Raw genomic sequence first — 60948 nt, forward strand, 5'->3', positions numbered from 1 at the left:
ACTTGTTTGTCACAACCATCGTATGAAATAGATCATTATCCCCATTTTACAAGCAAATACACTAAGTCCGAAACAGGTGACATGATGGCTCTGAAATTCTGGAGCTCTTGATGGATAACACTGGATTTCTTGATGGATGGCACTGAATTTTAAACCAAACCTTCTGACTCCACATCGCAGGCTTCTCCCTGTGTACAAGGCAGCCTCTCTGGTACTAGCCTGGATGCCACCAAGTGGTAACTTACCTGGCGAACCCAAAGTGCAGTAGACATCCTGCAAAGCGAAGGCCAGCGCAACCAGGACCAGCTCGGTGGCAGGTTTTGCAGCCCAAGAGTATACTGAGTTTTGTGATTTTTTTTTTTTCATGTCAGTTAGAAAGTATGTGCTTTTACATAGAGAATGGCTAGCTCCTGACTTTTGCAAATTACAAAAAGGCAACCCTCAATGATCTGAGATGATGGGAGGCAAGAGTAAAGTGATAAAGCATGTGTAATACCATAGTCAAATTTTAGTCTTAGGAACTCAAAACTAAAAGGTAGGAAAAAATTTATTGATATGAATTTCATATCTTCATCACATCCCTCTCGTTCTTAGATCACATATTCCTGAAAATTCTGTTGTGATTGTTTTTCATCCTATAATTTTTTTAATGTCTCTTTTTCCAGCTTAATGATGCCTTATCTGGGTCTGGAAAACCAAACCCCCAAGGTTGGCCTGGTTCATGGGGAAACCAGCCTGCTGGGGCAGGAGGCTACCCAGGAGCGGCCTATCCTGGGGCCTACCCTGGACAGGCCCCTCCTGGCCCCTACCCTGGACAAGGACCTCCTGGGGCCTACCCTGGACAGGGACCTCCTGGGGCCTACCCTGGACAGGGACCTCCTGGGGCCTACCCTGGCCCAACAGCACCTGCTTATCCTGGGCCAACTGCACCGAGTGCCTACCCCGGACCTGGGGCCTACCCACCTCCGGCACAGCCAAGTGCTCCTGGAGCCTACCCTGCTGCCGGTCCCTACGGCATCCCTTCCGGACCACTGGTAAGATGGAGTGAATCATTTAGTAAACTTCAACGTGATCAGGACCACGTTAATAAAGAACACGGCTGGGACTTCCCTAGCAGTCCAGTGGCTAAGACTCCGTGCTCCCAGTGCAGGGGGCCTGGGTTCGACCCCTGATCAGGGAACTGGATCCCACATGCCACAACTAAGACCCAGCACAGCCAAATAAATAAATATTAAAAAAAAAAAAGAAAGAAGGAAAATGGTAATTGTCTGGAGCGGTAGTGTCATCAGGCTTCAGGAGACCTGAAGCTTGAAACTGACTGCTTAGAGCCATTTTGCAAGGACCAGGCACAGTGTATGTTGGTCCAATAGAAAAATTCGTTTCCGGTGTTTAGTGTATGTACTGTTAGTTTAAAGGGAAGCCAATGTGTGTTTTGAAGGCATCTGTAAAGCAGCTTTAACATAAATCAAGATCATGGTAATGGCTGTTATTACTGATAAACACTGAATATATAACATGTGTCAGCTGTGTGCTTCGACATGGATGCTCTCATTCAACTCCATAAGCACCCTGTAAGATACTGTTATTATCGCCACTTTGCAAATAAGGAAATAGGGCAGGGTTATACAACCTTCCCATGGTCAGAGAGGGGAAATTTGGGGCAACCACAGTAATCTGGTTTTTAAAAACCTTCTAAAGATAATTTTGTGATCTAAGGATTGAATTTTCATTTATATTAAAATTCATTTTAATAAATGAATTCTAACCATAAAACCCAACTCTGGGGGCTCCAGACACATCTTGAAGCAGTCTAGCTATGAGAAAAGAGTTCAATAGCAGTGTGAGATCAGCCCCTTTCAAGAGTGTGATGGCACAGGGAGTATTTGCTCTGCTTACTGGTCAGCTTAGAGGAGAGCAGAGAGACAGCATTAGGCGCATGAGAGGTGATGTGCAGGACCTGGACCACATACAGGTAGTCAGTTGAGACAGGAATATGGAAATTCTGGAAGGAAGAGGCAGTAGGAAAGAGATTAAAGAGCAGGAACCCCAGAATCTAGTGGTTAAGTCTTGTTTTTGTTCAGTCACTAAGTCGAGTCTGATTCTCGGTGACCCCATGGACTGCAGCACACCAGGCTTCCCTGTCCTTCCCTATCTCTTGGGGTTTTCTCAAACTCATGTTCATTGAGTTGTTGATGCCATCCAACCATCTCATCCCTTGTCACCCCCTTCTCCTCCTGCCGTCAGTCTTTCCCAGCATCAGGGTCTTTTCTAATGAGTAAGCTCTTCACATCAGGTGGCCAAAGTACTGGAATGTCAGCTTCAGCATCAGTCCTTCCAATGAATATTCAGGGTTGATTTTCTTTAGGATTGACTGGTTTGGTCTCCTTGCTGTCCAAGGGACTCTCAAGAGTCTTCTCCAGCACCAAAAATTAAAAAGCATCAATTCTTTGGTGCTCAGCTTTCTTTATGGTCCAACTCTTACATTTGTATATGACTACTGTAAAAACCACAGCTTTGACTATACAGACCTTTGGAATCAAAGTGATGTCTCTGCTTTTTAATACACTGTCTAGGTTTGTCATAGCTTTTCTTCCAAAGAGCAAGGGTCTTCTGATTTTGTGACTGCAGTCACTATCTGCAGTGATTTTGGAGTCCAAGAAAATAAAATCTGCGTTTCCCACTTTTTCCTCATCTATTTGCCATGAAGTGATGGGACCAGATGCCATGATTTAGTTTTTTTGATTGTTGAGTTTTAGCCAGCTTTTTCACTCTCCTCTCTCATCCTTATCAAGAGGCTCTTTAGTTCCTCTTCACTCTCTGCCATTAGAGTGGTATCATCTATATATCTGAGGTTGTTGATATTTCGCCTAACAATCTTCATTCAGTCCAGCATTTCACATGATGTACTCTGTACAGAAGTTAAATAAGCAGGGTCACAATATGCAGCGTTGACATACTCCTCTTGCAATTTTGAACCAGTTCTTTTGCAATTTTGAACCAGTTCATTGTGTTGCTTCTTGACCTAAATGCAGATTGCTCAGAAGGCAGGTAAGGTAGCCTGGTATTCCCATCTCTTTAAGGATTTTCATTTGTTGTGATCCACAGTCAAAGGCTTTCACGTAGTCAAATGAAGCAGAAGTGGACATTTTTCTGGAATCCTCTTGCATTTTCTATGATTCACAGATGTTGGCAATTTGACTTCTTGTTCCTCTTTTCTAAATTCAGCTTATACATCTGGAAGTTCTTAGTTCACATACTGTTGAAGTCTAGCTTGAAGGATTTTGAGCATTTCCTTGCTAGCATGTGAAAAGAGTACAATTGTATGGTAGTTTGAACATTCTTTGGCATTACCTTTCTTTGGAATTGGGATGAAAACGTTCCTTTTCCAGTCCTGTGGTCATTGCTTACTTTTCCAAATTTTCTGACATATTGAGTACAGCACTTTAACAGTGGTGAAAAATCCACCTGCCAATTCAGGAGGCACGGGTTCGATCCCTGGGTGAGGAAGGTCCTCTGGAGAAGGAAATGGTAATCTACTCCAGTCTTCTTGCCTAGGAAGTCCCATGGAGAGAGGAGCGTGACAGGTTACAGTCCATGGGGTCGTCAAAGAGTCAGACATGACTCCGTGACTCAACACCAACAACAAAGAGTCAAGAAACGACTCTGGCTTTTCAAGGCTGGACAAGGAGAATGCCAGCCAAGGGTCAGCCCAAACCAGGAACTCAGGAAGGGGATCAGATCGGGGAGAGGCAGGGGAGACCACTGCAGTTCACACTGGTTGGATTTGTGGCACCAGTAGCAAAGCCAGATGGGAAGAAGCACAAGACTAAAACAGATCAGATCAGAGCTAGAGAGAAAAAGACTTGGGCAATGGTTGAACCCAGGGGGAAACAATCTTAAAGGAAAAACAGAAGAAGCCAAGATAGAGCAGTGGAAATATTTATAACGCCTTGAACATAGACGGTCAGTAAATATTTGTCGAATGACCTGGGGAAGGTATTAACTGGAAAGTTCCCATTCGACAAACATTGAGTACCTGCCACCTTCAAAGCACCACACGGGGCGTGTGTGAATTAAACATCAGAGCACCTCAGAGGCCGGGAAGGTGCCACGGTGTTTGCCTGCAGGGAGCAGAGCTCCGGGATGAACATGTCATATGACAAGGATCTTAAGGGTGGCACAGAAATGATTGCAAGGTCTAGCTTAAGCCTTTCCAAAACACAGGCTCCATGGATGAGTTATAGATTAGGATGGTCCTTATCATGAGCGATACAGTCTCCAGAAGGGAACATATTGTCTTTGGCACTAATTAACTGATGGCCTTTTTCTTGATTGTTGTAGTTGTGTAGGGAGCCATTGCTCTTCAGGCCCTGGACAAGGTGGCCTGAGAGTCTGAAAGATGGCTTAAAGTAGGGTTACATGTTATTCACATATATTAATAGTGGTTGAACTCTAGCAATGTCTTTTTCTTTCTTCCCTCAAGAAAACATGACTCTCTTTTTGGAGGGGGGTGGAGATTGGGTAGCTGCATGGCATGTGGGATCTTAGTTCACTGACTGGGGTGAACTAGGCTGAACTCACACCCCCTGCAGCAAAAGCATAGCATCTTAACCACTGGGCTGCCAGGAAAGTCCCCCGGAACATGACTCTTTATTGATATATATGCATTTTTTAATTCTCAGAATGTGCCTTATGACCTGCCTTTTCCTGGAGGAATCAGGCCTCGCATGCTGATAACAATCCTGGGTACAGTAAAGCCCAATGCGAACAGGTAAAGAGCAAAATTAGCAAGTCTAACATATTGATTGATTTTGGAATAAAGGGTGATCTGTAATCAATCTCACCAAGAGGACAAATCCCTTGCTAAGTCTTGGGTCAAAAAGAAAAAGATGCCTAGTTGATCTGAGAGCTTAAATATTATACCTCCTGTCCTCATATTGGTACAATCTCCCTGTAGCTGTGACGGTCATGATACACTCTCAGATTTGTGAGCTTGGTTGCCTTTTCCGTGTTCATACTATTGGCCTGGTCTACAGGTGATAAGTGACAAGGTGGGGAACCCCAGTGATCTGAATAGACACTATTTACTTAAAAGGTTTGAAAAAACTTTACAAGTTAAAGTTTTAACTTGACAAAGTAATTGGTCAAAATAAATCAGTCTTCACCATTGGTACTGCTTTGGTTGAGGTGAACTAGAAGGGGCTAAGATTTTGAGTTCAATTCAGAAAATCCATGCTGATTTACAGCTGCCTTGGGACACCAGACTCTGGTTATCACCACTGGTTATATTTACATATATCCTGAAGGTGTTCAGTATGTCTGTCCTTGAGGTTGGTGGTACCATTAAAGCTCCTACAGCCATTAATTAATCTGTTTCTGGGTCTTATAGACAATACACAAAAGGTAGAAATTCAAGCTGTGTACACTGCTGCTGCTGCTGCGTCACTTTAGTCGTGTCCGACTCTGTGTGACTCCAGAGATGGCAGCCCACCAGGCTCCTCTGTCCCTGGGATTCTCCAGGCAAGAACACTGGAGTGGATTGCCATTTCCTTCGCCAAGCTGTGTACACAGGTTTATTTAATTCTGAAAATAGCCTCTGTGAGTACCTGTCACTCTGATCCTGGTGAATCAGCGGGAGCAACCTCCTCTGTTACCAGGAGGTGGACAGGTTCTGATCGGATCATTTTACATTCAGCCAACCAGTTCACTCCACCTCCAGCCAGCCTCCTCTTGTTCTACGTGGTAGTCACTATCTTAAGCTAGCTCTTCCTTCCACACAGCCTAGACAGCTTCTCTCAGCACAGTACTTCCCTACACAGTCAAACTGGTCTCACAGCAAGTTACAAAACATATACTCAATATATCTTCTGCCTGTATCCTCATCCACCTTGCCTCCCAAAATAACACAGGACCCAGAGCCCTGATCCTGTGCAGGCAGCACTCATGATTAGGTAATATCGGCTCTCCTGAGGCAGCTGCTGTTAAGCAGAACCACAATGCCATCTTTGCTTTACTTAGGACTATCACACTAGAAAGGTTGGGCTTCCCAGGTGGCTCAGTGGTAAAGAATCTGCCTGCCACACAGGAGACACGGGCTCTAATCCTGAGTCAGGAAGATCTCCTGGAGGAGGAAATGGCTACCTACTCCAGTATTCTTGCCTGGGAAATCCCATGGACAGAGGAGCCTGGCAGGCTACAGTCCATGGGGTCACAAAGAGTCTAACATGACTTATGAACTAAACCACCACCACCACCACTAGAAAGGTTAGAGACTGTGGTAGGTTAAAACCAATTTTGGTTGAAATGATTAGAGCGGTAGTAAACTGAGAAATGTATTGCTTTGAGCTGCAAAATCTATGTGAGGAATCGCATGAAAGAAGAAAAATCCTGGAAGTGGTAGAGATGACAATTACCTTTTCACTGCTGAGAAAGTACAAGCATTGCATATTAAGTCAAATACAAGTTCTACTGCCATTTGACTATATGGTTCTTTTTCTGTGAATTTAATCATTGATGGGTGTATGTATCTGTTACTGGGTGAATGAAAACACCCAAAGGATCATTGTTAATAGGTCTAGAATGCAGACCTTGCTTTAAAACAAGAGCTGCTTTTTTAACAGGACCAGCTGCTTCTGATATTAGTGCTCTGGGGAGCACACTTTTGAGAAACCGTGTGCAAAGTGTAGTGCTTTAACAGCCAGAGAACTTGTGTTTGTATTAACATCCAAGGAGAGAGATCAGGATAGAAAGTTTATCCAGCACTTCCATTAATTCCACTTCACATCACAGAATATTTAACACATTTATTATTATGACTTTACAACTCAGCAACAGGATACTGAACATTAACTATGTTATATCATTCTTGCTGTTTTAGGACCAGGTTTTCCAGTTAACTATGAGGAAGCCAGGGATTTGATAGTACTTTATGTGACTGGTTTACTTTTAACAGGGATTGAAAGTAACCTGTCAGGGCAGGAAAGAGGTAGCCGTATTTCCATAATGTCAGGTATAAAGTGCCCTCAAAGTGGCCCCAAACCTCTGCAAGGAAACCTTGATCATGTTTATATGTAGAGATAGTAAAAAGGGAAATACAGGTAAATAGGATATAACCAAAGACAAGGCTAAAAACTCAGCACGTATTGTCTTGTTTACCGTGGGATACTGTGGTAGTATGTCGAATATAGTACTGCCCCTTATCTGAGGTTTTGCTTTCCACAGTCTCAGTTACCCAAGGTCAATCACAGTCTGAAAATATTAAATGGAAAATTCCAGAAACAAACAACTCATAAGTTTTAAGTTGCCAACATTGTACACAGCATGGTGAAATCTCATGCTGTCCAGCCCCATCCTGCCCAGGCTGTGAAACCATCCCTTCTGCTGCATATCTGGTCTATTAGTTATCAGATCCACTGTCATGGTACCCCAGTGCTGTGTCCACATGGCCCTTATTTTACATAATAACGGCCCCAAAAGCAAGGGCAGTGATGCTGGCAATTCACATATGCCAAAGAGAAGCTGTAAAGGGCTCTCTTGAAGTGAAAAGGGGTCAGTACTCAATAAGGAAAGAAAACAATTATACACTGAGGTTGCTAAGATCTACAGTAAGTACAAATCCTTTGCCCATGAAATTGTGAGAAAGGAAAACGAAACTCATGCTTTTTTTTTTTTTGTCATATCTCAAACTGTAGAAATTATGACCCCAGTGCATAAATGTTTAATTCAGATGGGAAAGGTATTAAATGTATACAATATTTTGAGAGAGAGAGACCATGACTTTTGCAATATATTGCTATAGTTTTTCTATTTTATTAGTTGTTAATCTCTTACTGTACCTAGTTTATAAATTAAACTTTATAGGAAAAAGTATGTGTGTATAGTTGGACAGATAATTTGGTTCAATACTATTCGTGGTTTCAGCCATCCACTGTGGGTCTTGGAACACACATCCCACACATGAGGTAGAATTACTGGACTTGGCCCAGTGTACTTTCCAGTTTGAACCCATTCTATGGTTTATTTGCTTTCTGTTTAGAAAATTTTCCTGTACTTTATAAATGACTTGCTCTTTAGAAAAGTATATGTTCTTCACTTGATACAAATGTACAACTCGAATCATTTTACTAACTCTGACTTTTGACTTAAAACAGACTTGCTTTAGATTTCAAGAGAGGGAATGATGTCGCCTTCCACTTTAACCCACGCTTCAATGAGGACAACAGGAGAGTCATTGTTTGCAATTCAAAGCTGAATAATAACTGGGGAAAGGAAGAAAGACAAATGGTTTTCCCATTTGAAAGTGGTAAACCTTTCAAAGTAAGTTATTGCTATTATATGTTGACAATGTATATTTCTCATGGGGAATCAAGCTTAAACCACAACACACTGGAAATTAATTTTCATCAGTTGTCCTGGGACACCTAACTAGTACATCTGCTCCCCATCCCAGGGGAATGGTCTCAGAAATAGTGGCACATTCCTCAACTCCATTTAGGCACCTCACCATTGTCCCTGTTACCAGCCCTCTGAGTTTAGTCAACCCTAAACTGATTTTCTGGAAATGAGAAACATAGCATCTTTAATTTAAAAGGCAGAAAATCTCTCTTTTTTTGGCTGTAATGTGAGGCCTGTGGGGCAAATCTGCTCCCCCTGCAGTGGAAGCAAGGAGTCTTAACTACTTGCCAGGGAAGTCCCCTAAAAAGTCTTTATGATATAGTTGTGCTGAGATTTCATTCCTTAAAACTGCATGGTTAGCATGGCAATCAAAACTAAATTTTGTAAACTCTAAAATTAATTCATGCTTGTTTATGAAAAGAAAAATTTAGATTTTTTTTTTTTTTTTACTAAAAAGTCCTCCATCCTTTACCCTTCTCCCATCCTCACAAAAGTTACAACTTGAGTTATCTTTCCAGTGTTTTCTTATGACAAGCAACACATTTTTTATTTTTAAGCATGGCTTCAACAAATATTAGGTCCACAATGTTGGGTTAGGGTTGACTATACAGTGGGCAATAAAACAGCTAGACCATCAGCTCCTCAGGGACAGGGACTAACAGGGTCTATATTCTACATTTGGTGGACATCTTTCCTTCTCAGAACATTGTCACCTAATAATACTTCATTGTTTAGATATGCAGTAATTCAACCAGTACCCTACTGATGAAAATTTGGAGTATGGAAATATTACAAACAGACAAAACCTGGAAAGCTTTATTTATTTTACTAAAATACTGTGATAACTATCCTAATACATCTTTGCTTCCTAGAAGAGTAATTTTATTCAAAATATATATATGTTTAAAATTAAGATGAAGATATTGCCAAAGTGCTGCTTCCAAAATGATGTTAGAATTAATGCATCCTCTAACTACTGGTAGATTATGTTTCTCTTACTCTTGCCAAAACTGGTTATTATCCATCTTCATAACATTCACTTCTCTAAACAGAGAATTCCTACTTTAGCATTTATTTTTAATTTTTCTTTCAGTGTTTGAGACCATACAAAAGCTTTAAGTTTTTATGTAGAGGAATGATTAATCTTTTCCTCTGTGGCTTCAATTATATATCCTTTTAACAATTTATCATTTTGTTCCATTTAAATCTTTGAATAATTTGGAATTTATTTTTTTCTAGAAAGTTAGCATTTCTGACTTTGATTAGTTCTAACAAGTGATCAGAAAGATGAAATTTTAGACACCCTGAGGTTAGGCCAGACTGGTTTTAAAAGGAATGGGCATTTCTAACAGTTTTGTGTATGTGCCATTTCAGATACAAGTGCTGGTTGAACCTGACCATTTCAAGGTTGCAGTCAATGATGCTCACTTGTTGCAGTACAATCATCGGGTGAAAAATTTCGGGGAAATCAGCACGCTGGGAATTTCTGGTGACATAACTCTGACCAGTGCTTCGCACACTATGATATAATCTTAAATGGGCAGATACTTTTTTAAAGAAATGAATTTGAACGTAAACCTTACACATTTAAAAGGTTCATGTTGAGTGAAAAATTTTACCTTTATTGATCAATGTCCTTCTTGTAAATCACTGATTTAATAAATATTCTAAGAGTTACTTGTCTTTATATGTAATTTAATTGGGGCAATTTATTGTTGATAATACACAATGGACTTAAAGGAAAAAGAAATATGTGGCAATGTTAATACTGCATTAGAGTCTCCCAGTTTCCAATATTTGAAACTATATTTTTAAAAAGAAATCAGGAGTAAATACTACCACAAAATTAACCTCTCTCTTCTAGAGTTTGGTAAAAACCAATAGATACTACAAAAAAAAAACCATTCTCCTACTGTCTTACTTAAGGAAACATATTCAGGAAATAAGAAAAGCAAAGTTTACATACATATGACCTTTTGGACTTCTTGTAACTATTTTATCCTCTAAACTATACTTCACGGTTTCAAATCATTAATTTATACCAATATCGATCTTCCTATGGGTTCTTTTGGTTTTATGAAATCTCGATTTGTAGAAGGAAAAAAGTAGGTTTTTATTTGAAAATCCCATTGTCAATGCTCTATCAACCATGCCTTTCTAACCTTCTTCATTACCAGGAGGGTCAAAGATTAATATAATTTCAAAACTAGGATATGCTCAGACCACTTCATTTTATAGAAAACCAAAATATTATTTGATCTGTTGCTGTTTCTACAGTACCATCTTCTCAACCATGATCTCCTGCAGAGATCAGAATGCAGGAGGTTTATGAGGGAGTATATGCTCTTTCTCTCAACAGCTGTGAAGACAAGAATGTACACGACTGGGCAGAGAGAGAAGTGGAGCATCCACGCCTCAGTCTACCCTACAGGGACTCTGAGCTGGGATGATCCTTTAGCATTGTTAAGAGGGGGACAGGCCTTCATATTTTCACTTCATCCCATTTCTTTTTTCATTTTTGGAAAAGCTCTGGTTCTACCCAGTTTTCTTTCATTTTGTCTTTAAAGGTTTTCTTAATACCTCGTAAGTCTAGAATCCAGTAGCCCAAGGACACTCCATCTAGTTGTAGGGCATATTGATGGCTGCCTACCTGACTCATTCCCTGCTACCTAACAGTCCTGGTTTTACCCAGGTATAATCCCAGGTAAAACAGGGAATCCTTATTAAGTAAACCCCAAATGAGATGCAGATGGAGATGTGGCATTAGTTGGCCTAACCAAACTAAAGGGAAGGACATAGCTCTGAGTACCACTAGCAGCCATCTTATCACCCCAAAGGACCCAGCGTTAGAGATGCTGACACCAAGGACGCCAGAATGAACTGTGAACAGATGTTAGACCTTGATGCATCATTGAGCTGTTGACTGTAAAGTGCCTGAAATCACCATGACAACATTATAATAATGAACTTCCTTATTGTTAAGCCAATTGGAGTTCACTGCATTGTTACTTAACAGCCAAAAGTTTTCTAAGTGATTCAACAGTACATCTTATTAAACCTAAAAAAAAATCATGTTTACTGACTGATACTGTTTTATTCTCATCTACTTTATCAATGGCAACCCACTCCAGTATTCTTGCCTGGAAAATCTCATGGACAGAGGAGCCTGGCAGGCTTCAGTCCACAGGGTTGCAAAGAGTTAGACACAACTGAGCATGCACACACTGACTCTATCCTTGAGGGCAAATATTATCTTATTGTTATATTACATATTGCTTTGTATATGTTCTAAGTCTAGGGTTGCTCTGTACTCATCTCTTTTACATGTTCATGGCCCTGGACCCTTAGAAAACTCCCAACTTTGATAATACTGTCTTTTCTACAAGCCCAACACAACTTCCTCTAACAAAAGTGGATGTGCTTTTCCTTTCTTGTTTGGAAGGCCCTCATCTTAAAGAATTATCCATAAAGTTGCTGCTTGTTTGGTGAATACCTCCAACACTCACCTCATTTGCAAACAGAAATAACTGGCCCCAGGTCTGATGGCAAGCTTTCGCTACTATGAGTCATCTTAGTGCTCTGTTGTACTGATGGCCCTGTCTTCTACAATCCTATAGTCAAGAGTTTTATAAAGGAGAAAGTATTTCAAATATACTGATTGATATCTAAAGAAACTCAACATACCCTGAAAATGCAATATGCAAGCTGTTCAATATCAACAAATTTAAGAGTTCAAATTAAGAATAAAGTATAAAAGAATGCAAATATTTGTCAAAGTTTAACATTATATTTCAATTAAACTGAAGAATGTTAGTAAGCTCTGAGTAGGTATACTTAACTTAAGCTTATACATTTTAAACAAGAGAGGCAAGGCACAGTACATTTTTATTCTGCATTGGTTAATATACAGCATATCCCCACTCCCCTTGAGAAATAGTATCATATCTAAAATACACTTTGATGAACACTGAATATTAAAATATTACACAATCATTCCTCAGAATCCTGAGACGGGTGGCTGGATTGATCCCAGGATCACCCCCTCTCCTCACACACACACAGATACCAAAATTCAAGGATGCTTACATCTCTTAACAGCAGGCCCTCAGTATCCACAGGTTCTGCATCCACCTAAGGAGGGCCAACAGTCTACAAGTGGCTTGAACAGCAGTGAACACAAACACTCTTCAACTTTTCAATATTCTAAGAACATAGCACTGATAACATGAAGAAAAATGTCTGGATTTATTTTTAAATTTAAAATTCTTCTGGTTGTTCTCCACTGAGAGGCCTCAGAGGTGAAAAGGAAATCAGGTTACCACCAAAGGAAATGTGTCTGGTCTGTTCTTGATGTCTTCTCTCCACCTGAATGAATGTATTACTGTAGTTTAGGCCTGGCTAGAGAAGAAATTTAGAGAAGCCACTAAAGTAAGTATCAAGAGTTTTACCAAGTGAGTGTTCAATCTTTCAAATTAGTAGTGGATTAATTAATAATATAAATGACATTTTTTGTACACAATGATAAAATTCGTAGTAACATAATGTTATGCTTCCCCCCATGGATCTAATTTCAAAATATAGTTTTTTTTTTAATTGAAAAGTATATTAGGAATATATACCTGATATATGGAACCTAAAAAAATGGTACTGATGAACCTATTTGCAAGGCAGGAACAGAGATGCAGACATAGACAACAGACTTCTGGATACAGTGGAGGAGGGAGAGGGTGGGACAAATTGAGAAGTACTGAAACACAGATTATCACATATAAAACAGCTCGCTAGTGGGAAGTTGCTGCATAACCCAGGGAGCTCAACCTGGTGTTCTGTGACAACCTGGAGGGGTGGGATGTGGTGGGAGGTGAGGGGGAGATTCAAGAAGGAAAGGACATATGTATACTTATGGCTGATTCATGCTTTTGTGTGGCAGAAACCAACACAACATTGGAAAGCAATTATCCTCCAGTTAAAAATAAAGTAAAAAAAAATAAAATTTTTTAAAAAGGAATACATGCCTTAAAAGGTGACAGACTTCAGTAACATATGCAGGAAGAATAAAACTGAGGCCACTTATGCAGATTCCACACATCCTAGTCCACATCATTGTAATTAACAGATCTTTTACTGGTGTGATCCTGCCAGGATCCTTCTCTTTGTTCTCCCTCAAGCCCTACTTCAGGTTTAAATTATGCACAGAGCTGGTAATAATGTGAGTCTAAAGGTATACCTATTAAAAAAAATCCTAGAATATAAATCCTAATATTTATGGGAATGGAAAATAACTCACATGGAGACTAAGTTATAAGATACTAAGATTTATCAACAAGAAAATGTATAACTGTGAAGCAATTTTAATTATATTACTAATAATATATCAAAAACAGAATGTTATGATTAACTTCTAGACTTATTTATAATATCATATATTATCAGAACCAATCATTTAGAGTTGAGAACTGGGGACGAGATTAAATCAGGGTTCTATAAACTGGCCTCATGCTGAAATCCCTGTCCGCCGAGGTGTCAGCCTCTGAGTAAAGAAGGCTGAAACCAAGAATGAACAGCGCATGTCACAGGAACCATTCTGCTCCTGAGATGCAGCGAGCCCAGAGGCTGAATATGGAGAAGTCAGCTTTGAAAGATAATAAAAGTCAACATAGTCAGAGGTCCTTAAGGAATTAGTGGCTTAAGAAAGCCAAGCATTTGTCAGGCTTTGTGAGACTAACAAAAATTGTTGCTGTTTTATCCTACATTTGCCTTAATGAATTTTTTATATTCTGAGATTGAAGATTAGCAAAAAAAGCCCATTCCCTGACTCATTTTAACAATTGTTCCTGGAAAATTTCAAGGTAAGGCTGTAAACCAGAGTTGCTGACCCTGGCTACATAAATTGCCTGGTGAACATCCAAAACCAGATCACTGAAATAAAAATATCCGGGAGTATGGCTGAAAACCAATGCTGCAGACACTCAGTAGGCAAGAGAGACTCTTCCATTTATGTCCTACTGTTCAGTGCCAGCATCCGGGAATAGGAATCAGTTTCTCTGCCCAAAGAGAAGCTTACAGTTAATAAGGGAAATAGATTCCTGAAAGCATCATATGTTTTACGAATGCAATAGTTTATTCATATTAAACTCTCAAAAAGAGATTAAATGTGTGTACTGCATGTACTGTATGCCTTTGTCTACAGAGAAACATGTGAGAGGTGAGAGCTTTTACAGGAAGGCTTCACAGACAGGCAAATGTTTGGAGTAGACTTAGAGGCAAGAGGTCACTAAAAAGTAAAGGTCGGGGGGCTTCCAAATAAAATAACAGGACATAAAAATAGCAATCTAAAAGAATTACAATGAAAATAAGCATTGATGACTGAAGATAGGATAGACATTTTCTTCTCAACTATACACTTTAAAAGGGTATAAATCTTGCATTATCTTTTTCTTGCATCACTGAGAAATACTGAGCATACTAGATATTCAAGTATTCAACCAATCTGTCACAACAAATTTGATACATAAACCGTAAAAAGAATTAAATCTTCAGTTTAATACTAAAGCATACTATAAAGTATATGAAAAAATTTTTCCCATTTTGAGAAAAAAATGAACAAAAAAGGACTTCAGAGTAAATAGTGACAGGATGTACATTTTAAACTGTGCATATAAACTGAAAAATAACACTCATTTTATAAAACATATCTAAAATACAAAGAACTTTTCAAATAAATTGAAAACTTACTGAATCAAGAAGATGGCATTCAGTAGTGAGACTTTTATTATCACATAATACTGAAAAAAAAAAAAAAAGAAGAATTTTTAACTTTTTAAAGAATATTCTTGCAGTTAAGGGTTGTTAGAAATGGACAGACTTAAAAGATATGAAAACTTCCAAATATCAAAGGCGAAGAAAAATATGCGCCATCTTATGCTATAATATCTTTTTAAATGTAGTTAAATTTCTTTGTAAAATTCTCATCCTTAATTTCAGTATACTAAGTCTTCTCTAAATAAATCTCATGCTTGTAATTTAAAGGTACCCAAAAGACGCTATAAGAACATAGCAGAAGTGCATTAAGTGTCTGCTCAATGTCATAATGTTTATTTTACCTTAGGCCCCAACCAGAACAGCACCATAGGGTAACAGGTAAAAACAGGAGGTGAAACCATCACACATTACATTATAACATAAACACAAGAGCCATTTCCTATTGAAGAACAATCGCAACAAAATAGGTAAGAAAAGGTATTAGGGCAGAAAAAAGGACATTTTAAAGAAAGGTTTGAGGTTCTTTGATGGAAAAGAAGAGAACTAAAAAAAGTTTAAGGGAATTTTTCTAATTCTGAGCCTTCACAAACAACAAAGGACCCCAGATAGTAAGGTCTAATCAAAAGTGCTCCTGCCATCCAACGTGGATTAGTATCTGTTGTTGATTTTTAACAAGTCTGTCTCAAAAGATTTGGGGTGGAGAGTGGGGTACCACAATGAGAACTAATTCTCATTAGATATTTACAGGAAGTGTCCAGTTTCTCCACCTTTATTCTTGGAAACTATATCCGGAAGTGTTTACAATAATCTATACTTTAGGACAAGTTCATTTATTTAACGAAATCTTATTTAAATGCATTAAAAAGACCTTACCTGGCTGAGAAGTTTTCGTTTCTTCTTCCCATGAGATGTTATTTTGTGATTGTATATTTTTTTCAGGGCTAATCATCAAAACATCCTGTGTTGTAACTGAATTTAGTTCCATTCCTTCCACAATATCTGAAATTTCTTCCTTTTTGTTAGTATTAATATCATCTGCTACTTTGCCAGCATGGAGAGCTGAATTCATTCTTTCACTAGATAAACAATCTATCTCAAAGTTTATTTTATTTATACCCTGGAAGTAAAAATGATTTTTACATTTAATTACCCAAAAGTTAAATAAACATAAAAAGTCTTGTCACTATTTAAAATAATAATAGAGTGATGACATTCTGAGCACAAGCTAAAGAACACTATAAATCCATCCTACTATCTTGCTTCTTGAACAATGAGATCAGATAATATTACAGCAATAGTATAACTGAAGGAAAGTTTCTCAGCAAGTACCAATATCCCGGTTCAGAGATTGACAAACATTCTATGTGAAGGGTCAGGTGTATGATGGACTCTTGAACAATACGTATTTGAACTGCAAGGGTCCACTTAGAATCTGTTCAGTGGTAAATACTATAGGATCTGCAGTTGTTGAATCCACAGATGCGAAACTACTAACATGGAAGAACCAAGTATAAGGAGTGGGCCAACGTAAGTTTTATGTGGATTTTCAACTGTGCAGAGGGATGGCACACCCCTCCTGCTGTCGTTCAAGTGTATGTGTGCTCAGCTGTATCCAACTCTTTGTGACCCCAAGGACTGCAGCCTGCCAGTCTCCTCTGTCCATGGAATTCTCTAGGCAAGAATACTGGAGTTCAGTTGCCATTTCCTACTCCAAAGAATCTTCTCGATCCAGGGCTAGAACCCAAGTCTCCAGATTCTTTACCACCACACCACCTGGAAAGCCCTCTGTTCAAGAGTCAACTATAAATATTTTAGGCTTTGTAAGCCAGACTCTGCCACAAACACTGAACACTCAATCATTGTGTTTTGAAAGCAGCCAAATACATAAATGAATGACAGTGGCTGTAGTACAATAAAACTTTATTTACAAAAATAATCTTGATGTAAGCTGAAATACAAATTGGCACTATGGTCTCAAACAAGCCAAAGGTCTTTGAAATAAGAACTATCATTTCATATGACTGATTAAAATTTCCAGTGGAAATTCTGGGGGTTGTTTATGGAGTTACTATATATATTGATACAAATAGATAACATCCTGGGCTACCTAATGTATCGGAACAGGACTTACATGGTTTATTTCAATTAAATCTTGTAATCCAAGACACTTAGCATCTTCTCCTATGCTGTTCCTAAAAAAGAAAAAAAGAAGCACTGTACTCAGAAAATTAAACATATTGCTGTCTTGACTTGTTTTGAGACTATCCTTTATGGGTCAGAGTTGGGCCCTCATCTAAGATCAGGCCTGATCCAAATAGATTAGTTTTGGATGATAGCTACTACAGGATGGCCTTAGAAACCAAATGCATTTTCCCCAGAATGCTTGCAAGCCTTTGACCATGCTCATCAGTCTATTGGAAATCTTTTGAACCTCAGCCAAATCCAGAGCCACATACTAGGGAAGGGTAAGCTAAAGCTTACTTCTAGGGGATGGAAGCAACATGCAAGTATTGTATAGCTGGAGTTGGCTACATTTACTTGTTAGCTACAGCACAAAACATTCAAATCCTGAAGTTCTTAACTCACGTTTTATTAGAAACATCTGTCTCAATCTCTTGGAGTTTTTTTTTAAGTATACTCTATTTTTCTGGTTTTCAGCTTCACTTTGCCTTCATTGTACAAAGTTGTTTGTAAAAAGGCTCTTTTGAGACTATTTTTAGAAATTAAAAAGTAAAGAGAAGTCCTAAACAGCACTTGTAATATCACTTAAATACAATTTTGGATCTTCTTAGTACAAGAAAATGAACTGCAGGATAAGAAATGACAATAAATTGGTATCTTATAATCCACAGATTTTTAAAGCATCTAAAGTATTTTAACTGCCATAAATGCTAAATATACTGTGGCTTACATTAAAAACTAGAAATTTTACAACTTGTTCCATGAAATACTTACGAAGAAAAACTTTCATTTGTTTCTCCCATTTCAAGTTATAGGGTGTTTCTCAAGATGAATTTGGCTAACTTACTCACTTTCCAAATTTTCTCATTTTTGAAAAATGGGGATTTAGTACCCTATTTGGTTGTTTTGAGGACTGAATGAGATACTATGTGATAGGAACCTAGAACCATGTCCAGCCCATAATAATTGTTCAGTACATATTAGCTCCCCCTTGTCTGCTCTGCCATCTGTCAAGTCAGGATTCCCAAGGTACTTTCCATAAAGGCTGGTACAAAAGTGCGTACCTCTTAATGACCCTGCAGGGACATAACAGCACTACTTTATACATGATGAAACTGAAGCTGAGTTAATTAAACTTGACCTGAAGTTTCATAGTATATCATATGACTGGTTTTGAGCTCAGATGTGTCAAGCACCAAAACTGCATACAAAAGAACATTACACTGTTTAGCACCAAAGAACACTATATTGTTTCTTTTCTTCTTAATATGACCATTTCCAAATCTGAAATCTGAAGCCTTAATTTCCTCCTTTATAAAATAGAAATATTGCCTATATGTTATGGTCATTGTGAAATTTAAAAATATATGTGTTGCATACTTAACAGGTTAACAATTGGAAATGGTATTTAATGTCTACATCTGTTAAACTCTTAGTTATAACACATTAAAGAAATACCTGTTTCCAGGAATACATGAAATCAAAGTCTTATCAACATGTTCACTTTTGGCACCCTGAGGACCAGGATTCTCTGGTGATGTAGTTTGTCTTATAAGGCCCATCTCAGCCCTGGTCTCAGACACAGTTTTGCTGACAGACTGAGGTGTTTTAAGTCTTTGAGAAAGACATTCAGAAGAAAGTCCTAGAAGATGAAAGAAATCATCTCAATACCAAAAAGCTCTTTCATTCATTTTTCACTATAGTTAGAGAGACAGTGCCAATTCTTCCTATTCCCCTACCAACTAGCCTCTTTCTCCTATAAAATAATGTTTGTTAAAGTCAAATGTCTGAGACTTTCAGTTAAAGATGATACTGAACACACACACTAACGGCTTCCTCTTAACATTTCACTACTATAAACAGTAAAGAGATGATCTTAAAAGGGAGAACACTACAAGGACAAAGCATCCTCTTTTTTTAAGGTCAGTGACTTTTAAAATTTGTAATATAATTTTCAAGGACAGACGAAACAAAGAGACAACAAAACTCAGGAAATTTTCGAAGTGCAATACAGATGGATGAGTAGTGTATTTCCTAGTAAACCTGAGAAAATAAATCCTAAGCCACCAGTCAGGAAAGATGTGAATCAGCCCAGTTTATACCACAGTACTCCTCAAAAAGAATTGGTGGCGTCAAGAATCATTAGGAGCGGAGGTAAAAACAGGAAGATTGGTTCAAAGTCAGTTTAAAAAACAATTAAGAGTCCAGACTCCTTTCCTCATTATGCACAGCTGGGCAGCTTTGAAAAATCCCCTCCCACCATCAAGATAAAAAAAAAAAACTAGAGGCTTATTTCCCCAAAAAAGTTGAAATAGAGGGTCTCTGGTTTAGGGGATACAATTGAAAGATGAGTACTATATGGAAAAGGGGGGATTGAAATGAGTATTTTTAAAACTGTTGATACACTCAGTTTTCCTCCCTCCATGTAGCTCCTGAAAGACTGGCAGCCAGAATTACACCCTCCAGGCAGCAGGTTGGAAAGATCTCTGGAGAATCTGACTGCGGTTGCTGCTAAGTCGCTTCAGTTGTGTCCGACTCTGTGCGACCCAATGGACAGCATCCCATCAGGCTCCACCGTCCCTGGGATTCTCCAGGCAAGAACACTGGAGTGGTCTGCCATTTCCTTCTCCAATGCATGAAAGTGAAAAGTGAAAGTGGGTCGCTAAGAGTCTGAGAATCTGACTAGCCCATGAAAAAAGACTTAAATACAGCATAACAATGCAGCTAAATCATCCCAGAGTAAAGACCCTACCACCCATGTGCTGCCGTGCAGAGCCCTGCTCATAGCCGTGAGCAGGCAGTGAACCACCATTAGACACCCAAGGGAAGCCTCTGATACAAGAGACAGAAACCAAACCAAACAGATAAGAGTATTTTGGGACAAATATTGACTCTCCAGGAGAAGAATACATAAAAGTTATCATTAATGTCTGCAGAAAGATAAGACAACACACTTAAGAAACAAGTACAGAATGTTATAAAACGGAACATCCAAAGAATGATAAAGAGCTCTTAGGAATTAAAAACATTGTCAACAGGAAAGTTGAAGAAATTCAGGAAGTAGAAGAAAATGACAAGTACAGGAAAGAATGATAGTCTACTACAAGGAGAAAGATATATGCTTCTGGAAGAAAGATCGGAGAGAACCAAGGAAAGTATATCAAAGAAATAATTCAAGAAAAAAATCTACACTTTATTTAGAAAAGGCCATAAATAATACCCAAAGATTCCTCTAAGCACTGAAGTGGTGGCCTTGAGGACATAACAAATAGGGGCTTTTTGGGGGACTTCTGTTTTATAACAAACCTCATATAACCTATGTGTTCTATAATTAAAACTCAATTTCAAAAAGATAAATTTTGGTCAAAAACCTTGATCTCTCTAATCATAAGTGCCAAGATGGGACATGAAAGAACATACAGCAGTGAACCCAGAGTCCTGCAAACTACTAGGATCCTTGGAAAGTAAGTAACAAGGAGCCATGTCATTAGCAGTGAGGCAATTCCTGGGCATCCAGGGAGCATAGCTGATTAGAATAAAGGAAACATATCAAAACCACACACTAGGTGTGATACCTAAATTGACTGGGAGGTTATAAAATACTTGGTGATAAATTTACATTTGAAAGTAAATATTAGATAGCAACTCAAATTTATTGTCAGAAATCTTCCTAGCGGACACAGTAAGATAATAGGGAAAAAAAAAAAAAATCCTTTCTGCTAATTAGTACTTAAAGAGGACTTGGTCTGTTTCTCCTTGGAAATAAACATCTAGCACTTAAAGCATTAATAGAAGTGTCTACCAAGATTTAAGGAACAGATTACTTCAACTATGACCTCTCATTTATGGCTTATATTTAATTTCAATCTAAGTAAATAAATTCAAACTAATAAAGATAGCCTATGAAAAACAGGTACTGAAAAACACAACCAGAGTTAGAAAATCATAAGAAAGAATGACTTCCTAAAGTATTAAGAGCTGGTTACATGGCAGTATTTTTAAATCAGGGAATTGGTACTTTCATTACATTTCAAAAACATTGGAGGAAAATTTTCACTCCAAATGAAAATGAAACCAAACTTATCTTCCATAAGCTATTTGGAACACATAAATCTTCACATGAAAACTGTTTTTCAACTCTTACACAAGTGTCCATCCAACCCAAGTATTTCCCTTAAGTAGTCTCAGCAGAAAAAACTAACCTGAGAATGATTTAATGGGACTTTCAATTCTGAAAAATCCAGCATCAAACACTATTTTATCCACTTCCTTTGGCATTACAGAGGTTGCTGCCTCAGCCTGTTCCTCCTGCTTAATTCTCTCTCTCATTGCATTTTTTATGGCAGCAAGGCGATTTCTAGCAGCAATTCTTCCACCATCATCCTGTTTGGGTTTACTTGCTATACCTGAGACAACTTTTTTCTGTGAAGAGAAATTATAACATTTATTAAAGCTACTCATTACCATCTAAAGAATCTGCCTGCAATGCAGAAGATCCAGGTTTGACCCCTGGGTTGGGAATATCTTCTGGAGAAAGGAATGGCTATCCACTCCAGTACTCTTGCTTGGAGAATTCGATGGACAGAGGAGCCTGGCGGGCTACAGTCCATGGGATCACAAAAAGTTGGACATGACTGAGCAATTAATACTTCTACACATTATTATTTATAAGAAAAACGAATAAAGCATATGTAAAATATTTAACATGTTCAATATATACTTATCAAGCTCCCAGTATGTGCTAAAATGCTGGGGCCAAAAGTTAACGGACCAAGTTCCTGCTTTCAAAGAGCTCTCAGCCTCATGGTAGAAGAGCTAGATAAAGACACTGAGAAGAATAAATGTCATGTTAAAACTAAATTCAGAGGGCTCAATTTATGAATTAATCAACCTTCAGAGGCACCAAGAAAGGCTTTTAGGAAGTCACACTTAAGCTGAAATCAGAGATAGGTGAGCTATAAGATGGGGTAAGGAAAGGGCTAGGCAGAAAGAATAGCATGTTTGCAAAACCAGAAGTGAAAAAGCACAGAGGAGTTGGCATGAGGTGAGCACAGCTCATCAGAATCCTTCACGTGTGGCCATTTACGCAGAGGACGAAAGAATAGAGATTACCTATGATTTTTAAGCAGGAGGTTAGCATTACTGAATTTGCCTTTTAGAAAGGTCACTCACTCTGTCCAGCCTGGAGAACAGGCTGGAGGGTGACGAGCCAGTTAGGAAGGAGACTTCCGCAGTGACACTGGGAAAAGATGCCAGTAGTTGAGGTTAAGGAGGGGAAAAAAATGGAAAAAAGTAAACAGATTCAAGAGATGTTTAAGAGGAAGAATTGAGAGGACTTAGCAATCTCTTAGAAATGCAATGGTGAAGTGGTGAAAACCAGAACAGATCACAGAAGATAACCAGGTTTCCATCTTGGGCCCCTGGAGGGATGGTACCACCATTCTCTGGAACAGGGAAACATCAGTGTGTGTGCAGATGATTTCAGTTTGGGATATATAGCTTATATATACCTTAATACTTAATACTTAAAGTATTACTGTGTCAGCAGTAAGTGTGGTTTGAAATATAGATTTGGGAATCATTGCAGGGTGGATACAACTGCACATGAAGAAAGGAAGGAGGGAAGAGAGCTGAAGTAGAAACTTGAGTATCATAAATACTTAAGGGACAAGTGGAAACAGAAACTTGCAAACATGACCGAAGAATGGATATAGAGGTAGGAGGAAGATCAGTAGAATATAATTTCAAGAAAGAGGAAGTAGACTATATGTAATAATGCAGAGGGACTAGATTTTATAATTAACTGTCTACTAACTGCAGAACCAGTGGGTCAATAACCTTGGTTATAACTGTTGTAGAGGCCTGGAGAGGGTGAAGCTGAATTTTTGAGTTGGAGAGGTAAATGGGAATCAAAACAGTAAAGACAGAGTATAGAGAACTTTGTGACTGGGAAGAAAGGAATGGGAATGAGAAAGGGAAGGTACAGATAACTAGAGGGAGATATGGCCCTCATTGGTTTAGTTATTTTTGTTTTTTCTAATGTAAACAAAGATAAGACACTTAAATATATCTAAAAACAGATGGAAAAAAGAGGGAAAGGTAGAAAATAAGGCTAAGTGATAGAATGAGAAGTCAATAAATAGGAATCAGAAGGGAACAGTATCAAAGTATAGGTAAAAGATAAATCTTATTTGTTCCATAGCTTAATAGTAGCTTATAAATAAAGTAGGAGGAGAGAGACACCTGGTGATAAAATGCAGAATTACAAGGCTCTGCCATATTGCTACAGCCATTATTTGCATCACTGATGATATTGATGTTTCCAGGACTAAGTACTCAATAAGAAATATCCACAGTAGCTTCCAAATGTTCAAGCATCCTTCACTGTTTAGTATATTTAAAACTCATTTGTTTAATTTTGTCAGTGTCCTTAGAGTCCTTGTCATAACAATTAGCAAAATAATTTTATTAAAAGCTTTCTTTAATACTCTAACATCTTAAATTACTAAGGAGTCAAAACAGATTTTTATCTGGATTACACAGCATAATAAAGTACCAATCTGGAAGCCTAATTTTATAACCACAGGCATTTTTCTAAAATCCGAAAGGAAAACTGGAGGTTTGAAAAGTGCCCATCTGAACCAACGAGTTTAAAACATTACTAGAAGGCCTCCCTGGGGCTCAGTGGTAAAGAATCCGCCTGCCAACGGAGGAGACACAGGTTCGACCTCTGATCCAGGACAATCCCACATGCCATGGAGTAACTATGCTTGTGCGCCACACTATCGAGCCTGTGCTCTAGAGCCTGGAAGCCACCACTATTGAGACCATGTGCCACAACTACTGAAGCCCACCCACATACCCTAGAGCCTGTGCTCTGCAACAAAGAAACCAGCAGACTGCAACCGGAGTAGTGCCCCACTCACCGCAACTAGAGAAAAGTTCACAGAGCAGTGAAGACCCATTACAGCCAAATAAATAAATAAACATTATTAGGGGAAAAAAACCTACAAATATATAACAATGGAATCTATCATGATAAAGTGAATTTCTCAGAGAGAAGTAATAGGAAATTTTACAAAATAAAATGTAGGGAAGAAGACAGACATTCTAAAGAGTCATTGTTCCTCTTTTCTATTTAAAATTCTTTCATTTTGAAATGTATCACTCAAAAGAGACACACAATCCACTGTACTGGATAAAAACAGGGATTCTGGAATGAGCAAGTCTGGCCTGAAACCTAGCTCCACCTTGGGCAAGTAACTTAATCTATTCTGGGCCTCACATCCCAGATAACAGTACCACCTCAACAGGATTGTTGATGATTAAATGAGTTAAAACATGTTAAGTACTTGGAACAACATCTATACTAAGGATTCTATAAAGTATTTACTTCTACTATGTATAAACACAATTTAAAGAATAACACATACACACTGTTAAGCACCTCAGAAGCTCCTGGGGTGCCCCAATTCCATCACAGCCACTGTCATTCCTCCCTCCAGAAACAATCATCCTGAATTTCGTGTTGTTCATTTCCTTATTCTTTCTTCAAAGACAATCAGGACATTGTAAGCAATAGACTTATTTTATAAAATGATAAAAAAAATCTGAAGCTAAATGTTTCTGAAGCTGGAAAATAAAAATTCTTTAGAGTAGAAGAGTCTATATTAGAAACCCACAGACTTACCCGAAAAACTTTTTTGCTTGTATTGTTATTGTTTTGCCATCCAGATTCCTCAAGTTTGGTCAGATTGCTGAATTTTTGGTTTACATCTTCTATCTGTTAATAAATAAAGCACAAGTTTATCAGATCAATGAAAAACCACATTAAAATTACAAACTAATAAACTGAAGCTTAAAAAAAATTGAGAATGGCAACATAAAATTAGACTAAATCATTCTCAACTTAGTATTCAAGTAAAAAATTCTTATGGTAAAATTGTTTATTGTTATTTTTTGTCTTATAAACCTCCAAAATCTGCATAATGGATGTCATATATGAATAACTCTCCTAAATTATTTTTGATCACTAAAATGCTAAGAAAGATATCCTAAATGTTTTTGTTTCCTACATTACACAATCTGAACACAATCTTTCTCTCTCTTTTTTACAGTTTATTTATCCATTCTCTTACTGAAGGACATCTTAGCTGCTTCCAAGTTTTGGCAGTTATGAATAAAGACGTTATAAACATCTGTGTACACGTTTTTGTGCAGACATATGTTTTCAATCATGGATTATATGATAAGAGCGTACCTAGCTCTGTGAGAAACTGCCAAACTGCCTTCCAAAGTGGCTGTACCATTTTGCACTCCCACCAGCAATGAGTTAGAGTTCCTGATGCTGTCAGTGGTTTGGATTTTTGCCATTCTCATAGGCATGCAGTGGCACCTCATTGTAGTTTTAACTGGCATTTCCTTAGTGATCTATGATGCTGAGCTTTATCTTTTCAAATGCTTATTTGCCATCTGTATATCTTCTTTGGCAAGGTGTCTGCTCAGGTCTTTTCTCCACTTTAAAACCACTTTAAAGGTGGTTTTAAGGATTCTTTGTATATTTTGATGCAGATATGTCTGTATCAAACATCAGATATATAATTTGCAAATATTTTTCTTCTAGTCTGTGGTTTGCCTTCTCACAATCTCACTTTAAAAAATTAAAAGTAATATCCCCATCCTTTTGATATTTCCAATCTCCTCCAAAGAGGTACCCACTGTCAACAGTTTGGTAAATTTGCTTCAAGTGCCCTGACTATGTATTTATATTCATAAGTACTCTCAACCTCTCTCTCAAAGAAAAATTTAAATGTCAAAATGACTCAGGATTACCTTTATGATTACTGATTTTCAACAAGGTGCCACTGCAGTTCAATGAAGAAAAGACAGTCTTTTAAGAAACAGTACTGGGAAAATTTTATATCCTCAAGAAAATAGATGAATTTAGACTTTTACCTACACCATACACACACCAAAAATTCCAAATGGCTCCAAGACCTAGCTGTAAGAGCTAAAACTATAACACTTTTAGAAAAAAACAGAAGAAAACAATCTTTGTGATTTGTGGTTAAGCAAAAAGAGTTCTTAGATATTATCACAACATAAAAGAAAAAATTGATAAATTGAACTTCATCAAAATTAAAAATATCTGCACTTCAAAAGAAATTATTTAGAAAATTACAAGACAAGCCACAAATTGGGAGAAAATATTTGCAAATAATACTTCTGATAAAGGACTTGTGTCCATGATATATTGAAAACACCTACCACTCCATAATAAAGGCAAACCAATGTAAAAATGGGCAAAATATTTCACTAGATATTTTGCCAAAAAAAATATGAACAGCTAATAAGCACATGAAAAGATGCTTAACATCATTATCATTAGGGACACACAGATCAAAACTATTATATAATGGGAAACTTCTCACCCACTAGGATGGTTATTCTAAAAACAACAGACAATAACAAGTATGAATATGGTAAAAAAGGAACACACCAATTGCTGGTAAGAAAAATGCTGTAATCACTTTGGGAAATAGTTTGGCAGTTTCTTTAAAAGTTAAACATAAATTTACTATATGATCCAGCAATATTCCACATATCTACCTGAGATAGATAAAAACATAAATCCACACAATATATGAATATTCATCATGACTTCATAATCACCAAAGAGTGGAAACAATCCAAACATCCAACAGTTGGTTAAAGTTCAGATACAATCTACAACATGGATGAACCTCAAAAACGTCATGCTAAGTGAAAAGTCACATACAAAAGACCACGTACTGTATTAGTCTACTTAATATGAAATGTTCACAAAAGGCAAATCTACAAAGACAGCAAGATTAGTGGTTGCCTGGGGACTAGGAGTGGGAATGTGGATTGATTTGCAGATCGGCAAAGAGGACCTTTTTGTGGTGATAAAAGTATTCTTGGGAATTCCCTGGTGGTCCAATAGTTAGGACCCAGTGCTTTCACTGCTGGGGCCTGGGTTCAATCCCTGTACAGGGGTCTAAGATCCCACATGCTGAGTGGTAAGGCCAAATAAAAAATGTTTAAATAATAAAAATGTTCTAAATTTGGATCACGGTGATGGTTGTACAACTCTGTACATTTATTGAAAATCATTGAACCGAACACTTGAAACGGGCTAATTTTATGATATGTAGATTATACTTCAATACAACTCTTTAAAAAAAAAGGTCCCAACAGCCAATTTGTTGAAGAGGCTCCCAATGGCCAAAGCTGAGAAATGAGCATCAATAAAGATGATAACTATAAACAATGAAAACACATCCAGTATCTTTAAACCTATAAATTAATAACAATACTAGGAAACAAAATTAATTGATCGCCATTGCAGTATACTAGTGAACCAACTTATCAACGTGAAAATTGTCAGATATATAAAAACTGGTCACAAAGTAATGCTTTCAGTATGATTACATAAACACTATTCATAGGACTCCCCTGGCAGTCCAAAGGTTAGGACTTCGCCTTCCAATGCAGGGGGTGTGGGTTTGATCCCTGGCCTGGGAGCTTAGATCCCACATATCCCATAGCCAAAAAACCAAAACATAAAACAGAAGCAATACTGTAATAAATTCAAAAAAGACTTTAAAAATGGCCCACATTAAAAAAAAAAAAAGAACAAAACACAATTCACATCTGAGTCATATAGTTATTGAGACAATTATGTTCCTTTACTCATTTTTTTCTCTAGACTTGTGTTTTAATACTTATTATTATTTATTTATTTGGCTGCACTGCATCTCAGTTGCAGCACACAGGACCTTCACTGCAGCAAGTAGATCTTTAGCTGTGGCATGCAAACACCTAGCTGTGGCATGAGGGATGTATCTCCCCAACGAGGGACCAAACCTGGGCCCCCTGCATTGGGAACACAGAGTCCCAGCCACTGGACCACCAGGGAAGTCCCCTTGTTTTGCTTTTTACTTGCTTAGTTGTTCATGTATGATATCTATCATTGATTCATTCTAAACTCTGCTGCTGCTGTTGCTGCTAAGTCACTTCAGTCGTGTCTGACTCTGTGCAAACCCATAGACGGCAGCCCACCAGGCTCCCCCCTCCCTGGGATTCTCCAGGCAAGAACACTGGAGTGGGTTGCCATTTCCTTCTCCAATGCATGAAAGTGAAAAGTGAAAGTGAAGTTGCTCAGTCGTGTCCAACTTTTAGCAACCCCATGGACTGCAGCCTACCAGGCTCCTCCATCCATGGGATTCTCCAGGCAAGAGTACTGGAGTGGGGTGCCATTGCTTTCTCCGAAACTCTGCACAGTAAGTATAAATCTCCTCTTGCTGCTGCTGCTAAGTTGCTTCAGTCGTGTCTGACTCTGTGCGACCCCACAGACAGCAGCTCATCAGGCTCCCTAGGCTCTGGGATTCTCCAGGCAAGAATACTGGAGTGGGTTGCCATTTCCTTCTCCAATGCATGAAAGTGAAAAGTGAAAGTGAAAGTGAAAGTCACTCAGTCGTGTCCGACTCTTAGCGACCCCATGGACTGCAGCCCCCCAGGCTCCTCCGTCCATGGGATTTTCCAGGCAAGAGTATTGGAGTGGGGTGCCATTGCCTTCTCCATAAATCTCCTCTTAATGCAATTTAAAAAACAAATCAAGTATTTTACTCAGTTTCACTTTCCAGAATTAGGTCTGGAGGAGCCCGAGGCCGCCTGCTCTGCTGGGAACTGCTACTTCATAAGCTTGCTGCACACATTCTTGGCTCCCCCTGGCCTCAATTCTCTTGGTCTCTTTCTGGGGATCAAACTCATCTTCTACCCCATTCTTGGTTCACTCCCTCATTTTTCTGAGATACTTTCTCATTTAGCTTCCTGAAAAAGAGTGCTTCAGAGGTAGTATCTGAGACTGTTGTGCTTGGAGAATGCCCATCCACTTGATTGGTTGGCTACAGAACTCCAGGTTGGGAAATTATTTCCCTTAGAATTTTGAGGGCATTGTTTTCCCAGTTTTAAATGTTGCAGTGGAGAAATCCAAGGCTATTCTGATCTTTGACCCTTAATATGAAACTTGTTTTCTCTCTGGAAGCTTCTAGAGTTTTCTCTTCATCACAAGAGTTATATAGTTACACTTAAAGAAGTGCGCTGGTGTGGGTCTATTCTGATTCACAGTGCTGGGCACCCAATAGGCACCTTCAATCTGGAATTCATGTCCTCCAGTTCTGAGGAAATTTTTAAACCACTTCACTGATTTCCCAGTTTTTCTGTACTCTTTTTCTAGAATCCCTATTATTTGGATACTATACCTCCTAGATTGGTCCACTTCCTCCATCCAAATACCTTTCTTATGTTTTTCTTGGCTTCTTTCTTTCAGGTTTGAGGCTTTCTTGCAATGTCTAATAGTTGTTGGCTATAGGTTCTTGAAATGGCTTTTTATATACTTATTACTAAAACATGCCCAAGAAGCTGGAAACTATCATCTCCTCCCATGCCTTTACTAATCTTCCTAGTGATTCCCTCTCTTATAGCACTTTTTACATTAGATTGGAATTCCTCTGGGGCAGAAAATGTGCCTTATTTTATCAACTCCTAGTACAATGTCTAGCACATACAGGAACTCAGTAACTGCTAGATGAACTCAACTACTAAAGAACAGATTTCATTTTCTCACATGTAGAAGCATTACAGATTATTCAACTGTTGAATATAACTCAATTTCCAACCCAAATAGAAAATACTGATTATATGGGGAGAAGAAATCGGTCATCACATTTTGACAGCACTTTACAGTTTACAAAGGTACTAACATCTCATTTATTAGGTTGGTGCAAAAGTGTGGCTTCAGACTGTGAATTTTAAATCATTATAACTAGCTCAAACACATCTTTATTAATCAAAATAGGAACCATTACAATCAACACATTTTTGCCAACAAGAAATAAGTTTGCTTATTCCTGTAGCATAAAAATATGTGCTTTGGGATTTCATGAACCCTTGCAAAGCATTTTCTGCATTCTGATGATTGTGGAAGCATTTTCCCTGCAAAAAGTTGTCAAGATGCTTGAAGAAGTAGTAGTTGGTTGGCAAGAGGTTGGGTGAATATGCTTGTTGTTCAGTTGCTAGGTCATGTCCGACTCTTTGCATCCCCATGGACTGCAGAACACCAGGCTTCTCTGTCCTTCACCATCTCTCTGAGCTTGCTCAAACTCATGTCCATTGAGTCGGTGATGCCATCCAACCATCTCATCCTCTAGTCTCCCCTTCTCTTCCTGCCTTCAATCTTTCCCAGCATCAGGGTCTTTTCTATTAAGTCGGCTCTTTGGCCACCACAAGGTGGCCAAAGTATTGGAGTTTCAGCTTCAGCATCAGTCCTTCCAATGAATATTCAGTGTTGATTTCCTTTAGAATTGACTGGTTTGATCTTCTTGCTGTTCGAGGGACTCTCAAAAGTCTTCTCTAGTACCACAGTTTGAAATTCTTCAACATTCAGCCTTCTTTATGGTTCAACTCTCACACCCGTAGATGACTACTGAAGTCAGGCAAATATGGTGGATGAGGCAAAATTCCATAGCCCAATTTGTTCAACTTCTAAAGCACTGGTTGTGCAATGTATGGTCGGGCATTGTTGTGGAGAAGAACTGGGCCCTTTCTGTTGACCAATGACAGCTGCAGGCATTGCCGTTTTTGGTGCATCTCATCAATTTGCTGAGCATACTTCTCAGATGTAATGGTTTCGCCAGGATTCAGAAAGCTGTAGTGGATCAGACCAGCAGCAGACCACCAAACAGTGACCATGTGCGAGTCTGGCTTTGGGAAGTGCTTTGCAACTTCTTGTTCCAACCACTGAGCCGGTCATCACCAGTTGTATAAAATCCACTTTTGGTTGCATGTCACAGTCTGGTTGAGAAATGGTTCATCATTGCATAGAATTCTAAGAGAAGACAACACTTAAAAACGATGATATTTTTGATTTGTGGTCAGCTATTGAGGCACCCACTTATTGAGCTTTTTCACCTTTCCAATGTGCTTCAAACAGCCATAGAACGGTCATCACTGAGTTCTTCAGCAACTTCTCCTGTAGTTTTAAGAGAATCAGCTTTGATGATTGCTCTCATTTGGTTCTTGTCAACTTCTAACGGCTGGCCACTGTGCTCCTCATCTTCAAGGCTCTGTCTCCTTTGCAAAACTTCTTGAACCACCACTGCACTATACATTCATTAGCAGTTCCTGGGGCCAAATGCATTGTTGATGTTGCGAGTTGTGTCCACTGTTTTACGACCCATTTTGAATTTGAATAAAAAAGAAATCGCTCAAATTCGCCTTTTGTCAAACATCATCTCCATAGTCCAGAATAAATATAAAATAAACAGCAAGTAATAAGTCAGCAAAAAACATAAAGTGAGAAATGTGCATTAAAAATGATGTCTAACTTAACCATATTTATTAAGAATGTATTCCGATATCAAACAGCAAATTTCAACAACGGAAAAACCACAATTATGTTTGCACCAACCCAATAATATTACAGGTACATAAGAAGCTACTTTTCTTTTTTCTTAACTTTATTTATTTTTGGCTGTGCTGGATCCTCATTGCCACACAGGTTTTTCTCTAGTTGTGGCAAGCAGAGGCTACTCTCCAGTTGTGGTGTGCAGGCTTCTCATTGCAGTGGCTTCTCTTGTTGAGGTTCATGGGCTCTAAGGCAGAAGGGCTTCAGAAGTTTGGGCACGTAGTTGGGGCTCCCAGGCTCTAGGGCACAGGCTCAATAGTTGTGGCACATGGGCTTAGTTGCTCCAAGGCATGTGGGATCTTCCCAGATCAAGGACTGAATCCATGTCTCCTGCACTGGCAGGTGGATACTTAACCACTGAGCAACCAAGTTAGTCCCAGAAGCTACTACCAACCCTTTTATATTACTGTTAAGGGCTTCTCCAGTGGCTCAGTTGTAAAAAATCTGCCTGCAATGCAGGAGCTGTAGGAGACTTGGGTTTGATTCTTGGGTCAAGAAGATCCTCGAGAGGAGGAAATGGCAACCCACTGCAGTATTCTTGCCTGGGAAATACCACGGACAGAGGAGCCTGGCAGGCCGCAGTCCATGGGGTTGCAAAGAGTCAGACACTACTTACCAACTGAGAACATATTACAGTTAACTCATTAAAAAAAAAAAGACTCAAAGTTAATATATTCAAAATATTTGACCACATACCTGAAAACTAACCATATCCCAAATCCACCAACTGAGCACATATTACGGTTAACTCATTAAAAAAAAAAGACTCAAAGTTAATATATTCAAAATATTTGACCACATACCTGAAAACTAACCATATCCCAAAATCCATCCAGATCTGTACAGGTAGTCTCCTTTTCACCTCGTTTATATTCACAATTGTCCACCAGTCCTTCAAACTGTTTAAACCTTTCTTTCATAAGGAGTCTTGTTTGACCAACTGCTGTGCGAATAAGATCTTTAGCTAGAGGAAATACAAGGTTTTTAAAAGTTGAAGGATGAAACAAGATCTTTATTTCAATCCAATCAGCTGATAAGATGACCTCATTCTAAATATCCTAGTTATAGAATCAAATTCTTACTTTATAGCAAAACAAAAAATATCTACTACAAAACTTTGTCATACAAATATAGAGCATTTACTATCTGTTTCAAATCCTGCTAAAAATTAGCAACATACATTCTCATACTCAACACCTACACAGCAAAGCATTCTACCTCTCCTTGTATTTTATAAGAATTAAACCTTAAACAACTTACTGTACATCAATATCTAAGGACTTTGAGCTGGCAGCACACAAATGACTTTTTTTTCTAAACAGCTTTCCTGAATAGGCAAGATTATGGAATTTTCACAAAATTTGACCCATATTGATTTAAGTAATCTTCATTCAGAAAATATTTTTGTATAATTAAGCAATATCAGACATAGTTGTCATTCATGGAATCATAGTAAAAAAATTTTAATAATAAAATTGGCAAATGTCTAACTCTCAGGAATGATAGTCAATATTCTAACTACTTACATCTTTTAAGTTAGGTACCATTTTAGCACAGAGATATTAGTGAACATACATGTCATATGGAAAATTCTTGCTATTTTGAATAACAATGAAACTATAAAGTTGGACAACACTAGATTTTTATGTTTCAGGTAAATGCAACCATATTAAAATAAACAAAGCAAAGACATTAAAAAAATATAAGTGTTCCCTCACCATCATCTGGAATGTCCAAGTCAAGTTTCCTGTCCCACTCAAGGCAGTGTGAAGTTAACTTCTCAGTTTCTGACCGGAGAATATTTCTACAATGATGATACACATTAGCACTATGACACTTACACAACAGTGATTTCCCAGAGCTGATGCTTAGTTGTTTTATGAACTGAGATATATCAAAATCCATGAATATATATTGATATTCCATGTCCATCCTTATACACCTAAAACTTAAGTGGATGGTTAATGCTAAGAGCCCATTTTTCAAGCTAATATTTCCAGTTATTTCTGTTCTTATTTTTCAACCCCTGAGCAGAAAGAATCAGACATTCCTTAGTTCTGCTCTTGGTTATTTTCCATGGAACTATGATGAACCCAATTGCCAAGAGTGAGTCAGATGAAGCTAAAAACTGTAAGTCCCAAATTACAGTGATAAAGGCTTACAGATTCTCCTTGGCTTTGCTTATCGAAAGACAGTGACATTCTCAAGTGGGGTCAATTTTTCCTACCAGGCAGCATTTGGCACTCTCTAGAATAATTTTTGGTTATCATGAAATAGAGGAGTGCTGCTGGCCAGGGATGCTACAAAACAACCTATAATGCAGAAGACCCCACAACAGAAATTATGCAGCCTAAAATGTCAATAGCGCCAAGGTTAAGAAACCCTGGGGTCACACAGTCGGACACGACTGAAGCGACTTAGCAGCAGCAGCAGCAGCAGTATGTTTCTTTACAAAAACTTCTGAGCAGGAAAACTGAGGATAGTTTTTCTTAGAAGACAAATTTAGCTGTTTAAATCAATGGCAACAGAGAACAGCTTAATAAATGAGAAAGGAGACTCGACTTAGATCTGACATTATTTAATTGGGTAAATTGCTTATCATCTCAATGTCTCAGCTGAACAATATAGTAAACTAGTTAACCTCTAAAAGATCTTACAATACCAAAACATTATACTCTAAAAACAACTGAAGTGGTTCCCAAACATATAAAAAGATACTCATTCATGAGAGGAGGAATGAATATTAACAAGAGTAAAGGGAATTGCCTGGCATCTCAGTGCTCAAGACTCTGATGGTTTGATCCCTGGTCAGGGAACTAAGATCTCATGCCAAAAAAAGGAAAAATAAATAAAAAATAAATAAAACTAGAGTAAGGTAATATTTTTATTTAGTTGATTGGTAAAGTTCAAAAATTGTTAATATTGTACTGGAAATGGTATGGGAATTTTCTTGCTATATTCATTCAAAAATTGTAAGATACAATAATTTTCTGTATGATGTAGAATATAAAGGCCTTTCTCAAAATGCACGCCTCTGATATGTTTCCACGGCATTTGGTGACATGTTGAAGTTCCCCAAACAGGAACTTAATTTTCAATTCAGAGTTAGAGAAACATAATCCTATCTCATAAGTTGACGGGCCACTGAGCCTCCTATTCTTTTTTTTAAAATAAACTTTAATTTGATTCTTTAGAGGGTGAGGAGGTATGAGAAAATAGGAACTCCCATACCATGCTGGAGGGGATGCAAACTGAGGTCCTCATATATTTGCACATGAGAGAACTGAAATATATATAAGGTTGTTCTCTGCAACCTTGATTATAATAGTACTAGATTGAACCCAATGTAAATAATCAGCAACAGGGACTTATTCAGTAAATTGTGGTATATCCATATTATTGGATACTGTGCGGCCTTTGGAGAAGGCAATGGCACCCCACTCCAGTACTCTTGCCTGGAAAATCCCATGGATGGAGGAGCCTGGTGGGCCACAGTCCATGGGGTCGCTAAGAGTCGGACACAACGAACGACTTCACTTTCACTTTTCACTTTCATGCATTGGAGAAGGAAATGGCAACCCACTCCAGTGTTCTTGCCTGGAGAATCCCAGGGAGCCTGGTGGGCTGCCATCTAAGGGGTCACACAGAGACACCACTGAGGCGACTTAGCAGCAGCAGCAGCAGTGCGGCCTTTAGAAAACACATACTCAAAATAACATAAGAAAGCTCTTTAAGTACTAAAATGGAATGTCTGTTACAGTTAACATTACATGAAACAAAACAGCATGCTATTGTTTATATTAAAAAAAAAGAAAAAATATGTTTGTTATTCTACATATGCATTATCTAACTCTGGAAGTATTCACAAGAAATGAATAACACTTGCCTCTGTGGAAGGTTTGAACTATCCCCTCTATGAGACAGATTTGGGAAAAAGACTCCTCACTTGTATCTTTTACTACCTTTTGAATTGGGAACTAGTTAGTGAAAAAAAAAAAAATTTAAATTTAAAAGATAAATGAAAATCACCGGAATTCAGTTTCCCCCAATTCATCTATTACATTCAGGCTAAAAATAGTTTAATCTTGGTTTTAATTGTCTACACATGAATACAAAATTCTTATACTAGGAACAAATGGACAAACCTGAAATACGGCACATCATGTTGTGGCTGAGAAAGCTGATCTTCATTTACTTCAAGTGATGGGACTTCTTCCTTTCCTGAAAGGCCATTTGAATTTTCATTAGTAGTTTCATTTTTATTTGAGACATGTTCTATAAAGAAAACATTACATATAAATTTCAAAGCAGCCACTCACAAAATGATGTTCCCCACAAGACAAATCTGTTTAAATTTTCCAATTATTCCAATGTGAATTTTCAAATTTTATCTCTGACTTAAAGATTCCATTCACCACGTATCTCTAAAGTGCCTCCCAATATTCATCTCTTCAAAGTTACATTTATTTCTCAGTCTATACTCCTCATTCCAACTCTTTCTCTCTCCAGATATCTTTCCCCATGTCTTCACATCTTTCCTGACCCTGAGATCACATTCCTGGGCTATATGTTGAAAAGGGCCTAATAAACCTGATAAATCACAATTCAGAAAAGCAAGTAAAAAATTAATTAAAATTTAATACCTTTATTCCAAACTGTTAAAGAACCCAAAGGACACTGTGATTTACTTGAATCTTGAGGTACTGTTTTGGCAGAGAAAGTTTTACATTTTTGTGCCAAGATTTCTTTTGTTGCTTCAGTCTTATCACTAAAAACAATAGTAAATATATACTTCTTAAAACATAAGCATCATATGAAGGATTTCAAAATGATGTTGCTTTTAAAAAATCTGGGATTAAATAGAAATATGTTTCTAATTTTTTTAAATGTGTCTTTTCTGGACATATTTAAACACCTATAGTGGGAATGTCTGTCTTTACTACTTACGAGATCCAAAGATTATAAAGATCTCTTCATGGAACATAAGCACTCTATAGTCTTGCATGCTGCTGAGCAGTTTCTAGTAAATTTGCTACCAGCCAGTCTTTGCAAAACAACCATGCTGTTTCTATTAAAGATTCCAACTGATTTTCCCTCACTTTGCAAGTTAATTATTTTTGTCTTTAGAAGTAATTTTTCTAAAGTAACACTTAGCAAAAAGACAAAAAACCCCACCATTTCTGAGCTACAGTATTACAGTTTCTTTCTTCTAAAAATTTATTTCTAAGTCTTTATAAAAAGATCACCTATTAAAAGCAAAAAAACGCCACAAAGAGTACCATGAAAATACAGATAAAAACAATGTATAGGAAATAGTAAAACTGTCTAGTACATTACTGTACCCTTCTGAAGAATTTTTTTAAAAGACCAAATTTTCATGATTTATAATTAACATAATTTACTAACTAAACATTAACCTTTAAAAAGCACATGCCAAATCTAAGAAAGGTGATTGTTAACCATCTTAGCAAAGAATTCATTATTAACTTTAAATACTTACACTTCTGTGTTTAACGGGGTCCAGGTATAACTGGGTGTCAAGAAAGCATTGGCACTTCTGGGAGTCATAGGTGTTACTTGATAGGTCTTCAGACCATCTAATGGCTGAAATATAAAATCTTTGGGTGCAAAGGAATTTTTCCCTTTCATTTTTGCACTGTTCGTCTTAGATACATTTTCCATTTTTGATAAGACTCCATCTGGATTCATTCCATTTGTGGCACTGGTTTGTGAATCCAAAGTATTTTCTTCATTATCAACTTTAAAAGAAATGACCTGGATGGAAGGAAACAGAAAAGAGTGAGAATTTCTCTCCTGGGGATATAGTCAAGCCAATTTTTACAGGTCTGAAAATACTAGACTTGAGATATGTGTCCCATGAATATAATTTAAGAAAGAAAAATAAATACAGTTAAATGTAAATATGAAATCAGTAGACCAGCTAACTAAACCATTGTTAGGATCCAGAGAGAGAGAACCAATCCTCATTAAAAAGACTAAATAATAGGTTTTAGGTATTACGGCAAATTAAGATATATGAAAATTAAGGTGGAAAAATTACCCAACTGACAAATACCCATTTTTTAATTTAAATTATGTGGATAATTACAATGATTTGAGAATCAGAAATCCAGTGTTTATTGGAAGACTATTATTGTCAAGTAACAAATCCTCTTTTACAATAACCTTGATTATAAATAAACTTATCCTATGAGAAAAATCGCAGCATCATCTTTCAGGATTTGAAATAGCTCCACTGGAATTCCATCACCTCCACTAGCTTTGTTCGTAGTGATGCTTTCTAAGGCCCACTGGACTTCACATTCCCGGATGTCTGGCTCTAGGTCAGTGATCACACCATCGTGATTATCTGGATCATGAAGATCTTTTTTGTACAGTTCTTCTATGTATTCTTGCCACCTCTTCTTAATATCTTCTGCTTCTGTTAGGTCCATACCATTTCTGTCCTTTATTGAGCCCATCTTTGCATGAAATGTTCCCTTGGTATCTCTAATTTTCTTGAAGAGATCCCTAGTCTTTCCCATTCTGTTGTTTTCCTCTATTTCTTTGCATTGATCGCTGAGGAAGGCTTTCTTATCTCTTCTTGCTATTCTTTGGAACTCTGCATTCAGATGTTTATATTTTTCCTTTTCTCCTTTGCTTTTCGCTTCTCTTCTTTTCACAGCTATTTGTAAGCCCTCCCCAGACAGCCATTTTGCTTTTCTGCATTTCTTTTCCATGGGGATGGTCTGGATCCCTGTCTCCTGTACAATGTCACGAACCTCATTCCATAGTTCATCAAGCACTCTATCAGATCTGTATCTTGTCACCCTGCTTATTTAACTTCTATGCAGAGTACATCGTGAGAAACGCTGGACTGGAAGAAACACAAACTGGAATCAAGATTGCCGGGAGAAATATCAATAACCTCAGATATGCTGATGATACCACCCTTATGGCAGAAAGTGAAGAGGAACTCAAAAGTCTCTTGATGAAAGTGAAAGTGGAGGGTGAAAAAGTTAGCTTAAAGCTCCACATTAAGAAAACTAAGATCATGGCATCCAGTCCCATCACTTCATGGGAAATAGATGGGGAAACAGTGGAAACAGTGTCAGACTTTATTTTTGGGGGCTCCAAAATCACTGCAGATGGTGATTTCAGCCATGAAATTCAAAGACGCTTACTCCTTGGAAGGAAAGTTATGACCAACCTAGATAGCATATTCAAAAGCAGAGACATTACTTTGCCAACAAAGGTCCGTCTAGTCAAGGCTATGGTTTTTCCTGTCGTCATGTATGGATGTGAGAGTTGGACTGTGAAGAAGGCTGAGCGCCGAAGAATTGATGCTTTTGAACTGTGGTGTTGGAGAAGACTCTTGAGAGTCCCTTGGACTGCAAGGAGATCCAACCAGTCCATTCTGAAGGAGATCAGCCTTCAGATTTCTTTGGAGGGAATGATGCTGAAGCTGAAACTCCAGTACTTTGGCCACTTCATGCAAAGAGCTGACTCATTGGAAAAGATTCTGATGCTGGGAGGGATTGGGGGCAGGAGGAGAAGGGGACGCCAGAGGATGAGATGGCTGGATGGCATCACTGACTCGATGGACGTGAGTCTCAGTGAACTCCGGGAGTTGGTGATGGACAGAGAGGCCTGGTGTGCTGCAATTCATGGGGTCGCAAAGAGTTGGATACGACTGAGCAACTCAACTGAACTGATGAGAAAAATATTTTTCAGTGTGACACAGTGAGATTAACCAAATATAATGTGAAGCTTATTTTGTCAATTTAATTATTTGGTTTTTTGTTAAAAAAAAAAAAAAAACTGATACTAGTTTTAGGCATGCAACATAATGATTTGACATTTGTATGTATTGCAAAGTGATCTACGTAATAAGCCTATGAACATCTGTCACCATAGTTACAATTTCTTTTCTTATGATGAGAATCTTATGACCTATATCCTCTTAGCAACTTTCAAATATACAACACAGTATTATTAACCACAGTCACCATGTTGCTTATTACATCCCCAGACCATACTTACTTTGTAACTGGAAGTTTGTAACTTTTGACAACCTTTACACATTTCACTCACCCATACAAGCAAAATTTTTAGAGGATTTTACATTTCTGATTTTTAATTTTCAGTTAAAAATCTAGCCACATTTCTTTTTTTTTTTTTAATTTTTAACTGGAGTATAATTACTTTACAATGTTGTATTAGTTTCTGCTGTACAACATAGCCACATTTCTTTACTTCGGTATAACTTTCTTTTTTAAGGTTAAGGAACCATAGCACTGATTATAAACCAAGGCACTGGGGCCTCAAAATGGTGACTCTTTTCTATAGACCCTATAAGGTACTACACTAGACACTGTCAGAAACATTAGAGTACTTAGTTCTTAAAACTACTCTTATGTAGGTATTATGTGTTGGAGATGGGAAAACAAATTCATAACTTGCCCAAGGTTATATAGCTAATAGGACAATATTCAGACTCAGGCCTAACTGAATTCAGAGTCAATACAGTTCACCCAACTCCATCCTCTCTTAGACATGAAGGTTTCTGTCAGCTGTGTTTCTATCACTTTTCTCTATTTCATGTTAACCAAATTATGCTTTCTCTAACTATAAAACTCTGAGGATAAGACACCTGAAAAACAACAAGTAAAGCCTCCTGATGCTTCTTTATGGTTCAGGAGGTTTTAAGACACATGGCGAGTCAACTTCTTGAAGCAGTTCTATATGCTTAATTTCCATTTTATGAAAGTAGCAATGAGATTTTCAAAGTATCTAGAGATAAACAGATGTTTATACTCTACCTTGTCAGGTTTTGTTCCTATCTTTTTGGCAGGTTTTCCTTGATTTGGTGCTTTTCTGTCTGCTTCATTATCTAAAATAAAAGTGAAATAAGACACCCATTTTGACTAGATAAAAAAATGCTGCATTAAAAGTACAAGTCAAAAAAAAAAAGTACTAGGTAATTTGGGAAAGGAAAAAAGGCTTAATAGAAATGTACAGTTTAAGGGACATTATGATTAAAAATCATATTAGAAAATAGGATAAAAACAGATGAAATTTCCTGTTTCACGTATAGGCCATCTGTTTTCAAAACAAAACAAAAGAAAACAAAAGGTGTTAAGGTATTTTACCTTTTGCCTCTAAATATAAAATACATATTTACTATAGAAAATTAGAAAAAATTATAAAAAGCACAAAACCAAAAATTTTTCTAAAGTTTACATTACTTCAGTGGTAATCACTGTTGACACTTCAGAATATGTTTTTCCAAAGTTCACATTCACATACATATTTCATTATAGAATTTCAATCATACTGTTCAGGGTTTTACCTGTTTCTCTTCGCCCACTTAATATCATTAACCATGTCATTAAGTGTTTTTTCACACCTTGTTCTTAAATAATTACACTTCAATCCACCAAATGGATGGACTGTAATTTATTGGGGCTATTAATTTTTCACTTTGAAAAATTTCAACATTTGAGCATCCACTGTGTGCTGACAGGATATCGGGGCACAAAACCTGTCTTCAAGAGTTAGAATCTCCCATTTCCTTCTGTCCTATTCAAAGAAGTATATAATTATCTTAAAAACTGAACACAAAAACCCTCAAGGATCACAACATAATCCTAGTTCAGTCACTGATCAAGAAATTGTTCTTACCATTAACAGCCCTTGACTCTGGCTTTCTTGCTGCTGTAGACGGGATTTCTTTGACAATCTGCTTTGCTGCTTGAGTAGATGATCGAGTCATTCTCACCGGCAGCATTACAGGTTGTACAGCTGCGGGAAAAAAAATAAAACCGAACGCTTTTGGTGGTTTTAAATTATTGTGGCAATATCAGAACTTACAAAAATTGCTAATACTTCTACCTTTTTTCTCTTTGTCCAACACTTTCTTCTCAGAAGTCTGTCTTTGACCAGGTCGGATTGCTCGAACATCAATCCCATTACCACTCTATTTAAAAGATAAGGTATAAATTAGGTGATTTAACTGCATAATGAACCAAACCACCACATTTTTAAGGTGTAAACTGACATTTGAAATCTGATACTGTAAACGAACCAGCAAAAAATCCACTACCCTAAATGAGATGAAGAAACAAGTTTTCCATTACATAAATTTCCTAACAAACTTTTTCAGAATCCCAGAATTTAGAAAAACCATTAAAAAAATAACTGACTATAATCTTCTGAGACTCCTTAAACACAACAGGTATCTTTTTATCTAGAAAATTCCTCCCCTGGAAGACAGCTCTTCCCCACAACTCACTCATCTACTTCTTGAAAGACTGCATTTAAACTGCCACCAACTCAGTGAGGCATGATCAAAATTCTCCCCTACAGCTACTCCAAAACTCTCCATCTCCATTCTTTCTTTCATCTCCCCCATACTTTTGACCATCTGACACACTACATGGTTCTTTTTTTTTTTTTAACACTATCTCTTATGTAGAGTCCTTGAAAACAGGAAATTTTGTTTGTTTTCTTCACTATTATATCCTAGAGCCTAGAGGAATGTGACAGTCACTCAAATTCAGTTAACTACAGCTTCCTCACCTGACAAAGAAGCACACTACTTTTCTCCCTGACCACTTGACTTTAGTAATCCTCCTAGTAACTTTATCCATAGCAGTGTTTTGAAGACCCTTAAAAAATTTATAAAACTCACCCTATGTGCTTTATCGGAGAAGGCAATGGCACCCCACTCCAGTACTTTTGCCTAGAAAATACCATGGAAGGAGGAGCCTGGTAGGCTGCAGTCCATGGGGTCGCTAGAGTCGGACACGACTGAGTGACTTCACTTTCACTTTTCACTTTCATGCATTGGAGAAGGAAATGGCAACCCACTCCAGTGTTCTTGCCTGGAGAATCCCAGGGACGGGGGAGCCTGGTGGGCTGCCGTCTATGGGGTCGCACAGAGTTGGACACGACTGAAGTGACTTAGCATAGCATAGCATGTGCTTTATATTTCTACTTGTGCTTTATGGTGACATGGGATACATAATAAAAGCCCAGTAAATAAAAAAGAATGTGTCAGAGTTTAGTATAGATCTCATAAAGGACATCTGTGCAAAATATTTTAAGCGACTGTTTCCTTGGCATATAGCCAAATCTGCTATGTCATCATATAGTAGCATCTATTTTGGTATTATTAACTCTGGTAAAATAATCATTATTGCTTAAAGCTGATATTAAATTAAAAATAAATTTACTTACTCAGAAAAAAAAGTACAGTTTGTCATTTTAGTAACAGTGACCTACTAAACTACCAACTATACCTTAGTCAGCTCCATTTGGTTTCTGGCCTTTGACCTTGTAATCCGTACAGAAGATGGAACATCCTTAAAATAGTCAAAAGAAGATAAAGTTTAAAAAATATATTAAATAAAGTGCAAAATTTATTTCCATGTCTCATGAAATAAAGCTCCCGTTTTATATATTTATTTTTGAGCGGCTGCACAGCATGCCATGTGGGATCTTAGTTCCCTGACCAGGGGTCAAACCCTCACCTCCTGAATTGGAAGATCGGAGTCTTAATCCCTGGACTGCCAGGGAAGTCCAAAGTTCTCATTTTAAAGTTATAAATAAAAAATATTTATATTTTAAATTTATATTTTTATATTAATCATTTACAGCTAAAAGATACTTGCTAACTTACTGTTTTGTTTTAACTTTTGTGGGGTTTTTTGGCCATGCTGCACAGCTTGCAGGAACTTAGCTCCCTGAAAAGAGATTGTATTTCACCAGCTCCAGCAGTGAAAGCACTGAGTTCTAACCACTGGACTGCCAGGGAACTCCCTAAATTACTGTTTTTTTTTCTGGTTCTGGTTTGATTTAAAATATGTTTAATTTAATAGCTTCAAAACTTACTCATATTTTTCAATGAGGAAAGAGAAGAAATTTCAAAGCATATTTTCCAAGTTATTAGGATCCTCATTAGTATGATTAGCTGGACATATTTGGAATGGGGTAGATGAACAAACTGGGAAGACTCCCTGGAGTAGGAAATGGCAACCTGCTCCAGTGTTCTTGTCTGGAAAATTCCATGGACAGAGGAGCCTGGAGGACGACAATCCATGGGGTCATAAAGAGTCGCACACAGCTGAGCGACTGAGCACACAGATGAATAAACTTGAGTATTAGGATCTTTTTTTTTCTGTTTATGAAAAGATACTGTACAGCTTACTTCCCTAGCTTTGACAATTTGCCTTCAAATCTCATGATTACACAGCTGTTCATTGTCAGTAAGAAAATGGAGACCTGATCAAAAAGTGTGGGAAAAATTGAGGAGAAAGGCTGATTAAAAAATTATAAGGTATTTATCAACTCTATAAAATTTCTTAAGAAGCATAATCAGACTTCTCTAGATGAGAAGTCATTTTTCTTCTCCAAATCTCAATGAAAACCTAGTGCTAAAGAAATTAGGCTTTTCTTAACAGTACTTAAAGGGATTAAAATTCAGCAATGGCTATTGCCTGAACAAAATGAAGAACAATTATTGACTCCTCACTGAATCATACTATTTAACACAATATTTCTTATCATATTTTAAAAGTTGTTTACGGTGTAGACCAATGAATGGCATCCTATATATTCTTGAAAAGACAGCTTGAATCTAATCCCTTCCAAGATGTCCTCTCTGATGTTCCTCCAATGCAAACAGTCTCTCCTTCCTCTAATATATAGAACATATTTATCTATATCTTTCCACTTGCACTACATTCTATTAATTTTGGTCTCTTCTACATTATCCTAAGATCATACAGAGTAAATAATCAAAGATCTGTCAAATGAATTATTGAGATTCATGAGGCCTAAAAAAGCAGCAGTATCTTGGGGCTTTATATTGTTCAATTCTTACTTAAATCAGGAATGAGTATATAGTCAATGAGTTTATTTATATGTATCTTTAAATTGCAAACCACCAACGACTACCTAATCTACAGTCCAACTGATCTGTTCAAATTTCATCTTTTTTTGTTTAAGTTTTAAATTTACTTTTTAATTGGAGGAAAAATTGCTTTCAAATGTTGTTGGTTTCTGCCATACAACAACCCTAATTATATATACACATATATATATATCTCCTCTCCCTCGTGAGCCTCCCTTCTCTGCCCCCATGCCACTCCCTCTAGGTCATCACAGCACGCCTGGCTGGGCTCCCTGGGTTATACAGCAACTCCCCACCAGCTATCTGTTTCACACGTGACAGTGTATATATGTCAATGCTACTTTCTCAATTCATCCCAGCCTCTCCTTCCCCTGCTGCGTCCACAAGTCTGTTCTCTACATCTGTGTCTCCAATTCTGCCCAGCAAACAGGTTCATCAGTACCATTTTTCTAGATTCCATATAAATGCATTAATATATGTTTTCTCTTTCTGACTTACTTCATTCTGTATAACAGGCTCTTGTTACCTCACTACCACTGACTCAAATCTACCCCTTTTTATGGCTGAGTAATATTTCATTGTATATACATGTACCACATTTTCTTTATCTGTCAATGGACATCTAAGTTGCGTCGTGCCTATTGTAAATAGTGCTGCAATGAACACTGGGGTATATGTCAAACTTCATCCTTGACTTACTCATTATTCTCTTTACATCACCCCTCCCTTTAGCATTTATTCTCTTGCCATTTGATCAGTCCTTTTCAACCTATCGCTGCCCACTTGAACCTGTTCTCTAGACCTCACTCAGATAATTGTACATATTCTTACTGGAGTGGTTTCATTTAGTCCTACAACTTAAACTCCTAATATCACATCCTAAATCCACATCTTAGTATGAATCTCTAGCCTGATTTCCAAATAGGATTTTTTTGAAAGGTTATTAATATTCACCCACTTACGCTTATTCCTTTTCCTGCCTTCCTCATCTCTATTAGCAGTAGCAAAGTTTGTAATATTATGTTTTCCCATACATTCTTTCTTTAAAATTTATTTTTAATCGGAAGGTAACTGCTTTACATTGCTGTGTTGGTTTCTGCCATACAACATGAATCAGCTATATGTATATGCATATCCCCTTCCTCTTAAGCCTCCCTCCCACCCCACTCTCCCGTCCAGCCCCTAGTTTTCACCAAGCACCAGGCTGGCTCCCTGTGTTACACAGCAACCTCCTACTAGCTATCTATTTCACACATGGTAATGTATATATTGCAATGCTCCTCTCTCAATTCATCCCCCCTTTTCCCCTGCTGTATCCACAGTCTGTTCTCTGCATCTGCATCTCTATTCCTGCCCTGAAAATAGGTTCATCCGTATTATTTTTCTAGCAATCCCCTTAATGGGCATATACCCTGAGAAAACTATAATTCAGAAAGACACATGTACCCCAGTATTCACTGAAGCACTTAATTACAACAGCCAGGACATGAAAGCAACCTAGATGTCCATTGACAATGAATGGATTAAGAAGTTATGGTACCTACATACAATGAAATATTACTCAATCATAAAATAAACAGGAATTTGAGTTAGTTGAACTGAGGTGGACAAACCTAGAGCCTTTTATAAAACTTGTATTATTGCTCAAACTATTATCTTCAGAACAGTCATCTTTAACTCTTCAACTTCCTTTACCCCTCACTACTTACTTGAGGTCACCAGTCCTGTCAAATTTATCTCTTAAGATGTCTTACATGACACCTGTTAGAAAGGCCATTATCAAAAAGACAAGAAATAATAAGCGTTGGTGAGGATATGGAGAAAAGGGAGCCCTACTACACTGTTGTTAATGTAAATTGGTGCAGCCTGTATGGAAAACAGTATGGAAGATCCTCAAAAAATTAAAACTAGAACTATCATATGATCCAGCATTTCCAATTCTGGGTACTTATCCAAAGAAAATGAAAACACTGACTCAAAAAGATATATGTACCCCCATGTACACTGCAGCATTATTTATAATAGCCAAGTGTCCATCAATGGATGAGTGAATAAAGAAACTAATAGTCCATTTGTGTGTGTTTTTATTATTATTCAGCCATGAAAAAAGAAGGAAATGTTGCCTTTTGTGACAACATGAATGGACATTGAGGGCATTATGCTAAGTGAAATAAGTCAGACAAAGACAAATACCGTATGATCTTACTTATATTTGGAAGTTTAAACAAATAAGCCAGAGAAAGACAAATACCATATGACCTTACTTATATTTGGAAGTTTAAACAAATAATAATAAAAAACCCAACCTCCTAAATAAAGGACAGACTGGTAGGGGACTTCCCTGAGGGTGCAGTGGCTAAGACTCTGTGTTCCCAATGGAGAGGGCCCAGGTGCGATCCCTGGTCGGGGAACTAGATCTGGCATGCTACCGGTAAGACTTGGAATATCACAACTAAAGATCCCACATGCCACAACAAAGATCAACAACCCTGCATATGCCATAACTAAAGACCCAGTGCAGCCAAATAAATTAAACTAAACTTAAAAAAACAAACAAAAACCAGACTGGTGGTTGCCAGAGGTGCAGGTTGGGCAAAAAGGGTGAATATAGTCAAAAAGTACAAACTTCGAGTTTTAAAAATAAGTCAGTCCTGGGAATATAGTATTCAGCATGGTGACAACAGTTAATAATACTATACTGTACGTTTGAACATTGTCAGGAGTAGACCTTAAATGTTCTCATCACGAGAAAAAAATTTGTTTAACTATGTGTGGTGATAGATGTTAACTAGACTAATTACCGTGGTCATCTTATAACTTATACAAATAATGACTCATTATGTTGCACACCTGAAATTAATGTCAATTATATCTCAGGAAAAAAGATGTCTTAAACCTATTTCTTGTTTTTAAACCAATGGCCCAGTCCACTTATCTCTTTTCACCTAATCTATGTATAGAGAATAGTCATAATATATGATTCACAACTGGTCTTTCCATCTATAAAAGCTTGCCTTTCTAGACTATAATCCTTAAGGCAAGGTAATCTTCCTGAATATTAGTTTGATAATGGTACAATCTCATTTATAAGCCTCCCTTAACTCTGCATATCCTATAAGGTAAACACCAAATACTCTGGCACAGCATTCACTGTTTAGCCTGACTCTACCAGGTTTTTTCCAATCTCTCCCCTGGTTTTATCCAATCTCAACCTACCAGCAGTTACATCAAGAGACTCTGTTTTCATCTTCAGTGTTACTATTATGTCATTCCCACCCCTATCAACTAGGGGACTCAGGGAAATGATTATTTTAGTCATCTAATCTCTTAAAGAAAATACCAGTTAAAAGCAACTATTTCTCTGTATCAAGTTAGGATACTAACCTTTTTTGGCTCAGCTTTCATAGCATTCTGGTTTGAGAAAAGAAAACAAGGCATATCAGGTTTATAAAGACCCACTTTAAATACTCCTCGTTTAGTTTTCTCTCTCTGCTCTTTCAATTTTTGAAGTTGTTTTTCTTCTTTGTATTTTTGGAGCATCTGTTTTCGTTGATCAAAGACAACAGTTTTTGTTGACTCTAAGTAGGAAAAAAGAAAAAACAGTATATAAAATATTTCAGATAGAAAGTTAGGCAAATATCTTAACTTCTAACTTCAACTGTTGCTAAGAAGTGCTTTTAGTAACTTCTTGTTAATTCCTTAGCACTTCAATTTATTTCCACCTCTGTTTTAATATTCCTATTTCTTTTGACTTCACTTGTTCAAATATCTGATTGCTTGCTATGTCTAGGGATGTATTAGTTCACTTTTAAATTAATTAACTTCTATGATACCAGACTCCAAGCTAACGTCCAGTGATTCTCACCTCCTGGCAGTCATGTCTTGTGTCATCCCTGCCATCTGAATAGGGCCGACCTGTGTGACCAAGAAAGTACTGTGGAAATGATGGAGAACAACTCCATGACTATGCAGGTTAGATCCTGGGTTGGGAAGATCCCCTGAAGGAGGGCATGGCAACACACTGCAGCGTTCTTGCCTGGAGAATCCCCATGGACACAGGAGTCTCCAGTCCACAGGGTCACAAACAGACACAACCGAGGCAACTTAGCACATACGCATACACTCTTAGATCACTTGCTCTGGGGGGATGCCAGTGGCCACGTGGAACTGTTAGGAGACTCAGGAAGCCCCATAGAGATGTCCATGTGACAAAGAACTAAGGCCTCCTGCCAAAAGCCAGCATCGACCTGCTGGTCACATGGATGAGTCACTTCAGAAGTGAATCCTTTACAATAATCAAACAGTATGTAGAAGTAGATCTCCAGTCTCAGTCAAGCCCTCAGATGCATCCTGCATAACATCCTGACTGCAGTCTCCAGAACCATCTAGCCAAGCTGCACTTAAATTCCTGACCCACAAAAACTGTGTAAATTAATAAACACTTATTGTTTTAAGCCACTGAATTTTGGGGTAACTAATACTATTTCTTTCTTTTGATATTTAGGCTCCCTGTCAGTTTAGCTCAATTTAGGTTTTCTACATAAATCTTATGTTTCTTTAAACTATGAAGTGTCTTACAATATAATGCTTATTTAATACAATAATGTTTGTTGAAACATTTTTATATGAAAAATATAAGTGGCTACCATGTGTGAGACATTTTTAGTAGGAAGAATAAGTAAGAAAATGTCTGCCCTTGAGGGGCTCAAGGGAACACAGTTTTAAAAAAGAGAATGCCCATTAAAAAGAATCAGTACAACAGCTATCTGGAGAGATCAGGAAATGCTTCCTTAACACAGCATACCTAAAAAGGGTTCAGAGGAATAAGTAAGTGTTTGTCCCCTGGATAAGGATTAAAAATAATCCATACATAACTGCATAACTGAATAAATTTACTACAAAAAGGTATATACTTAAAATGAGGGAAATTTATAGTATATAAATTGGACCTTGATAAAATTGTTAAATAAAAGAAAACCCCAGGCAGAGTACAGAATATGCAAAAACACAGATGATCAAGTGGTCAGTCACCAACAAACCCCTTTATCTTTGACTTCTCTGAAGGTTCCCCTCAGCTCTTGATTGAACTGAAACCTGGCTCTCCCCTGAAGTCACTGCTTCCCTTGTTGTCCTCTCATGAGGCTGACTGTTTTTTCTCCCACACTAGAGTATCACTGCACCTGAAGAGGAGAGATGACCTCATTGTTGGTTTCTGATTATTTCTTCTTCATTTAAAGATCCCAGCTTTACATTTTGTGTCATCAGATCTAACCCAGTATCTCAATCTGTTTCCATGTTTGTTTCTCCTTCCTTGAAGGCTTTAGCTCGTGGCTCACTGTCATTGTCTCCATCACTGTTCTTGCACAAATCTTGATGACTCATCCAGTACCCTAGCTTCTCGATTCTTAGGTGTTCTTTCTTCCAGTGATCTTTCTTCCACTGTATCTCAGGTACCCATTCCCATGATCACACCCATACTAGTACTTCAACCTTTCTCGTGTCATGGCACACATAAAATAACATTCACAGACCACACTGCTTGTGGTCAAATGCAACTAACCAGCCAAAGAGAGAGAGGTCTGATCAACCCAGGCCCTGCCAGAAACTTCAAGGGCTCAGAGGACCAATTTCCTGTCACACCTGTATTCATTCATGAGATAACCAGGCACTTGAGACCTCATTATTACCGATGAATACTATATGTCCTTCATAAGCCCAATTTCAAGAAATCCATTCTCTGATTACCATATCTTATCTTTCCAACAATTCTTTGGCTCCACCAGGACGTACCTACATGCTCCTGATCTACGATCATATTTTCACTGTCTTTCACCTCCCTCACATCAAGTGTTTTCATATCCAATTTAGAGTCCATGATTTATCATCATAATCACTACTTCAACTTTTTGGCCCCTCTCTCACTCTGGCAAAATCCCAATTCCAATTAAAGGCCTCTCTATGTCAACTTTCCACCTGCAATGCACAAATGAATATGGCTGGAACAGCACACAAAATGCATGCTACTTCTTTCCTTTCTACAGTCGACTCTCCATATTCCTGGGTTCCACATCCACAGATTCATCCAACTGCATATGGAAAATATTCAGGAAAAAAAATTCCATGGTATTTCCTAGCACTCCAGTGGTTAAGAATCTGTCCTACAATGCAGGGGATGCAGGTTTGAACCTTGATCAGGGAACTAGATCCTGTATACATGCCACAGCTAAGATCTCTCATGCCCCAAGGAAGATTGAAGATTGAGTGCTATAAGTAAGACTCGGCACTGCCAAACAAATAAATATTTAAAAAACCAAAAGACCATGTATAAGTTGGCAACACCTGAATTTATTTATCTAGCTCAGACTTCTCCTCTGAACTCATCTTGGATATCCAACTACCTTTTCAAAATCTCCTCTTTTACATCTAACACTGAACTCTAACCTTACCACTCCCCCAGTCCTTTACAATTTAGTAAATGGCCACTGCATATTTTTAGGTGCTCAGGCCAAAAACTTTGGAATCATCTTGATTCCTCTTTCTTACTCATCTATATTTATTTATTTAACTTTTTGGCCACTCAGCATGTGGGATCTTAGTTCCCTTACCAGGGATCAAACCCTTACCCCCTGCAGTGGAAGAGTGGAGTTTGAACCATTGAACCTCCAGGGAAGTTCCCTTGACTTCTCTTTCTTCATCAACCCCTACATTGAATCCATTTAGAAATCATATTGGTTCAACCCTCAAAATACATCCAGAATTCAACAAACTATTTTTGCTGCTACCACTCTGGCTTCCCTGGTGGCTCAGACGGTAAAGAATCTGCCTGCAATGCAGGAGACCCAGGTTCAATCCCTGGGTCGGAAGATACCTGGAGAAGGAAATGGCAACCCACTCCAGTATTCTTGCCTGGAGAATTCCAAGGACAGAGGAGCCTAATGAGTTATAGTCCATGGGGTCGCCAAGAGTTGGACATGACTGAGAGACTAACACTTTCACACTTTCGCCACTGTGGTCAACCATGTACTAAATTATTGCAACAGTCTTCAAGCTGGTCTCTCTGTGGCTATGCTTGCCACCCCACAATCTATTCTCAACACAGTAGCCAAAGAGATGCCTTTAAATCGTAAATCAGAGAAACATTCATTAATCCATTAAACATTTCATATTTCAGAGTAAAAGCCAATGTCCTTATAATGATGGCCCTCAGGGCTCTATGGGAACTTGCTTGCTTTCTCCAGCCATGCTTCCTTATTCACCTTCTCTGGAACACACCTGGCTCATCCCTACCTCTGCTGCTGCTGCTAAGTCGCTTCAGTCGTGTCTGACTCTGTGCAACCCCACAGACGGCAGCCCACCAGGCTCCTCGCTCCCTGGGATTCTACAGGCAAGAACACTGGAGTGGGTTGCCATTTCCTTCTCCAATGCATGAAAGTGAAAAGTGAAAGTGAAGTAGTTCAGTCGTGTCCAACTCTTTGTGACCCCGTGGACTGCAGCCTACCAGGCTCCTCCGCCCATGGGATTCTCCAGGCAAGAGTACTGGAGTGTTGCCATTGCCTTCTCTGGCTCCTACCTCTAGGCCTTTGCAAATGAGGAATAAAAAACACTTTAATAGCACACTGACAAAGTTAAATTTAATTTGAAAGATTTTGGCCGAGGAATGAAGTGTTTGAGAGGGTCCGAGTAGAAGCAAAGAGACAACTCAGAAGGCAATAACATCACCTCTTCTCACAGAAAATGTCAGTTTTCTTCAAAGTCCATCTTATTCAGTTCTATGACCCAGTTTTCATTTCCTCTGAACTCCTAACAGATGTTATTCTTTACTCTATCCCCCCTCAACGACCAACCCACTTTCTTTGATCTTCAAACATAAACCATCACTTCATCTCAAAAACAAAAACGCTACAATATATTAATCCAATTCTTTTCTCTCACTTTCTTTTAGAATCACAAAAATGACAAATCTAGAAGAAATAGTTTTAGGCCACCCCTCCCTATTACAGAAGCAATTAACCTTTATATGTTGAGTGTCTCGTGCGTGTCAAACATTACACTGGTTCTGGAAAAATGATAAAAACTGAAGCAGTGAACACTTAGAACAATGTGACATCTCATTTCTCTATAAAACTTCTAAGACTTTATCTCTCTCTGCCATTTCTTCAAACTTTATCTTTGCTTTGTTTCACTGCAATCTAGCTCCTAGTACCTGCTATATAAACACAACTAAATAGGAGTCCAATGACTCATTCTGCAAATGCATGACACTTTCCAGTTCTCTTCCTTCTATTCTATAGTATCCCTTGCCTTCTAACACTCATTTTTATTATCTTTATCTTTTGCTGAGATCATTCCTTTCTTTTTGAATTGGTTCTTCCCCTCCTAACCACCCTAAATCCATCTAGGCAAACTACAGGGATGAATACTTTGATTTAGTATCCTTACCTTTTGGATACTTCAATCAAGTATATCCATATTTTTTTAGTTGCAGCATGCATATTCTCATCGGTTATATTTTTATATAACCCTTATTAACTTATCTTGTTAATGTTTATCTTACCTAAGCTCTAGAAGTAAGAAATTAGGATTCCTATAAGGCCATATAGGTAAAAAATGTTATAATACTCCATAGGTGAATGGCATTAGCCTAGATAGGGACGTTCAGTCTTTGCTTGAAATAGGAAGTACTTAATTGTAGAAACGGAGAAGGCCATGGCAACCCACTCCAGTACTCTTGCCTGGAAAATCCCATGGACGGAGGAGCCTGGTAGGCTGCAGTCCATGGGGTCGAGAAGAGTCAGACACAGCTGAGCGACTTCACTTTCACTTTTCACTTTCATGCATTGGAGAAGGAAATGGCAACCCACTCCAGTGTTCTTGCCTGGAGAATCCCAGGGAGGGGGGAGCCTGGTGGGCTGCCGTCTATGGGGTCGCACAGAGTCGGACACGACTGATGTGACTTAGCAGCAGCAGCAATTGTAGAAAACACAGTTATTTAGAATGTTATTTCAAAACTCCATTCTTCTGGTCAGGGTTTTTTTAAACCTCAGATATTAAACCACTTTTCTGAGGTAATAATACTCTCAGATATTACTCTTCAAAACACTTGAAATTACAATCAACCTCTACTTACTTGGCTTGATACTGGCCTTTTCTGGAACAAGCTCTTGAGATGTCTCATCTAATTCAAGAAGACTTCTACTTTCCAAGGTTGGAATGTTGACATCTTTCAAACCAAAGTGTCTATTTCGTTCATATTCCTTATGTCTGTTTTCTTTCTGAGACAGTGATTTTCTATGAGCAATTTTAGTTCTAATCATGTCAGTACTTAAATCCTTTCTGTGCCGACTGGCAAAATGTGATGAAGACATCCTGTCAGGAAAAAGAGAGAAAGACCAACTTACGTGGAATTTCATTTTATATTTTAAAAACTTAAGATTCCAGTTCACTTCCTACACCACTTCAGAGCTTTCTGAAATAAAAATGTTAAAATACAAAATGGAATATACATGTGAGTTAAGAGTGGGAAGAAAGTTATCAAAAGAGAAGATACTACAAACTATTTTGGGGTTCTGAATAGGAACCTGTTTGACAGGTGAAGTGAAGTCCAGGAAGCCAAGGTCTGGAATATAAACAAGAGATTCTAGGCTTACCATAGAGAACACTGCAAAATGTATGAAGTAAAGGTGAAAATAGGGAAAAGTAAGTGAAGGACAGTATACAGAATAGTTGCCTTAACCTTCCCCTGATGATGAATGCTCAAAATTCTCCAAGCCAGGCTTCAGCAATATGTGAACCGTGAACTTCCTGATGTTCAAGCTGGTTTTAGAAAAGGCAGAGGAACCAGAGATCAAATTGCCAACATCCGCTGGATCATAGAAAAAGCAAGAAAGTTCCAGAAAAACATCTATTTCTGCTTTATTGACTATGCCAAAGCCTTTGACTGTGTGGATCACAATAAACTGTGGAAAATTCTGAAAGAGAGGGGAATACCAGACCACCTGATCTGCCTCTTGAGAAATTTGTATGCAGGTCAGGAAACAACAGTTAGAAGTGGACATGGAACAACAGACTGGTTCCAAATAGGAAAAGGAGTTCGTCAAGGCTGTATCTTGTCACCCTGTTTATTTAACTTATATGCAGGGTACATCATGAGAAACGCTGGACTGGAAGAAACACAAGCTGGAATCAAGATTGCCGGGAGAAATATCAATCACCTCAGATATGCAGATGACACCACCCTTATGGCAGAAAGTGAAGAGGAACTCAAAAGCCTCTTGATGGAAGTGAAAGTGGAGAGTGAAAAAGTTGGCTTAAAGCTCAACATTCAGAAAACTAAGATCATGGCATCTGGTCCCATCACTTCATGGGAAATAGACGGGGAAACAGTGGAAACAGTGTCAGACTTTATTTTTTTGGGCTCCAAAATCACTGCAGATGGTGACTGCAGCCATGAAATTAAAAGACGCTTACTCCTTGGAAGGAAAGTTATGACCAACCTAGATAGCATATTCAAAAGCAGAGACATTACTTTGCCAACAAAGGTCCGTCTAGTCAAGGCTATGGTTTTTCCAGTGGTCATGTATGGATGTGAGAGTTGGACTGTGAAGGCGGCTGAGCGCCGAAGAATTGATGCTTTTGAACTGTGGTGTTGGAGAAGACTCTTGAGAGTCCCTTAGACTGCAAGGAGATCCAACCAGTCCATTCTGAAGGAGATCAGCCCTGGGATTTCTTTGGAAGGAATGATGCTAAAGCTGAAACTCCAGTACTTTGGCCACCTCATGCAAAGAGTTGACTCACTGGAAAAGACTCTGATGCTGGGAGGCATTGGGGGCAAGAGGAGAAGGGGACAACAGAGGATGAGATGGCTGGATGGCATCATCAACTCGATGGACGTGAGTTTGAGTGAACTCCGGGAGATGGTGATGGACAGGGAGGCCTGGCATGCTGTGATTCATGGGGTCGAAAAGAGTTGGACACGACTGAGCGACTGATCTGATCTGATCCGATGATGAATGCAGGCAGCCTGGCACTTTTTCTCAACCAGAAGACAAAAAAAAAAAAAACAACCCACAAGATGCATATTATATAGTTAGAGAAGATAAATAGGCAGTCAAATATGAGATTGAGAAAAAAGGGTTTCCAGAAGTACCATAATGATTAGAAGGATAACCATATGCTTGCTTTGGTGAGACAGAATAAAATTCTTTTAGCCATACAAGAAGTCATATAGTTTATTTGGCATATACTCTTTTCTTAGAAAGATCCCTGAGAATGTATTGAAGTAAAACAAGAGAGAACAAGAAAGATGATGTCATGGGTTCTAAGAAACTGTGGATCCAAATGAAAGTGAAAGTGAAGTCACTCAGTCCTGTCAGACTTTTTGAGACCCCATCAACTGTAGCCTACCAGGCTCCAACTGAGGAAGAGAATAAAGGAAACTGGAAAATCTAAGAGCCTCACCTAAACAACTAGTGGAGAGAACAACTAAGCCAAACTGGAGAAAAAGGACCAATTCTCCAAAGAGTCTTGCCAATTTAAAAGAAAACGGGGGGGGGAGGGAAGGATGGAACGTCTGTCACTAGGAATTTTAAAAATACATAAGCACACAGTGCTCTTCAACAAGAATAACAAAGAAAGTACCCTAGAAAACTGCACATAAAAATCTGCATAAGAAGTGAGGCAAATTAAAATGCTATTTCAAGCAATCAACAGAGTATAAAATATGAGAATTCATCTGACCTGAATGACTCATTAGAAAACACCCTGATGCTGGGAAAGATTGAAGGCAGGAGAAGCGAACGACAGAGGATGAGATGGTCGGACAGTATCACTAACTCGATGGACATGAGTTTGAGCAAGCTCCAGGAGTTGGTGATGGACAGAAAAACCTCACAAGATGCAGTCCATGGGGTCACAAAGAGTCCGACAGGACTGAGCGACTGAACTGAATGCTAAAAACATTCTCCTTTAAGGGTCCAGAGGAAGTGATAAAGAACTGTGCTTTTTATCAAGAACTCTCCTCTACTATTTTTTTTTTACCACTTCTCACAAATACTATGGAACACTTGCTCTCCTTGCTGCACAGCAGGCCAATGAAGGGGAGACGAAGTGTAGAGGCAAGGACTTTATTCCCCAGAGCTGACCAAGAAGATGGCACACTAATGTCTAGGGTTCTGAACAAAGGCATTTTAGTTTAAAAGTCAAGCAGAGGGGTAGGATTCTCTGAGGCAGGCCATTCTGTATGATTATATATAATAACAAAAGCAACGGAAAAGCAAGTCAAAGAAACAGTTCCAACCTGGAGTCAAAATTGGCTTTTCCTGCAACAATATTAAGCAGTTATTAAAGAAAAAATTAAAATTATGTATTAGTTATTTAAAATACGGCATAGCACTGTATTGTACACAGCAAAGCGAGAAAGGGCTAACACTGAAGGCATATTTTATTATCATCTAAATCCTAAAAGGTAGTATAACTACCCTTATACAGATGAGGTAAATTAACTGCCCACATAAGCACTGTTAAAAGGTAGTGGAGCTGAAATCCCCAGCCCCGCAGCCCGGCTCTTCACACACATTTAAGTTCTCTACCCTTGACTGGAGTTTCTTCCAGCCTGAAAGTCTAGAACGCCTTACTTAGTCTTGCTTGCCTAGGGATTGTCAACCCAAGCGTTTTTAGTTGTCACATAATCTGTAAGGAGCTACTGGAATATAGTTGGGGCCAAATGCCAATTACACCCCGGTGGCGAAATGCTGCTGCTACACAGGTCTTCTCAAAAAATATTAACTCTTCCGGAGGACTGAGTCAACAGCTTCCGGAAGGAGAGGTAATGAGGTCCTAGAAGAAGCTTCCCCCAGGCGAAGTTCAGAGCGTTGCCGCCAGTCCTCGGACCCTTTTATAACTTCTAGAAAGAAGCCAACCGTGTCCTCCTCCAGCTACCCAGCAACTACCTACCTGAGGCAGTTTCTAGCGTTAAACTTCAACCAAACTAAAAGGAACTCTCTGGTCCTGGAAGACCACCGCGCCTCCGAAGAAGGAACGTCTACAGCAAGAATCGACAAAATTCAAACTTCCCGCACAGAGCCGCTGATTGGAGGTATTTTAACCAACACTTCCGGTAAAAGTGCCCGCCTCATCCCCTCGACGAGGCGCGCTATTAGCTCGCTCCTTGCCGTATTTGAATTGATTGAAAGGTTAACGGACCATTCAAAGGGTAGGTGTGAGCGGGCTCTTTGGGCGTGTCCGGGATGCTATATTGACGAAGGGCGGAGCGGTGGAAGGTCTGGGCCGGCTAGGAGCGGGAGTGGCCGGTGGTTGACCGTGGGCTACGCTTGCGTCCGCTCGGCAGCTACCTGGCCCTCGCTGGTATCAGAGAAAGGACAGGATGAAGGAGAAGGGCGTCAGAGTTTGCAGGGCTTTTTGTTGTTGTTTTTTATTTGCAGGACTTTTTAATGTCCTTGTTTAATTACATAAATCAGCTGAACTTAATGAAATATTTTCTTCGCTTAAAGTTTTAAAGGAAGTTTTATTATCGCACCAAATTGCTCGTTAAATCATTATTAGTTTTATTACTTGTTACTTGTCTTTTTTTTCTCATCTACATTAAAAAATAGATATAAAGTAATTACATTCAGAAGCATAGGTTTTTTGAGTGTATAATCTGATGAGTTTTGCTAAATGTAATCAGCTGTGTAACCACCACCCAGTCAGGATATGAGAGCATTTTCATAACTTTTGAGTTCCTCAAGCCCCATTCTAAATCTCCCAGCGTTTAGGTGCTCACTCTTTTGATTTCTGTCACTTTAAAAATAGGAGTGGTAGGTACTCTCCTGTTTGCCTTTCTCTCAGTGTATTGTTTGCAAGATCCATCCTTACCTTTGCATGAATCAGCCCTGTTGTTTTTATTGCTGAATACGATGGTATGATCACTCACCTAGAGCCAGACGTCCTGGAATGTGAAGTCAAGTGGGCCTTAGGAAGCATCACTAGGAACAAACTAGTGATATGATGGAATTCCAGTTGAGCTATTTCAAAACCTAAAAGATGATGCTGTGCAAGTGGTGCACCCAGTATGCCAGCTAATTTGGAAAACTCAGCAGTGGCCACAGGACTGGAAAAGGTCAGTTTTCATTCCAATCCCAAAGAAAGGCAATGCCAAAGAATGCTCAAACTACCGCACAATTGCACTCATCTCAGTATCAGTATCATTTCAGTTCCTCAGTCATGGCTGACTCTTTGCAACCCCATGAACCACAGCACACCAGTCCTCCCTGTCCATCAACAACTCCCAGAGTTTACCCAAACTCATGTCCACTGAGTCAGTGATGCCATCCAACCATCTCATCCTCTGTCGTCCCTTTCTCCTCCTGCCCTCAGTCTTTCCCAGCATCAGAGTCTTTTCAAATGAGTCAGCTCTTCGCATCAGGTAGCCAAAGTATTGGAGTTTCAGCTTCAATATCAGTCCTTCCAATGAACACCCAGGACTGATCTCCTTTAGGATGGACTGGTTGGATCTCCTTGCAGGCCAAGGGACTCTCAAGAGTCTTCTCCAACACCACAGTTCAAAAGCATCAATTCTTCAGCGCTCAGCCTTCTTCACAGTCCAACTCTCACATCCATACATGATCACAGGAAAAACCATAGCCTTGACTAGATGGACCTTTGTTGGCAAAATAATGTCTCTGCTTTTGAATATGCTATCTAGGTTGGTCATAACTTTCCTTCCAAGGAGTAAGCGTCTTTTAATTTCATGGCTGCAGTCACCATCTGCAGTGATTTTGGAGCCCCAGAAAATAAAGTCTGACACTGTTTCCACTGTTTCCCCATCTATTTCCCATGAAGTGATGGGACCGGATGCCATGATCTTCGTTTTCTGAATGTTGAGCTTTAAGCCGACTTTTTCACTTTCCACTTTCACTTTCATCAAGAGGCTTTTTAGTTCCTCTTCACTTTTTGCATAAGGGTGGTGTCATCTGCATATCTGAGGTGATTGATATTTCTCCCGGCAATCTTGATTCCAGCTTGTGTTTCTTCCAGTCCAGCGTTTGATGTACTCTGCATATAAGTTAAATAAACAGGGTGACAAGATACAGCCTTGACGAACTCCTTTTCCTATTTGGAACCAGTCTGTTGTTCCATGTCCACTTCTAACTGTTGTTTCCTGACCTGCATACAAATTTCTCAAGAGGCAGATCAGGTGGTCTGGTATTCCCCTCTCTTTCAGAATTTTCCACAGTTTATTGTGATCCACACAGTCAAAGGCTTTGGCATAGTCAATAAAGCAGAAATAGATGTTTTTCTGGAACTCTCTTGCTTTTTCTATGATCCAGCGGATGTTGGCAATTTGATCTCTGGTTCCTCTGCCTTTTCTAAAACCAGCTTGAACATCAGGAAGTTCACGGTTCACATATTGCTGAAGCCTGGCTTGGAGACTTTTGAGCATTTCTTTACTAGCGTGTGAGATGAGTGCAATTGTGCGGTAGTTTGAGCATTCTTTGGCATTGCCTTTCTTTGGGATTGGAATGAAAACTGACCTTTTCCAGTCCTGTGGCCACTGCTGAGTTTTCCAAATTTGCTGGCATATTGAGTGTAGCACTTTCACAGTATCATCTTTCAGGATTTGGAATAGCTCAACTGGAATACCATCACCTCCACTAGCTTTGTTCGTAGTGATGCTTTCTAAGGCCCACTTAACTTCACATTCCCGGATGTCCGGCTCTAGGTCAGTGATCACACCATCGTGATTATCTGGGTCGTGAAGATCTTTTTTGTACAATTCTTCTGTGTATTCTTGCCATTTCTTCTTCATATCTTCTGCTTCTGTTAGGTCCATACCATTTCTGTCCTTTATCGAGCCCATCTCTGCATGAAATATTCCTTTGGTATCTCTGATTTTCTTGAAGAGATCCCTAGTCTTTCCCATTCTGTTGTTTTCCTCTATTTCTTTGCATTGATCACTGAAGAAGGCTTTCTTATCTCTTCTTGCTGTTCTTTGGAACTCTGCATTCAGATGTGTATATCTTCCCTTTTTCCCTTTGCTTTTCGCTTCTCTTCTTTTCACAGCTATTTGTAAGGCCTCCCCAGACAGCCATTTTGCTTTTTTGCATTTCTTTTCCATGGGGATGGTCTTGATCCCTGTGTCCTGTACAATGTCAGGAACCTCATTCCATAGTTCATCAGGCACTCTATCTATCAGATCTAGGCCCTTAAA

At 38.4% G+C, this 60948-nt stretch overlaps 2 protein-coding genes across 5 annotated transcripts in view; one reads left to right on the forward strand and one right to left on the reverse strand.

Moving 5' to 3' along the window:
* Window positions 1–10071, forward strand: part of LGALS3 (galectin 3) — a 17900-nt gene extending 7829 nt beyond the window's left edge. The window contains exons 3-6 of the mRNA NM_001102341.2: window positions 666–1034; window positions 4683–4771; window positions 8151–8316; window positions 9769–10071. Coding sequence (NP_001095811.1) covers window positions 666–1034; window positions 4683–4771; window positions 8151–8316; window positions 9769–9924 — 780 coding nt within the window. The 3' untranslated portion in view covers window positions 9925–10071. The remainder of the gene's footprint in view (window positions 1–665; window positions 1035–4682; window positions 4772–8150; window positions 8317–9768) is intronic.
* Window positions 10072–12262: 2191 nt separating this feature from the next.
* Window positions 12263–57815, reverse strand: DLGAP5 (DLG associated protein 5). 4 transcript variants are annotated; one of them, XM_005211807.5, is made up of 19 exons: window positions 57693–57815; window positions 53869–54107; window positions 48126–48319; window positions 43129–43191; window positions 41720–41804; window positions 41510–41629; window positions 40648–40718; window positions 37326–37600; window positions 36469–36593; window positions 35971–36046; window positions 33544–33629; window positions 32629–32789; window positions 25028–25120; window positions 21540–21759; window positions 18796–18979; window positions 17288–17348; window positions 16030–16273; window positions 15130–15179; window positions 12263–12792 (listed from the first exon to the last, which is right to left on the reverse strand). In XM_005211807.5, exons 2-19 carry the CDS (start codon window positions 54104–54106, stop codon window positions 12652–12654), a joined length of 2487 nt encoding a protein of 828 aa, XP_005211864.1. In that variant the 5' UTR covers window position 54107; window positions 57693–57815; the 3' UTR covers window positions 12263–12651. The 4 variants fall into 4 exon arrangements, with proteins under 4 accessions (XP_005211864.1, XP_005211863.1, NP_001070290.1 ...); XM_005211806.5 differs by having other exon boundaries at window positions 12263–12759; window positions 35971–36100; NM_001076822.2 differs by having other exon boundaries at window positions 35971–36100; window positions 57693–57784.
* Window positions 57816–60948: the final 3133 nt, after the last annotated feature.

This window comes from Bos taurus, chromosome 10, assembly GCF_002263795.3.
Source record: "Bos taurus isolate L1 Dominette 01449 registration number 42190680 breed Hereford chromosome 10, ARS-UCD2.0, whole genome shotgun sequence".
Taxonomy (NCBI): Eukaryota; Metazoa; Chordata; class Mammalia; order Artiodactyla; family Bovidae; genus Bos; species Bos taurus.

Excerpts from the sequence above, each read along its gene's own strand:
- DLGAP5 (NM_001076822.2), bottom strand. The coding sequence starts at position 54,106 with ATGTCTTCATCACATTTTGCCAGTCGGCACAGAAAGGATTTAAGTACT. Across the intron at positions 33,630-35,970 it reads CATGATGTGCCGTATTTCAG|AAATATTCTCCGGTCAGAAA; the intron begins GTTTGTCCATTT and ends TCATCATTGTAG. Across the intron at positions 32,790-33,543 it reads CTTGGACATTCCAGATGATG|CTAAAGATCTTATTCGCACA; the intron begins GTGAGGGAACAC and ends TATTTCCTCTAG.